Source organism: the organism of the source record quoted next, unplaced genomic scaffold (genome assembly GCF_019419815.1).
Source record: "Pyrus x bretschneideri cultivar Hongxiangsu unplaced genomic scaffold, Pyrus_bretschneideri_v1 Contig276, whole genome shotgun sequence".
Classification (NCBI taxonomy): domain Eukaryota; kingdom Viridiplantae; phylum Streptophyta; class Magnoliopsida; order Rosales; family Rosaceae; genus Pyrus; species Pyrus x bretschneideri.
The window spans coordinates 65,376-137,464 of NW_025999586.1; the positions used below are offsets into that span (position 1 = coordinate 65,376).

A 72,089-nucleotide genomic window follows, 5' to 3' on the forward strand; every position below is an offset into this window, starting at 1 on the left:
TAAATAGGTACGTGGGAATTTGTCAATGTGATAAGATTTACTTTAGAAAAATATAATATATATTTTTATATAAAGTTATAAAATATAAAAATAAAAAATCTAAGGTAGTGTCGGCAAAGGAACCTTCTTCCCATTCTTATTGGAGAAAATAAATGGAGTCGAATCTATGGTAGTGTGTACCAATGCAAATCTGCACTGCAATGCCCCAATAAATGTATGCAAATAAGTGTTGATACTCTCTCCATTTCTCTATTGGAGAGACTTTTGAGTCATTCTTTATTGTTAGAAAAATCTATTATCTCATCACCCCTACAAAGACATTTATTGGGCAATCGCGTGCATGCGTAAATATTGCCTGGTCCACAGGACATTGATTTAGGGTGACATTGGAGTAATTTGGGTAAAGAAAGTATTAGATTCCCAAATTTTATTCAATTTGAAAATTAGAAAGAAAAAAAAAACATGTACAATATTAGTCTATTGACAAGAAATGCTAGGATGAGTTGCTTTCGCTCTAACGAGATTCAGATTACATACTGTCGCTTGTCTAAGAATGCTTTGAATGCAGAATATCTCAAGTGCATAAATAAATGCTCCTAATCACTTGAGAAACACATACAACGTTATACGAGGAATGATACAATTAGCAAAATACATAATGTATGCATTGACACATATGAGAATGCCTTGAAATGCATACAGTACCTCTAAGTGGATAGATATGTCACATCTTGACCCGGGCTCCACCACATCCTGGACTCGACTTCGCCGTAGCAGGCTATTATCTGTTTTGGGCCCCGGCCACGCCCTCACGGTTTTATTTCTGGGAACTCACATGAGAACTTCCTAGTAGTGGGTCACCCATCATGGGATTGCTCTTACCCGAATTCGCTTAACTTCGGAGTTCCGATGGAACCCGAAGCCAATGAGCTCCCAAAAGGTCTCGTGCTACATGGAGGTGGGCATGTACATATAAGGCACATCATCGCCTCTCCGTTGGTCGATGTGGGATGTTACAATCCACCCCCCTTAGGGGCCAGACATCCTCGTCGGCACACTCGCACCACATGGCAGAGTGGCTTTGATACCATTCTGTCACATCCCAGACCGACTCTGCCGTAGCACGATATTGTCCGCTTTGGGCTCCGACCACACCTTCACAGTTTTGTTTCTGGGAACTCACATAAGAACTTCCCAGTTGGTCACCCATCCTGGGATTGCTCTCGCCCAAACTCGCTTAACTTCGGAGTTCCGATGGAAACCGAAACCAGTGAGCTTTCAAAATGCCTCGTACTATATGGAGGTAGGTATGTACATATAAGGCACATCACCGCCTCTCCGTTGGTCGATGTGGGATGTTACAAGATAAATGTTCTTAATCACTTGAGTTATAACTTTCACGATAGAAACTTGCTATATATGATATCTACTTATTAAGTGATGAACCATAGAGAAATTCTTAGATGTTTCTAACACCACATCATTGTGTATCCAAGCACTAGAAAATTTGACATGTGTTATATTATGGATGCTAATTAAAATTGTTTTACAGTTGCCACTTACTACTACAGTCTAGTGGTATTCCTCTTCACTTGTAAATGAGAGGTCTTTGGTTCGATTCTCGCCAAAAATAAATTCGAACCATATTATTGCTAGCCCATTAGATCATCCCCAATGGGAGTTTTATCCTCCTTGAGGCTATCACATTTGTTAGCTCTAACAAAATATTTCATCCCAATGGACCGGAAAATAGAGCTACATACACCAAATGGGCTAGCAACTTCAATCATTGGGTAGTAAAAAGTTAGGCTACATCAAGCCCAAAAAAGGAGGGGGACCCACACCAAATTGAGGGTCCAATCTTGTTTTTTGTTTGTTTTTAATTTAGAAATGGGTGAGCCCATTTGTAATTCCAAAACATGATTTCAAGGTTTTATTTTTCAACAATTTAGGATTTTAAGGGTTTATTTTCAACCATTTGTGTTTGATTAAGAAAACATATACAAACAACGACTATTTTTTGTGTCATTGATTAGAAAAAAATGTAGTACTTTGTGCTTAATTTTGTAGATTGAAAAATTCACAAAAAAGTGATGAAATTTAACATTGGTAGTTTAGAGACCTAAACCGAAAATATAAACAAATAACATAACTAAATTGTGATAAGATAATCCAATCCAATGGTTGTTATGAAATGAAATTTTGTTTGATTTCGGAGAATTTGTCAATCAGATAACTAAACCAACGGATGAGATTGAGATAAGATAATCAAATCCAATGGTTGTTATGAAATGAAATCTTATCTTGTCTGATTTCATAGAAACAAATCAACGGATGAGATTGAGACAAGAGAGCCTACAACAGTGCATAAGTGATGAAATCTAACTTCATCAAAATTTGAATTTTTTTAGGTTAAAAAGTTCATAAATTAAATTTTAAGATAACACGTCAAAAAATCAAGTTAAGAAAAGTTAAAACAAAAATAAATTTATCGCATAATCAAATTACTACATGAATAAAATATATAGCCCCATATAAAGGCCAGAAGATATATAGCCCATTATTGGGAGACATTTTTTTTTAGAGCCTCAAAGATTCTTTGGAGCTCTAATTGGGCTATATCCACCACTTTCTAGCCTCATATAGAGCCCCTCATTGGGAATACTCTTATGAGGCTAAGCTCACCTCTTACTTGATGTACATTATATCGTTTGTTAAAAAAAAAAATTGTTTTACATAAAAAAAAATGGTATTCCATTTTTATCCTCTCAAATATATAAAAATAAATAAAAATTGAAAACTCAATAAGGAAATTGAAGTATGTCCAGCAACCCCCTTTTGTCACTGCCCATCGCCACCTCATTTTCTGCCACAGCTACCGCACCTCTCTTTTGTCCATGAACGTTAATCTATGATACAAAACTAAGTGCTGCACTATTTTGGGACGAAACCCTAGCAATTGGTTGAATCAGATATATACTAAAACTCCTTGACTGCGATTCTGATTTTGATTTCCAGTTCTTGGTCCTCATTTATTTCAAGGTTTGAAAAAACGCGTGATATTATGCAAATCACGTGATATCTCGCGTTGCGAAAAGGTTTTTTCTTGTGATGTAGCGCAAAAATATAATGAGATTTCTTGCGAAAAGATTTTTGCTAATGTTTAAGCAGTTAGTTATAAGGGTAAAGTTGTCAATTTATTAACAGAATTTTGACTGAAGGGGTTGTATGAAAATGAATTAAAACCTAAATGAATGTTCGTGTAATGTCTCAAACGTGAGAGAATTTTGTGAAAACTCAATAAATTCAGGAGATGTTAGCGTAATTAACTCAGACTTTCTACTAACAATTAAAACAATCACTAAATTATGGTGCTAATGGGAGAGTTTGTTATCGATTTGGATTTGAATCATTTTGGAGACTACAAAAAAACACTACTTGAGAGCACTTTTGAACCCTAACTCTTAACAGCCAATCCATGTTTTAGTCCATTAATCCAGAAAGGCATAAAGCCTTCCGGCCCAGCACAAGGACACGAGCTCAGTTGAAGGCCATTCTCATTTCTTCGAAAAGAAGTCCAAGTTTCATACATGGGACGTAGATCCATGATTCTCGGACTCGAGATCTAGCCTGAAATCGTAGCGCCCATGATCCTACCCGAGAGCCTCATTGTCCTAGGCTCGGTTGTGTAGCACCAAATACAACATTGGATTAATGCTTCCCTCCTCTAATCCTATATCATAATCGAATCCAATCAGTGTTTTCGGATTACAAAAGTACTTTCAATTTTTTTGACTTCTATTTCCTGCACTTCTATTGTTTATGAACATAATTACTTCCTACAAAAGGACTTCCAGTCAAGGCATTAATCTCTTAGGCTTTTGTTTGGTGTCTAATATTGGAAATGATTAGATAACTCTCTAGTACAATGTAACTTGAATAAAACAATAGATGCCAACTTCCAAATTGTGTCCAGGACTCCAAGTTAAGAGAGATTAGTTATGAGGACAACTTCTCCCCTCCAAATCTCCACAACAATAGTAGGTTTGGAAGAGTGAAGTTTTCTTCATGACTAATCTCTCTTCTACCTCCAACTTGAACAAAATTTGAAAGTTGACATCCACTTCTCTATTCAAGATACATTGTACTAGATAGTTATTCAATTCATTTCGATTCCAGATACCAAACGAGATGAACTGAATCATTATAATCTAACGACTAAAAGCTCTGCAATCTAAATAACATATCCCAAAGCACAATAGAATGTTTGACTAGAAATAACTAGTTAGCAAAAGTAAAGGATAAAGCATTGAAGAAAATATATGTATGTGTGTGTGTGTGTGTATGTTAAAACTGCTAATGATCTCAATACAAAACAAAAAACCCTCTCAATAGTGACATCAATACAAAGCTCCCCTCAAAAATCTCCCAAAGAATTCAACAGAATTGTAATGTGTGTAGTTCAAATACAAGTGGTGATCAAGTCCCCATTCAAACCTGGGCTAACAATATTAATATATCAAAAGAAGAAGAAATAACCACAGATATGGTAGAAGAGATCAAATACAAAAAGAAGGCCTGCAGGCAGAGAGAGTGATCATCTCCTCATCTAAAGCATCAAGCTGAGAAGTGCCCACCCAAACACGAAGTTCCCTATCATCTTCTGCATCGACCACATCTTCTCAACTCCACTCTGCATATTAAATAAAATTAATTTTGTCAAAATTCATCAGACAAAATATCTAAAACGCGGGCATCCAACTTAATACCAATTGACAATAGGAGGGAGAGACACAAAATTACTAGGCAACTAAGGCAAAGCTTGCTTTTCTTTTTAACGTGGGACAACTATCGAAGATATAGTTAGTTAAATTGAACGTTTTATTAATCATCGCTCATGTGTGGTGAATCGTTTTTTGTCGTTCGTGCTAGTTAGATAAACAATCAATTTAACAAACATAAAAAAAAAAAACCTGACAATCACCCAATTCAAAACCCAATTCAAAATGTAATGATCAATACTGTTTGGTTAGTAATGAAAATGATTTAAAAACTTTGAATTTTAACGACAAGAACAATATAAAAGATAAAATGAATACTATCAAGATTGACTTTTTAGTATAAAAATGTGATTTTCCGTTAAAGTAAATAATACCGAAAGTTTTTCGTTAAAGTTTCCTTATTTTTCCCATGTCGAAAAAATTTGATTGTTGATGATTGGGTGGTTGTTGGTTGGGAATTCGAATGTCGAGAGAGTCGAGAAGGGGATGTGCCGCTCAACCACAACCACTGCCGAGACAGGGTGGAGACAAGGAGAGAGTTGAAAGGACGATTTCGGGTGGCGTTCCTCTTGGGCGGTGCAGTTGGCGGCGAGGAAGGGGGTGATGGAGCCGCGGAGGGAGATGTTGGTGATGGAGTCTAGGAGAGCTTGTAAATGCGGCTGGGGAGATAAGGAAGAAAGAAGAGGGAGAAATAAAGGAAGGAAGAAGGGGAGATAAGGAAGATGCGGGCTAGGGGAAGGAATTGGGCTTCAAGTTCGGCTTTGGGCCTAAAATTGTTAATGGTCTTGAAATTGAGCTTCAAAAATGAATACCCAACACAAATAAATAAATCAAATCAATATATATTCAATTCAATTCGGTTTGGTTTGTTTCACTTCGATTTTGAATCATTGAAATGGAAACCGAACCAAAAAATTTTGATTTGGTTTGATTTTTTTTTAAATTCGGTTTTTTACGACTTCAATTCGGTATTTGGTCCTTTTTCCTTTTTTTTTTCGAACCCACTCATAACCATCACACCTCAATTTAGAGATTATAGATGGGATTTTGAATTAGGGATTTGGGCGGATGAACGGAAAAAATCGAAGAGAAGGAAAAATTAGATGTGACATTCTAATCAATTTGGTCTTGTTCATTATTATAGCCTTGGGCATGGAGATGTTGTGGCTTAGTGTTGGGTTCGCCTTTGTTGGGGAGGAGATGAGAAGAATTAGGAGTCAGCAGCGGACGGATCAGCTCAGATTTTACCTCAACCCATTGGTCGATCAAGGGGTGTTGGTTTGACAATCATCCAAACCATTGCCAGGAAAATAGGTTGACCAAAAAAGAAACTCAAGTGGTAGATAATTGACATATGCGGACAGGTTGAGTTGTAACGTGTTGTTAATGTTGAAAACCAACTTCAACTGCTCCCTTCAACGGGTGGGCAGGTAATGCCCCATGTTTCAATTTTTAAGACTATAAAACTGACCCGGTTTAACTTATCATGATTTGGGTTGGTCGTTTTTGGCGGGTGACCCATGAAAAGTGCTCACCCTTACCGAAGAATAACTTAGTTTGGGTGGAGAAGAAAAGTCAGAGGAAGAGGCTGAAGGCACTTTTACTTGTTGCCAATGACTGCGTGCAGTGGCTCACGGGGTTGAATCGGTGTATGTTTAGTAAATGCTGGTTTATGAGATCAAGAGAGCAGAGAAGGGGTGCGTGTTCATGAAGGATATCAATGGAAAAGATGAAACATGAGGGGAAACAGGGCTGCAGGTCTACTGTCCCAATTTTGGTGTCTCGTTTATGTCTCATTCTTATTTGATTGACATGTGTCCATTCTAGTAACTCGAAACTAACATTGTTAACTTTTATTATATTAAAATAAAAAACTAACATAAAATAAAAGATACAGAAACCCAAAAATTCCTAAGTCACCATCTTTTTCCCCTTTTACTCCCTCTTCACCACTGGAACCGTGATGACGATCTTTTTGCTTTCTGGTTTTGGGGCTTTCGCTTTCTTGGTTTTAGCACTCTATTCCCTAATTCTCTTATCTAGAACGAACCAATCAAATCTAGCAATGGCAAACCCTAATGTTTTCTTTGAAATGACGATTGAAAACCAACCGGTCGACCGTATCATGATGGAGCATTTCGCTTACACCACCCCCTACACCACCAAGAACTTTGGGGCTCTCTGCATAAGAGAGAAAGGCATCAGTTGCCTCGACAAGACCATACACTACAAAGGATCTGCCTTCCACTATGGTATCCCTAGGCTCATGTGCTAGGGAGGCAGTTTCTTCACCGGAAAATGGCACCGGAGATGACTTGATCTACGATGCCAAGTTCGCTAGCGAACACCAGACCCGAAATCTTGTCCATGGCCAACGCCGGTCCTAGAATGCGAAAAGATCAAAACCCCATCACCGCTCTAGTGGTGATGAGATAGTAAAAGGGGAAGGATTTGGATCCGCTTTGAACCTTAATGTCTGGAGCCTCCTTATCCACAAATATGGGCCGCTGATTGGTGTGCAAGTCAAATTAGGGTCATTGGTTGTGTGTGGTGGCCAGGAATATGAATTAAAGGAAACCGTTGGATTCAATTTGTGTGGCCCAGATTAATGGATGAGGAGGCTCCATATATTAAGGTCTGGAGCGGATCTAAATTCGAAGGGGAATATGATAGTGAGATGGAATTTCTAGGTTTTTCATCTTTTATTTTATGTTTAGTTTGTTTATTTTAATATAGTAAAAGTTAACCGTGTTAGTTTTGAGTTAATAGAATGGACACATGTCAATCAAATAAGGAGACATAAATGAGACACCAAAATTGGGATAGCATATCCATAACTGGAAAACAAGGCTTTTTATGGTTTATTATTATTTTACAAAAAAGTAGAAGATTTAACAAAGTTAACCACTATTAATTGAATAAAACAGGATACGAGGTTGGGCAGAGGAAGGTTGGGCACAGTAGATCTGAACCCTGGCACTAAACCGTTGACTGGACTTGTGTTGCCACGTGGTAGTAACACATAGTCCTATTAGAAACATTTAAAGTCAAACTATCTGCTGATGTTAGAAAGATCCCACGATTTTTAAACAATACGCCATTTGGATAATCAACTTGAGACATGTCAAATTTTATTTTTATAGTTAATGTGGCAAAATAATAATTTGTAAGTATCTTATTACAGTTGAAATATCAAATTAAAATGTTTTTTTTAATTATTTATAAAATCAAGTAGACGAAAATATGTGGTCTTAACATTAAAATAAAACCAAAAAAAAAAAAAAAAAATGGAACATTGCTTTCAAATTTGGTGGTAACGTGAAGAATGTCAATTTATATAAAATTTGGCTTAAAAAAAAAAAAATCAGAAAACCACTTTTTTGTCAAAATAGTGCGCATGTAAGAGAGATTTTTTAATACGACCGACACATAAGGTGGTACATCATGTGTTATTATACAAATTATGGAATATGTGTGTTAAAAGGTTAATAAGTTAAAAATAAAATTTTCTATCATTTACGTATTTTTTTACGTGATGTATCATCTCATAATTTGAGATGCTTTTAAAAATTTCTCCGCACTTAGAATTTTAACTTTTGCTTTTTGAGATGCTTTGAGAAATGTAAACAAACTGGAATGGGACTGAACGCTCACATCCGTACGGCAGCGTACGTTAGAGAATGACCATTGTCTCTAAAATGGAAAGTAAATAGAAGCGCGAAAAGTACCTGATCATCTGAAGATGATGGTCCCGGAGCACCGGCCTCCAGGGTCGGCGTAGGAGCTCCGACTGGTGGCGCCGGTGGTCCTGGGGCCAGTGCGAGAGGAGAAGGCGCCAAGGCTGGAGATGTCACGGTGGGAGCTGGAGCTGGTACCTGAGCTGGCGGAGACGCAAGAGGGGCCGGTGGTGGTGTTGCTGGTGGAGGAGTGGCGGGTGGCGGAGTGGCTGGTGGTGGAGTTGCAGGTGGAGGAGTGGCGGGTGGGGGGGTCGCTGGAGGTGGAGTTGCGGGTGGAGGAGAGCTGACTGGAGGTGGGATGGCCGGCGGGGGTGCAGAGACAGGGGGAGGAGTTGATGGAGGTGGAGACGTGGTAACTGGGGGAGGTGAGGTGGCAACCGGAGGTGGAGCTGACGTGGGAGGAGGGGTGGCGGCGGGAGGTGGAGTGCTGGCGGGAGGAGAGGGTGGTGGCTGGTTGTTGGGTGGCGGAGTTGTGGGTGTAGCAGGGGGAGCAGGAGTGGTGGTGGGTGAGGTGGCGGGGGGAGATTGGCCTCCGACACCGGCGAAGACAATGCAGATAAAACCTAGGAAGAACAGAGTCTTGCGATCCATATCTGACCTCTCTGTGATTAACAGAGAGAGAGAGAGTGAGTCGACTCGGTCGAGTTATGCAGTTTTGGATTTAGAGAGAGAGAGAGACACCGGGCAATTGGAACTGGTTAAATAGGCCCTTCTCGTTATTTGCATGAGCAACTATTAGCTGGTTCGAGCCTCCGTTGGCTTAATTGTAACTTAGAGAGAGAGAGCGGGGGTTATTTATATCCACGCGGTGCTGCCAAACGCATCTGGACCGTTAGATCTGGGTGTTTTGGGTGCGTTTTACGTTTTTTACATTTTTCAGCCCTTCCGGTTTCGGTTGGTTGAGGTAAAAACAGAGGCACTCATGTCTCGTGGTGTAGTAGGACCATACATGTTTGCTTAAATACTAATCTTCGTTTTGTTCATTTGCAATTGCAATACCACATGTGGCATATCATATGACAACTAATACATGTCTTTTATAAATGCATTATTGGGTGATTCAACATTTCTCAAAATTTTACTCTTTAAGTTTTCAACCAAATTTCCATCATTTCATTAGAGGACCATCGATATTGATATTTTTTGTAAAATTTGTATTTAAAACTTTGGTAGCGACCCTAACTCCAACCTCCACCACCTCTCTTCACTAGTTGTGTATACACTATTTTTGTTCTATCTCTCTCGTCATGACTAATCGTGTAACGAGAAAGATAAAGAAATGAAATATGGGTAATGAGAGTTTCTCTCCATGGACCTAGTTTTATGGAAATAGATTGAAGAAGATATGGTGGTTGTGATGTATCTTATGTATCAACAAGTGTGGTAGGATATCACAACTACTATATCATCTTCTTCTTTTTAAATTTTATTTCTATTTTTTAAAAGAAGAATACTAGAGAGATCAAATTTTTTAAATCAACTTTGCAAACCAAATGATATGATTAGATTATTACTTAAATGTTGATTAACATGTTTATTTTTTATTACTGACACATCATTGGGTTTGCAAATATGATTTAAAATTTTGATCTTTCTAACATACCTTTTTTTAAAATAAGTACAATTGCTTTGTTGAATTTTGAGAATACTTTTTTGTTCATCGTGACTCTGGTTGGGTTTAGAATAATCTTCTAACTCACTCAAATTATACTCGTAACTCTACTGTAGACACTTTTGATTCACATATACGATCATCCTATACACTATTATCTCATTATTTACAAAATTCTTAAATGCTATACCCACATTTTCATTGGCAACTGATAAAAAGTGAGTTATTTGGTATGTTCCCACCATAGCATGCTATCACTTGAATAATAGAGTTGATCTCCATGTGATTGAATCATTGTTGTAGTGCATGGTGGATGGACACTAATAAGGTAGTTAGCCACTTAACCTTATGCATGATTACCGTTGAGGAGTATCAATGAACATTATGACGAGTGGGCCTGGACTTATTTTTTATTTGTGGTGTGATCCACACAAAATGAAAATATTTTTGTTCATCACCTTTAAGTGATGGTAATATTTATCATCTTATTTATCACAGTTAGATAAGTTTAATTTTAAGATTTGTGTAGTAGATAGACATAAATATCAAAATTTAAATCCATATAAGAATAATAAATAAGAAAAATAATGAAAAGGGTTCTAAATCTTTAGATTTTAATAAAAAATCACTTAGTAACTTTATTTAATAATAAAGACAAAAGAATAATTTGAAAAAAAAAAAAAAACCCAACTTGCGCTAGGTGCGTAACCACCCCCCCCCCCCTTTCACACTCCACTTTTTTCTCCCATTGTTAGCTACATTAATAGATTTTTTTTTATCTAAATAATCACTTTTGGGTTCATCGTTTTAGGTGCAATGGATGCTCTTACAAGACCAAAAAGGATCTAAGTTTTGAACCTTATGAAACTGAACGAAGAATTAAACACTATTTATAAAACTTCACCAATAAGTAGACACTATTCATGAAACTAGACCAATAAGTAGACACTATTTATGAAACGAAAACAAGAATTAGGTATTATTTCTAAAACTAAACCAATTGGTGGAAACTATTTATGAAATTGGACTATATACTATTTATGAAATTAGAGTAAGAACTAGATAATATTTATGAAACATGATCAAGAGTTAGACACCATTTATGAAAGTGGACCAATAATTAGACACTATTTATGAAACCGGACCAAGAAAGAGACACTATTTATAAAATTGTACCAATTACTATACATTATTTATGAAACTAGATCCAATAACTAGGCACTATTTATAAAACATGATCAAGAACTAGACACTAGTTATGAAAGTGCACAAAAAACTAGGCTCTATTTATGAAATTGGACCAACAAATAGTATAGTACCGTTCAGTTTCATAAATAGTATTTAGTTTCATAAACAGTGTACAGGTCCTGAGCGTCAATTTTTTTTTAAAAAAAAATTGTGTCATTTTCATTAAAATTTAAGTTTTTTTTTTGTCCTTTTTATTAAAATTTAAGGATTTTTCATTAAAATTTAATTTTTTTATTAAATAAAGTTATAGCATGATTTTTTGTTAAAATAAACTTAGTTCAAACCATTTTCATAAAAGTTCCTATAATAAATAAGATAGTGAACGTTATCACACTTGAGAGTGGTGAGCACGAACACTTGTGATTTGTAGGCTAAGTATTTGGCAATTATATACGTGCTCAACGTCCAAATCATCAAGGTGCGGATCCTCAGGGGTACGATCTGTCACCCCGTGATCAGTCCCTTAACTGCAATCTTACTACTACAGTCTACAACTAGCTGATTATTTTAGGCTTTTTATTTAAAATGGCATTAAGATTTAGCATAACTCTTCAATGTGATTCTTGATGAGAATGAAAATCGATGAAAGTGGGTTCTTTGAGTTTGTTCACGTGATCATTCATATGACAATTTAACGAGGATATTTAATAGATTTTTCACAAAAATGTCAAAATGATAAACGGTGGATAAGCTTAGAGACCACTTGTATCTATTTCATTGTTAGAGACTAAGGTAAAAAATTTTGACAATCTCAGATACCGTTTTAACCACACACAAAAAAAATTATTATTAAGAGAGTAATTATTTGAAAGTGAAAAATTATGAAATAATAATACATATATCGATAAGTAAATGTGGCTGCGATGAATGTGCAAATCTAAAACATGTCTACACTCTACACACAAATTTGTATATAGTAGTAATTTTTGCTTTGCTACATGTAAGTACGTAAAATCCAAAGAGAAACCTCGTATTAATGGTTTGAAAAAGAGGCTTTTAATTTTTAGGGTTTAAATAAGATTATTTTTATATTTTAAAATGAATGGTTTTTTTTTTTTATTATTTTTTTTATTTTTAAATCTAATCTAAGTCTCTATTCTTAAAACTTCCCATATTTAAGTAATTATAGCACGTTTATTCTTTATCAACTTACCATATCGAATTTATTCAAAATTCAAATTTTTATATTTAAAAAAAGTTAACAACAAAAAATTTATATTTGAAAAAAAAAACATAGGTACAGAAGTATCAGTACGTAAGTTTCGGTCTAAATGTATCGGTATAAATGCATTGGTACATAAGTTTTGAAATGAATGTATCATACATATATAAGTTTCGATATGAATGTATCGGTACGTAACTATAATATCTTAACACATAGGTGCTTAAAATGCATATACATATATATAGAGAAATTCAAGTATAATGAAAGGTAAACGAGAATATATGTCTTTTCTTAGTATGGGAACTTAATTATAATTATCAATGATAAATAACATTTTTATTGTTTATAGGAATCAATATATAACCTACTGATGCGGGATTTATACGCACACAAATTAAACCCTCTTTTTGACAATTGTAGTATAGATATAAGTAGGGATCATTCTTAACCGGGGATTAGGAGGGATTGCAAAATCACTTGGAAACTGACTCAAAAACGTAAAATAAAGTTTAAAACACTAAACTAGACTCAAAGAATGCAAAACTAAACACTTAAAACACTAAAACAAACCAAAAGACTCAAACAACACCCAAAACACTCAAAACTGCCTTAAAAACACTTTCTGGGCAGTTTTGAGCACTTTGGTGAATTTGGACGAATTTGTGTAACAAATTGAATCAAAACTCTTATAAACACAAACTAAGACACTTTCTAACTAAATTGGACAATAAAGTAAAGGGGGATTGAGGTTTTGACGAATTTAAATTAAATGCACAGATTGTAATTAAAGCAGAATGTAAATATGAATGTGATGATATTGAATGGATGGAAAGCTAGCTAAGGGGTTCATCTCCATACATGTTATACTTGTATATAAAACGATTTCCAATTGCTTTTCAATAAACCATGAATTCTCAACGCCCTAGATTAACCGTGAATTGCACTAATTAACCCTCAGATTTTCCTAACGTTATTGAATTGGATGATTGCATACGACAACCCAAAACATTCCCCACAAGTTCCCTATATGAATTGCATAATAGAGATACAAGCAAGAATCATTAAGTTCTTTGAAAACCATAAGCATTGACGAAGCACTCGTTACTATGAACTGCATGAAACTTATGCCAAGAATTTACTTAACGCAATTGAGATCATCAACTTTTACTACTTGTGAATATACGTTTGTAACGATTAGGTGAAACTTCCTTATATCCTAGCATCCAATTTATGCATATATGATAATTAAGCGTGCACTCTCAACCAACACACACAAATCAATGTAATTCACATAGATAAGTAAATTGAATTCACAACTTATGAAACGTAATTAGAAGTAATCAAATCATATTGCAAGCATAAACATGTATTTCGAATCCCCCCCTAGCCAAGGGGGTGTTTAGTTCCTCATACGTACAAAACAAAGAGAATTGAAATTAAACATTGAAATCAAAGGAAAAGAAACACCTAAACATTCCAACAACTCAAACTTGAATTGTATGAACGTTTAGGCCCTCTTCTCTTCCTCTTTGTTGCGGCACAAGGTCTAAGGATAGTGTTTTGCACGGCTTTAAGGGAAGTTTCTAGAGTGGTGGGTGAATGTATGGCAAGGCTTGTGGAATTGGTGCTGGAAATTGATAGGAGGGCACGGCAATGGTTGTGTGATGGTGTTTGTGGCTGAATGGCAAGGGGATGTGGATGTGTGGAATGGAGTGAATGGATGAATTTCTGTGGTGAATCGGAATTCTCTTTTGTGGCTGCAATGGATGCTTATTTATAGGTGGATGAATGATTAAAAGAGGGAATATGACAGCTAGGAGGGAATGATTAAAGAGGGCTGCTAGGTTGGAATTGCATGTGGAATGGCTGAATGTGGTGCAATGATGAAGGAATAATGTCATGGTGGCTGCAATGATGAAGTGGACAACCTGGAAATGCAAGGGGAATGCACGGCAAAGGCTTGTTTGGGTGCATGTGGCTACAAGCTAGGGTGAATGATGATGAATGCATGTGCAATGACAGCTAGGTTGGTTGTTTATTGAAGGGGGAAAGCTGGAAATGCAAGGGAATGTGCACGGCAATGATGGGTTCTTTGGTGATGAATGTGGCTGCAAGGTATGGATGATTATGGGTGCATGTGGGTGAATTATAGAATAGGAAAGAGTGGAATTGCAAAAGGGGAATGCATGTGCACAACAATGATGGAATTAGGGGTGAATGTGCATGTGGAATGACAGCTAGGTTATGATGATGAATGCATGTGGATTAGGTTGGAAATGCAAGGGGAATGCACGGATTAGAGAGTTCTTTTGTTGATGATTGTGTTGGTGATGAATGTGGAGTGGCTGGAATGCAAGGGGGAAGGTATGGTTATGGTTATGATAAGTGATAAGTGTATGGTTATGATAAGTGTATGATATGTGGTGACTATGGTTTGGTCTTCAATTTCGTCCATCTACTTGGCTTTAAGCATATGCAATCCATTTAATGCCCCAAACTACTCCAAAATGCACCAAAATGCACTTTCTTGCTCCTTTAGCCCTTTGGACCTACAAACACACGAAAATAGCTTAAAGTACTAAAATTACTAAGTACTAGCAACATAAATGCAAGAAAACAAGCAAACTAAGGCGCATAAATATGCTCCTATCACCTACACACAAAAAACTCAATACTTATTACAATGTAATTAATATTCGAAAATTACAATTAAATGGCAAGGACTATAGTTAATTTTTTATCTTAGACAAGATTTTATTCCAAAAGTAATCTTTTTCAAGGATTAGAATAGAATTTTCCGTTTGGAAAAAAAGGCTATGCTTTACAAATATCATTATCTTGTTCACGTGTCTTAGATTTCGTTTGGTATTGGTTTTTTTTTTCTTTTTCCATTAACTGCCACTTGAATTTAAAGTTAAGCAATAAAAAGTGTTTGATAAATATAAATGATCCTGCTTATTTTAAAAGTAATGGCCTCTAGACAGCAGCTTATAAAATTAAGCAACTAGTAGGTTGCTTTCATTAAAAGCAAAGTTATGCTTTTAATATTTTTAATTCTTGTAATACCCTTATTAGTTTTTAAATGACATGTTTGTCCTTCTATACATACTTTTTTCCTTGGAGAACAAAATGACCACCACCATCTACCATTAAAACCACTACCTTATACCACCACCACCATTATCACCATTAAAATCATCACTATTAGCACCACCACAACCACAACCACTACCACCGCCGTTACCACCATCGTTCCATCTGCACTCCAACCACCACAACCCATTATTACCACAATACCCCACCACTACTGTTTCCATTACCACTGCTGCTCCCACCACCTGCAACTGGAACCATTAGTCTTACACCACCATTACTATCACCACAACTTCCACCGCCAACAATGCCACTACCATCACCGTTGCCGCTATCACCATTGTTACCTCTACACGCCAACCACCACACCCTATTGTTGGCACTGTAACATACCCCACTATTGATGCTGCCATCACCACCATTGCCCATGCCACTACTATTGTCACCAATACTTCTACTACAATGTCTATTCTTGTCAATATATACAATTATATCATTTTTACATTAAAATTTACCAAACCCTTTTACACAGTTTTTTTTACTCACTACACTTTTAAAATTTCAATTTATTAAATGCTCGATTGCTTTATTTTACAACTGATCCACTACAAGACCTTCAAAAAAAAAAAAAAAATGGAATGAAATCAATTTTTTGTTAGGGAAAGAAATTTCATTAAAAATAATAATTAAAAAAAAAAAACATAAACATGGCTCTTAGAACAACTCAAGTGACTACATATGTTATAAGAATATCACAACCCTGCAATTACAAATACATAAGAAACATAATACGATTCTTCAATCATGGAGGACTCTTAGTCCTAAACCTTAAACCCTAGTCATGAGGACTAAAACATTGCAAGCCTAAGAACTATAGTACATGCTCCACGAGAAAAGACTGTACCAATATCTGATGATTTTGCAATCATTGGCAAAGAAGCCTTGCTATGAGTTCCCCCTCCAACAAACGTCGAGTTTTCTTGTCATGGTTTTCTACTGAGCGCACAAACTATGAACACCACTACCTCATTTTTGAACAACAATCACTACTCTAGAATCCAAGATTAAACAAACCATGACCATGATCACAACAATAAAAACTTTCCCCATTAAAGCGAGAGATCGACCAACCACAAACTGAAGGCTCTTCTTAATAGAGCAAGAGAGTGAATAAAACTAAAAACAAAGAGGAAAAAAGATAGAGATCAAGAAGGATCAACGTCAAGGGCAGAAGTCGGCAGTTAGGATTTCTTTTTTTCTCTTGCTTTTCTCTAGCGGCAAAAGGAATGAGATCAATTTTATAGACTTTTCTTGATTTTTTGTGTGTATATACTTTAAAGCTAAAAAGGGAAATGGGGAAGAATTTGTTTCTTCCAAGATCAACTAATTTAGTGATATTTCTCACTTTTAATTGTTAGAGTGAAAGTTTTTCTCCATGCCTACTAATGCTTAGGGTCTTCACCCTAAAACATTCTAGGGCTTCCTCCATTGATAAGAAAGAAAAAAAAAATTACAAGACCAAACGAGACACATTACATTTTGATTGAAACAAGTCTAAACAAAATCATAAGCTTAATGAATAATGTTACACCAAAAACACTTATAAATAAATTTATTAATTTATTGTGTAGTGCTTTCTTTCTTCTATCGATGAGATAAGGAAAGATTTGAATATCAAACATTCTTCAACATTAAGACATAAATTCCATCCATTTCATCCAGAACAAGTTAATTATTGTAGAAATTTTATTACTTTTTGACATTATTGTATTATATGGTTTTAACTTGCTATTAATTTACAATCTAACAACATAATATTTTAAAAATTACGATAGAAGAACAATTGTCATAATCTAGTCTTTCTTAGTTTAGTCGTATATCTGATATTGTAGATTAGACTGCACGGCATGGGACCAGTAGTTGTGATTTTTGGTTGATGTTAACTTGGTACCCCCTCTTAGGTTGGCCATTTCTTTCCTTTCCAGTTTCCACAACTCAACAAAGCTCAGGTGCTCAGGTGTCGTCTCCTTCCCCGTTGGTTGAGTTCATTTTTTTAAGGTTTTTATTATTATTATTATTATTATTATTATTATTATTATTTTGAACTGGTTCAGAAGCGATAAACTGTATATAATATATTAACGTTGTTGTGCAGTGCATGCATGGTTATATAATTTACTAGACACAATATATAAGCATTATATATATACATATATAAATACATACATACATACATACATACATACATATATATATATATATATGTATCTATGTATATATGGGAGTGTCATGAAGAGGCATTATAAATTTCTATCTCCTTTTTCCCACTGCCATTTTGATATTCATTGCCAAAGGAATTGTGTTGCTTAATCATTAGATTGGTCCAGCATTATCTATGCTAGCTACAATGCTCCACAGGCTTGAGTAACAAGTTTGTATCATTCCACTTTTTTGGTGATTTGTTGATGGTATCAATTCATCAGTTTTGTTTCTTAAGGTTTAGCTAGGCTGGCAATGTTCTTTTCAAATCTAGTACAAAATGTGTGCTCATAGTAATTTTGTATGTGTTTCGCTGGGTTGACATTACTTTTACGACCCTATAACTTAGTTATAACGTCAATTACACAGTATTTTACCTAACTCATTTGTGACGCGAGTTCAGCTCTCATCATTCTTACTTTTTGGAAAGAAAAAAATAGAAAAGCGCTTTGTCAAAAGTTCTATCTAATTCCTATGTTAGAGCACTGTGGGAAATAAATTCCACATGACTATAAAATATAGTTTTGTATCCCTAAAATAAGAAGAGACAAATGAGTAGTAATCACACTACTGTGACGTAAGCCAAAAATTTCCCTATGCCCAAGTTACACTTGTTGAATGAAAAAATATTGAGAATCAAAGTTTATATAGTGTAGGAACAGTTATCTCTCAAAGGTTGAAGGTGAAGATCTTTTATATTGTTTGAAATTAAATATGATTATTGTGGAGACATAAATTAACCACATCAAATAAAGAACGACACGTGGATTATTGGCTCAATAAAACGATTTTATCCTTTACGTCGTGGACAAACCACACAAGACGTTAAGGGGCTAAGCATCTGCATGCTTCCCCACCATGTTTTGGGCCTTCGGGCTCATACACATTTCAAGGTGTCCTTCGGGTCCACGATATCCCTACTCCTGCCACTGTGTCTTTCTCGGCTTAAGGGGGCAAGGTTGACTTTTCGGTGTCTCCTTGTGTGTCTTGCGCTCCAACTTGGCCTGACAAGTTTTTACCCAACCCATTAATCTGACATGAAATGACACAAAATAACAAGTTTCAGGTCAACTCATTAACGAGTTAGTCATTATTGGGTCACTCATTAAGAACCCATTAACAAGTCAGATTGTTATTGGATCACACATCCCATTAAGATAACGTGTATGACACGTAAGTGACACAAACACGACCCGTTTACTAGGTTTAGACATCAGGCAAGATGATTTCTTGCACAACCAATTAACCCGACACGAAGCGATATAATCCGTTAACGAGTTGGTTCGTTACCGGGTCACTTGTTAAGAACTCATTAAAATAACGTGTTTGAAATGACATAATCCGTTAAGATAACGTGTATGAAACGAAAGCGACATGAAAACGATAAATACGACCCATTTTCTAGGTATAGCTTTGGCACATCAACTTGGCAAAGACCTACCACCATGGATTTTCCTAGTAGCTTCCGGCGTATGGTATGCACCACGCTAGTAGAGCACAATGGTCTGCCTAGCATGACTTGAAATCTCACTTCCCAGAAGGGTCTCTCCTATAAATAGCCAAGTCAAACAAGGAAATCGGTAATTGCCACTTACTACTCAGAATTCTCTTTGTTCAATGTCTCTCAAACTATTTCTAACTTAAGCATTAGAGGCCTTTTGGCAGACACTTCCCCCATTTTTCTTGAGTGTTTGTCGCTTAGACTAACGATGCCTACTTGATTTGCAAGTGTGATTTCGTCAATCCACCCATGGACAAAAATTTGCATCCACAACTATTGTAGGTGACACGTTGATGCAGACTAATTATTTATAATTAATACATTGATATGTCCATCAAGTCAACTAGTTGTTTAACTTCAAAGTTTGTGTAATTGGAGTGACTAAAAGCCCCATATTCTTTAAGCCACTAATCATATCGTGGTTGTAAATAGCAAATGTCTAGGTTGAAGGAATATTTAGGGTAAGTTTAAGCGATTTCCTAGCTTTAAGGAATTCAGGTCAAGTTAGCAAGGAATGGATCACAAAAATTAGATAAAAGGGATTAGAAACTCCCTCCATATTAGAAAAGTATATGAGAGGGATTAGCAAAACTCTACTTGGACGGTATCATTTGCAAATCCATCGTACATTCCTCTGTAATGCTCATGTAGGCTTTTTTAATCACTCATATCTAATTTTTTTGTAATCCATTTACTACTTGAGCTTAGATCCTTGGAACTTAAAAATCCCTCACCCAAATATAACCATCAGGATCTCCCGTTTGGTAAGAGATTTTCTCACCGCCTATATGTGAGTGTACATCCGGCTTCCGTTGTTCTCCTCCTCCCAGCCTCCGATCCTATGGCTAGGGTTGGTGGTAGCCCCATGCTCTTCTCTCATTTTCCTTTTCTTTCCTTTTGCTCCTGCTTGTTTTTTCCTTTGCCCCTTTGCTGGATCAACCCTCTTTTGCCTCTGTTTTCACTGTATTGATGCCCCTTTTCCAATCTACTTTTCCTTCCACCTCCTTAATTTCCAACTCTTTATTGCCTACCTTTTTCCAATTGGCTCACTCTTCCATTGATCATGCTCTTTGGATCTGCTTCCACTAATTAACACCGTGAACACAATACTTAGTGATTTCCACTAATTGACATATGAATTTTTGCTGCCAAATTTGACAAATGAGAAAATGTGATGGCAATTCTTGTTTAAATATTTGTGTGAGTCTCATTAATGCACCAATTATAAATCTTGAAAAGTTATTTTAATTGGTTTCTTTTTTAAAAATGGGTCCTACAAATATCATTTATATAAAAAAAAATATATGGGTTGGAGGAAGAGAAAAACTGACATTACCACGTCAACTATCAAATTAGCATTTGACGTTTATCATCTTTTGGCATCTCCTTTGGAGATGCTCTAATAGGAAAGAATGTTTGATTTACTCAAGGCTTAACACCTCAATTTCTTACATCCCTAAGGTGTTTGCCTTTGTCATAGTCTAATCTAAACTACATAATAATAGAACCCTGATAGTTAACCAAAACTCTATAAGATTACCATTCTATCCCTCTAATCAAAACTGAACAAAAATAAAAAAACATGGGCAGTAATGTAATTTCACATGAGCCAAATTTTATTGTTTTTTTCTTAAGCCCCCTACATGTGATTCTAACATATCTCTAATATTAAAAAATAAAAATAAAATAAAAAACCTATCCATTTTCTCCGCACTCGCACGTTTTTTCACTTGTAAGTGAGAGGTATTAGGTTCGATTCTCGCCAAAGATGAAGTTGAACAACATTATTATGGCAAGTCCCTGTAAAGGCTTAGCCCACTCTCATACCCCCTTAGTATGGATACTATCATTTGTTCAAATACCAAAAACAAAAATAAATAAATAAATCTTCACACACACTTTGTGTGTTGGCATATACTAATATAATTTTATTATTTCCCCAAATGCCAATTAATTTAAAATGTGAATGAATAGATAACTGTCTCCCCTTCCCCTCTTGGGTAAAGGAAAATTGAATAGCTCCAAAGTCCAAACTCAATAAGGGACCAAGATAGATGAAGACCCTAGATGCAAGGACACAAATGCATAAATCTTCTTAAATTTGTAAATGTATATATCAATTTCTATAAACTTGTAGATTAATCCTTTAGTTTTCGATGAGTGATGATGACTAACCTATTGAAGCAATTGATAATATAGAAAGCAAATAAATGTAACAGTATCAAAAATAGAGAGAGAGAGAGAGAGAGAGAGAGAGAGAGAGAGAGTGAACAAAGAGAATCTTGTTAAATAATCTTTTCATTACAATTGCATAACGATTAAAAGGCATTGACTTGTCTTGGCAATATGGGAGTAGCCCAACCTCTTATCAGCCATTGGAAGGTTTCTCCTTTCACCAATGTGGTACTCTTTTACTTTCACATTCTCTCATGTCCCCTCATGTGTGGTGAATTTTCAAGCCATACATGTGGACAACACGAATTGAGTGATGTGGAGCACTTTTGGCCGTTAAGCTTCACACGTGAACCAACCTGCTTTTATACCATGAAGAAAGTTGAGGTTCCACCATAAACCAATTGGTATTATGGGGAGGAACCGAACACTTTATGCAGTAGTTGTAGCCATTACCTTGTACTCACCTTCAGTTGAGGACCTATTGACAATATGTTGTTTCTTAAAACTCCAAGAAACATGATTATTCCCATAAAAATGACAAATACTATTGTAGATCTTCTATCATTGGGATCTTCAGTCCAATCTGCATTTATGTATGCTTTCAATGTTAAAGGACCAGGACTAAAACAAAATCCCCATTCCAAAGTACCTATGAGATATCTCAATATTCTCTTGACATCAACAAAGTAAGACTCCAGAGGTGAGCGCATAACCTGACATACTTGGTTCATAGAATAAACAATGTCTGACCTTGTGAATGTTAAGTATTGTAAAGCCCCCACAATACTTTTATAGGTTTTAGGATCTGAGTAAACTGGACTGCCATGACTCAATAACTTTATTATGATGACAGAGAGCAATACAAGGTTTGTGGTTAAGCGTATCAGTATTGAGCAATAAATCTTTGACATAGTTGAACTGATGAACAAAGAGTCTATGACTGATACTCAATTTGAAGTCCAAGAAAGAAATAAAGAATCCTTAAATCTTTCATATCAAACTCCTATTGAGCTAAGATATCACAGATTGAATATTGACATTACTAGCACCAATAAGGATGATATCATTCATCTATAACAGTAATATAACAATGGATGTGTCATCATGTTTTACAAACATAGAAGGATCAACATAAGAGGACTTAAAACCCAAAAAGAGTAAGAATTTGGTGAACCTGCCATTCCAAGCTTTGGGAGCTTGTTTGAGACCGTACAAAGATCTCTGCAACTTACAAACATAATCTGGATGTGTCTTGTCAATAAAACCTCGAAGCTGAGACATGTACAAGTTGCTTCAATTTCCAGCCATTTGTAGTAGTTAATGACATCATTAATATCACTGTGGTTGGTTTCATTGTAAGACTGAAAGTCTTATAGTAATCTAAACCTGCCTCTTGTGAAAACCTATTGGCCACCAATTTGGCCTTATATTTAGCAATAGACCCATCTGATTTCCTCTTGTTGTTGAAGAAGTGTAGTCATTTCCTCATTCATAGCACTTTGCCAATAAGTGGACTTAGAGGCAACACTGAAAGACTGTGGCTCTGTGTTACTTGTAGACTGAACCTGAGCATAGAAAGCCTTTGTCTTCTTAAAAATCCCAAATTTAGACCTAGTATGCAAATGATGAGTATTTTGAGCTGGAATAGGCACAAGCTGCAATTTTGATACTTAAGAAGTAGTAGTAGTTGGATATAACTCTAAAACAACTTAGAACACTGAATTTGGCCTTGAGGTTGAAGAAGAACCAGTGAGGTTAAGATCACCAATATTGCAGGAATGATACTGAGTAACATGAGAGGATGTAGTGTAATTGTGTTCAAATACAACTAGTAGAGGTACATGAATAATTGGGGTGACACAAAAATATTATTATGAACAACTGGAGTCGGCACAGATGACTTGGATCTTATGGAAATAACTTTTGGTAAAATGAGAAATATATCTTCATAAAAATAAACATGTCTGGAGACAATTAATTTGTGACCTTTGACAGAATGACAAATGTATCCATTGTATTGAGCTGAATACCCCATGAAAATACACTTAGTGGTCTTAGGTTGAAGTTTATTGGATCTGAAAGGCTTCATAGAAGGATAACAAGCACATCATATCACCCTTAAGTGATCTAGCCTAGGTGGAGAGTGATACAATGATTCAAAAGGAGATTTCATACCCAAAGTAGGTGTAGGCATCCTATATACCAAATAAGTGGCAGTGGCAGTGGCACAACCACAAGACCATAACGTAGAGGTTAGAGAAGCTTTTTGAAGTAGGGTAATAACACTCTCAGTAACATGTCTATTTTTTCTCTCAGCTAAACCATTTTGAGTTGGTGTATATGGACAAGATTTTTGGTGAATGATATCTTTGTTTTTCTGAGTAAAGATTGAAATTGATGACTAATGTACTCTCCATTTCCATCACTTTGAAAAACTTTAATATTGGAGTTGAAATTTTTTTGAACAAAAGCTTGAAACTGCAAAGATACTCCAAACATAGCAGTTTTATTGATTGTTGGAAAAATCCAAGTATATCTGGTACATTCATCTATAAATGCACATAGTACCTACACCATTCTATAGACATTTGAGGTGCAGGAAGCATACATCTGAATGAATGACCTCAAAAGGTATTACAAACTTGGATGCAATGGAAGGAAAAGGTATTGCAAGCAAGTTGTACATGTTTGAGGGTATGAATTATAAGTGAAAAGTATAGAAGACTTACTAACAACTAGTTTAACAGCTGAATTAGTTGGATGACCCAACCTACAATACCACAAAGTAGAAGAAACTTTTGAGCTAAGTATCCTGTTAGAGAATTGTGTGAAGATTTGAACACAAGAATGGGATAAAATGCTTGTTACTCAGCCTTTGGAACATAACTCTCTGGGTGACCTTATCCTGTACACTATAAAAGTTTCATCAATAATACATCTGCAATGGTTATCTCTACATAATTGATTCATTAACAACAAATGTTGTGATAACTGAGGAACATGTAAGACTGAATCAATTTAAAATTATGAGACTTAGTATGAAGATAGAGTGGCCATATGTGCAATAGGTAAACCTTTACCATTTTCACCAATAATAGTCTTTATAGAAGGATAAGGTGCTGCCATTTGAAGATTTGATAGCTCAGATGTCATGTGATTGGTTGCCCCAGAATCAAGTAATCATAACTCTTGTTATGGAGCTGAAGGTGATCTAGTGGTTTTAACGTTCAGTTCAGTATGAGAGTAAGTCTAAGGAACACTACCAGATGAATAATATTGATGAGGAGAAAAACCAATTAGAGGTTGATATTGAGATAGAATTCCAGGAGATTAAGCATATTGAGGAATAGAAGCTTGTGGAGCTTCATAACCCTGTGAATATGGTTGATAACCTTGTGATGGAATGAATGACTGAGAGTTGGAGTTATTCCTGTCAAAACATGTAGCAGCTATATAACCAACACAATGGCATATTTGACAACCATTTTGAAAACAATTAAGAGCAGAATGCCCTTTATTGTCACAAATTTGACATGTCTGAAAAGATTGATAAGACTGAGAGGGTGACATTTGTTGTCCTGAAGATTGAAAACCAAGTTGAGACTGTTGTTGAAATTGATTTCCTCCATAGAATTGTGGTTGTGAATACTGAGGCTAAGATCCAAAGAAAAACCTCTTGCCTTTGCCTTTGTTCTTAAAATTGTTCCCCCTGAAATTGTTGTAAGTTCTTGAGCCAGTTTGAGATACAAATGCAAATGATCCAGGAATAATTCATTTATGGGAATTGAGTTGGAAATGACATTTGTTGAAGTTGAGGTAACAATTGAAAAGATAATGGAGGACCAGATTAGTCACTAGATGCATGTGTTGCATGGTACTGTGTTATACTAGAAGAACTTCCCATATCAATTCTAGTATTTGAGGGATGATGAGCAAGCATAGTAGACATTAAAGGAACTTACTTGCTAACTTCTTCTAGAGTAGCCCCAAGTTGTGATCTCAACTTATTTCCATGACACAAAATTTTCATGGCCACAAATCACAACCTTAATTGTGTTGTACTCTAGAGAAAGTCCTCTAAGAGCAACAATCACAATGTCCTTATGAGAGGTAACAACCCCAACTATATAACTAGTTGATCTCTAGTATCGTTAATCCTTTGAAGATAATCATCAATTGTCTCAGGTCATTTCTTGATATTTTGCAAAGCAATTTTCATTTGAACTATATGATGTGATATAAAATAGCACACAAACTTAAACCCTTTTTATATAGTTGTAGTATGAATAAGTAGCGATCGTTATAGGCCGGGGATTAGAATAGATGCTAATCTCTCAATTTTAAACTTTGAAAACACTAAACTAGACTCAAAAACAGAAAACTAGACTCTAATGACTCAAAACAAACTAGAATGACTCAAAACAGTACAAAACAAGCAAATTGACTCAAAACAGAAACTAAGGGTGATTTTGGATGAATTCTAACTTAACTTTGACTCAAAACACTAAAAGAAACAAATTCAAACAGGTTCTAACTAAGTAAACACGAAATATTAAAAGGGGAATTGGTTTTGACGAATTTAAAGTAAAAGTAAATAGATTTAAAGACTCTAAACAACTTGGGACGAGATTAGGTGTTTTAATGGGTGAATGGCTAACTGGAGGGTCATTCTCCACACATGACACATATGCATACAAATCGATTTCCAATTGTTATTCCAATAAACCATGAATGACAATGCCCCAAGTTAATCGTGAACTGCACAAATTAACCATCAGATTTTCCTAATTTCATTGAATTGGACTCAGCGACGCAATCAAATTATTCTTATCAAGTTCCCTATATGAACAACATGATAGAGATACATATCAAAGATCATTAAGTTCTATGGAAATCATAAGCATTGACATGTCATTCGTAACTATGAAAAACATGATACTCTTGCCAGGAATTTACTTAACATGATCGTGACTAGCGACCTCCATTACTTGCAAATATAAGTTCATAATAATTATGTGAAAATCCTTTATATTTTAGCATCAAATTCATGCATGCAAACTAAGTGTGCACCCTCAATCAACATACAAGAATAAGTTATCAATCAAGCAGTTAAGCAAATCACATTCATGTTTTACGAAACAATAATTGGATGAAATCAATTCATATCACATATATGTTTATGGCTTTGAATTCTCCTCTAGCCAAAACGAGTTTAGCTCCTCATGTTCGCGCTTAAAGAAAAATAACTTAAATTAAACATTGAAAACAAAAGATTAAATACACTTAGAAACGCTCCAACAATCTAAACTTGAATGGCAGGGCATGACTTCAAGGGTCTCATCTCCTTTCTCCTTGCAAGGCTGTGGCACAAGGGTGTTTGTGTATGAAATTGGGTTATTGTGTGTGATGGATGGTTGGTGTGAATTATGTTGAATGATGGATGAATGGTTGTAATTGTGGTCAGGAATCCCCCATTATGCGGCAGATGCTTGAATTTATATGGCAAGAGAGTCACAACCCTAATTAATTTTGGAGACAGATTTTTACACCAAATCTTCAAGGAAAAAGGGTAAATAAATGTCAGAATCCAAGAGGAAAAGGGAAAAAGTGGTGCGACAGATCCTAGAGAGAAAGGTTAAAGGCTTACACGGCAAGGAAATGTCTTCTAGAAGGACAAGGTGTGGCATCCCTTTAGGAATAGGATTAAGCCTTCTAGAAACATATCTTTAAGTGTCCTAATATAATTAGGGACCCCCCTAACAGTTGGAACTTAGGTAGTGTAGGATTAGGATTGGCTAAGACAAAATAAGGTAGTTTGGGTCATGTTTCATTCTTTCTTTGCTGAGCTCCATATCTTCTTTTTCTTGAATTAATTCTTCCATCTCTTTAGCATATTTTTAGCCTTTCTTAACTTCAATTTCGTCCATCCACCTTGCTCCATTCATGTGCTATCCATTCCAAGCCCAAAACTGCTCTAAAATGCTCCAAATTGCCTTTTCCTGCCACTTTAGCCAATTGAACCTACAAACACAAGAAAATAGCTTAAATCACTATAATAAATAGAAACTAACTCATTAAATGCAAGGAATTAAACTAACAAAGTCGCATAAATATGCTCCTATCACTATACTAGTTCTAGTCATATTAGCAAATCGTTCTCAAAGATTAGTCCACGTTTCTTGAGAACTCTAACAACCAATTACACAAGATAATGCAATAGTGGACAATGTAGCAATAAGAAGGGTCATCAAGGCTTTATCATGTATTTTTCACACCTTATAAGCATTAGAAATAACTTGTGTATTGTCATCAACCTTTCCCTCAGAATCAAAATCAACAAATTTTTCAAGGCAAGGAATATATCTATCAATGAATCCACAAATTTCATTACCATCTAATAACAATTCCATTTGAAATTCCAAGTCACATGGTTCGAATCATCTAATTTCACAGTGACTGTGTTTCCCACACTTGGAATCAATGAAGAAATAGGTGATTGTGTAAGAGTTAGGCAGGGGTAACCATTGTGAATATGCAAACACATATCAATTACTTAACAGTTAAGCAACTCACAACACAGATAAATTACACAACAAAGAATCACAATTCACAATAGCAATCAACAAATTAGACAACAATCCTCAATTTCTAGGGTTTATATGCCGACAAGACCTAACCAACCAAGAATCAATAGATCTGTGCAAGAACAAAAGAAAAAAATATAACCTCTTTGAAGCAAGAAAAAAGATCGACCGTAGTGACGAAATGAAAAACCCCAATCGCTAGGGTTTCAAACAAACTTCGACAATAACATCGACAAGTAACACCTGAGCAAATTACGCCAAACAAACCTCAGCAAATTAGCTGATGCAAAACTCCAATCAACTCTAACAAGAACCAGACAAGTGGAAGCAGTATGGTCGTCAACGGCGTGAGCCTCGATCAGGGAAGATATCATGATAACAAAGAAAGCAAAGAAATGTAACACTTTCAAAAATGTAGAGAGAGTGAAGAGAGAAAATCTTGTTAAACAATCTTTTCATTACAATTGCATAATGATTACAAGGCATTGACTTGTCTTATAAATACACAGCCATAACTAACTCAAGGCTTACTACAAGAATCAATGGTACATGACACATGACAAGCTATACATTTAACAACTGGCACTACTGAAACCTTTATATTTAACAGCAATTTCCCTACATTTGAAGCCTCATGAAATTATCCCTTATGTTGAATGCTTAGGCCTTTTATATAAAACTCTACACTTATTGGATTGTACATGTGATTAAGTTGAAGACTATATCAATATGTAGTGGGCAACTAAATCATCTTTGATACTCTTTAATAGTTAACTTGGTATTAGAGCAACCCAATCTTGGAAGCCGAATTGTATAAAAAGCCCTACCTGTTTAATTAATTAAATAGGTGCTTGGTGCTCCCTAGAACACATTTTATATCTCATTAATCATAATAGCAACAATGGGCCAAAACTGATAATAGTGAGCATCACCCATTGTGATACTCACTGTTAGAAGAGATTAATCACACTCATTTAACTGCATTTATTGCGGTGGTGATGTTATTGTAACTTTAGGATAGTAAGTAAAAATGCACTCATTTGAGATGGATAGAGAGAATCAAGCTTGTTGCCCAAGGAGCGAACACATTGTCTCATTTTTGCACACACTTGTTTGTTCCTATTTCTTTCAATTTAATTCAAATGTCCTAAAACCAGAAAAAAGCCACTTAGTACTACAGTCTGGTGGTATTCCTCTTCACTTGGAAATTAGGGGTCTTAGGTTTGAATCTTGTGGATGGCGAATTCGATACCAACTTAGGCTACCCATTGTGTGGCTCAGCCGAACTCCCCCTCCTCTTAATGTAAAAATATTAATGTACTAAAAAAAAAGTAAAAAAAAAAAAAAAAAAAGGCCTACAGACATCACTTTTTATTTCAAAATTAAAAGGATAGTGCTATACGCACACCAGTCTTTACCTCCCACACAACTTTATTAATATTGGCTTATTATATTAACATCTCACAATTTGTTGAATAAGTCATATATACTTAAAACACCCCACATTTGCTTTTTCAATTAAAAATTATCTTAATACACCCCATATACTTCTCCATAATACCCTGACATCCCACATTCTCAATATACACCTTACATTTTCTACATGCATCCCATATTTTCTATACACCTCACATTCCTCAAATCTTATAAAGCTTTTAATTTGGACAAAAAATGCCGACTGGAATTTTGACAAAAGATGCCACTTGGGATTTAAAGCATATGTAGGTTGTTTTCAATTCCACCATTAAAACCCATGTCGTTTGTTTTTAATATTCGGTGATAATTTTAGGTGTTTAATTCTTCGTGTAATCCTTGTGATCCCTATAAGATGAATATGAATATAGAAACTTGAATAACGCAGCAAAAGCAAGATTAAATAATTATTGATGTTGTCAAAATCACTAAAACAATAAAAAATATGAAGTCCTACCTCATGTGAAGCTTCTAAAACATCAATTTCATGTTTCATTCGTCAAAAATAATTTTTCTCAATCAACATGTTTGTAGTTTTATTGGTTAGGGTTTTGTTCGACAATGAAGGGTCAGAGAAGTTTGATAGTGGAAGAAGATAAATAATACGTTAAAAGTGATTTGGGATGTATTTAGAATTTTTTTTTTTTAAACCTAATAAGGTCAAAATTGCCATTACATATTAGGGTAAATAAGTCAATTAATATTAAATTTTAATGTGGGTTGCATTCAACATTTTGTAGGGTGCTAATATAAAAAGCCTTAATATTTTGCCATTAATATTTTTAAACTAATTGGACCTGACAAACAAAAAATTGAGAAACATGTGTGAGAAGTAAAAGTAAGCATGTGAAATCGGATAAGATTGTAATTACAATTTTTTTTTTCTTTTGAACAAACGATATTATTTATACTAAGGGAAGGGGTGGTCTTATCCTCACAATGAGCTAACAATAATATAGTTCAAATTTATATTTAAATCGAACCTAACACTTTTCACTTACAAGGTGAAGATGAGCCAAGATAAAAGTGAGGATAACCTAACACCTCTCAATTAAAAAAGAAAATTTATTCAAATTGAGGGTCAAATAAAGACGAGCCAAGATAAAAGGGAATACGGCGGGCTCAGAATACTTACTCTCCTCCACCCTACAAGACTCCCAACTCTCAAAACGCTATCCCTTAAGCGGACCAAACGACATGGCGGTGACCACAGGCCTCATCTCCTCCACCTTCTTCTCCGGCGAGACGTCGTCGTTCGTCAGCCTTCCTTTCTCCTCCTCGTCCTCCTCCCTCAGGTTCGCCCCCGCTAACCTGCGCATGGTGCGCATCCCAACCCTTGCCACTGCCTCGAAGCCGGCCACCACCACCCCCCGCGAGCCCCGCGGCATCATGAAGCCTCGCAAAGTCTCGCTCGAGATGCAAGCCCTTGTGGGTGCCCCTGAGATTTCTCGCACCCAAGCTCTGAAGCAGATTTGGGCCCACATTAAGCAGAACAATCTTCAGGTTTACTTTGAATTTTTGTTTTTTGTTTTTGTTTTTGTTTTTTGTTTTTTTTTTTAATTTTAAAGTTTGCATTTTTTCACTTTGTGGTTGAATTTTTTAAAACCCTTTTGTCCATTTGGGGTTTAATTGGTATAATTATTATTTTTTAGAGAAGACAAGTGTGGATAAGGTTATGTTGGTATGCAATGAATGAAATGTAGGTTTTCTTGTTTTTGTGCTGAAATTACTTGATGTTGTGAATGTGAGTGGATTTTTGTTCGGACAAGGTTACGGCGGCATAGATAAAATGTGGATTTTTAAAAGTTGGTTTGCTTACAATAAGTTTTTCAACCGGTTTAAGCTCAAATTCTTGGATGTCTTGTGCTTGTTTGAACTTGGAATGGACTATCTTGATGTGTATGAGAATTGGGTTTTTTTTATTTCTGGATTCGAGAGCTCATTTCTGCCGTGTGTTTAGGCGGGTTTATCCTGTCGCTATTTTGTGGGGTTTTAGATGTAGGATTTAGGCAATGTTTGAATGGAAAATGAGGAGTGCTGTTATAGCTTAGGTTGGTACTCAGGGTTTCTGGGGTTTGCTATGCTTGTTATCCTGTTTAGATAGGACTGGATAAGGCTGTTCTAATTTGATATGTGAGGAAGTTTATTATTTTATTCTTAAATCTGTCTCTATGTTGTTTTCTGGATGCTTTTATGTTTGTTGGAGTTCAGTGTTTCTAGACTGATAGTTGTGTTAGTTAGCAGCACTTGTGGAAGTTGTTTGAACTTTTGGGTGACTGGAATTATATACTACCTTTACTTTTTCTTTCCATACAGTATTTCGTATACTTAAAGTTTTCTTCCGTAGTACTAGTAGGATGGTGGTGTTGCGCGGGTTCAGTTTATATACGTAAAAGAGGTCAATTATATAATTTTTCCCCATTTCCATTCTGAATCTGGTGTTTCATGTACTGGTTATACAGTTTAATTCCTTTCTTGTGACTATCTAAAGATTCTATTGGGGGCTACGTGTGTGTGTGTGTGTATATATATATATATATATAGATGTATATATAGTACGTAGGATTCAAATAATAGATGTTTTCCAAGTTCGTTTAGGGGTCCGATAAAGTGAGTGTACTTGCTTGTGGTTTTGATTCCTATTGTGAACTTTGATTAGGATTGTATTCTGTTTTATTAATGTTAAACTATCTTATTATCTCCCCGTATGCTGCTTAGAATGTCTACGTTTTGTGTTAACTGCCTTTAAGTTTTGCTGACTTTGTCCTTTGATATCATTCTTCTAGGACCCCCAAAACAAGAGGATCATAGTCTGTGATGAGAAGCTGAAGCAGATCTTTGCCGGGAAGGACCGTGTTGGATTTCTTGAGGTTGCTGGATTGATCACCCCCCATTTCCTTTGAATGAACCTTATGTCGGAGGAAAGAATTTGGAACTGCAGATCATTTAAGAAGCAAAATGTTTTTGTATGTGGGGGTTGTGTTTTGGTACTGGTGAAAAGTCATGCTTCTGCATTGTGCTTCTCTAAGTGTTTAGTTTTTGTACTTAAGGAACTTTAGCTATAGTTAGAGTTTTGCTTTTGGATTCCTTTTTATGTGGTAGGCTTTCTATATTAAGCAATGTCACTTCTGGGTCTGCATTGCTTAAAAAGCTTTAAATTTTGTGGAACTATTGGGGTCCAAGAGTTTTAATTCATGCTGTTATATTTCCTCATAGAGTGGTTAGTACTCGGATAAGGACTTACATGGAATAGAGTTACCGCCACGTAGCATTTTGGTCAAATAATGCATTGTCATGTGTAAGATTTTCTCCATGCGATAAAACATTATTGGACAGGGACAGCATGGTGGCAGTGAATGCTCTCCAGTACTTGGGGCAAAATGTGGTTCTATTTGAATTTAAGACTTAAACATGAATCTTTTTTTTCATTGAAATTAACCTCCATATAAAATTGAAAATAAAAGGAAAGAGGAAACTCCATCCCTTTCCTGAACCCTAAACCTTGCCCAATCATCGGGCCATGTCACTTAAAAGATTGAGATCATCTCTAGATCTCACACTTTCAAGAGAAAGAGAGATGGAGATGAGCCCGACCAACCCAACAATCTAGACCATTCAAGAGAAAGAGAGATGAGGGTGTGATTTTATGTGTGAAGTGGGCAAGTGGGATGAGGCTAATGGGGGGTTGCAAGATTTCCGTCGGCAACTATGTGTGAGATCCGAAGGTGATCTCAATCTCCATTTGAGATAAGGTTCATAAGCAATTATTTCAAGAGTAAATTGTGGTTTGCCCTCGTGACATCTCCTATCCCAAAATCCAAGTCCAATCTCATCCGGCCAGCCAAACGTGCTATGAGAGTGATAGTTTAGAAAGGGGAAGAGAGATGGCTGTCATCCTCCCCACCCACCCCCCCCCCCCCCCCCACACACACACACACACACACCACCGCCAACCACAAAAGTATTCTAACCCTCATACTCAGGGATCTCCCAATTTTCATTTAATTTTTTTTATTTAATAGTTTTACAAAAATGTTATTTATCATCTAGTTGTACCATCATTACCATCTCTCTAATAAAGATGGGACCGACATGCGTTGGCCACCGCCCTGATGAATGCCTAGGCGTTTGAAATTAAGAAAGGGCGCCTACACCTACAAAGGCACCCGCCTAGACCGCTTAGGCACCTGTCTAGTCCGTCCAGACCTGCCTAGGCACCCGCTTAGGTTGCGACTCACTTAGACAAAAAATAGATAATTTCATTTTGTATTTTATTTTTTGCAATAAATTGTAAGAGACTTGCTGAATAGTTAAATGAACACACATTATATGCTTGTTCCCCATGTTTTCATTATGTTTTAATACTCCATAATATATATGTCATTCTATTTTGTAGTTTATGATGAAATTATATATATTTTAAGTATAAACATACACTTATTTACACGAAATATAATAGATTTACTTAAATCCGTCTAGTCCCCGCCTAACCGCCTAGGCGCTAGGCCCCAGCCCGCCGCCTAACTAGCACCTAACATCTTTTAGAACCTTGTCTCTACCTTAGTTGCCATTTTGTCAAACTATGCTGAAATACTCACCTTACATAAAGCTACTCAGGAATGCTACTGGTTAAGAGCAGTTGTGGGCCATATTCGAAGCACTTGCGATCTTTAGCCCATCGTCGATGTCCCTACAACGATTTATGAAGATAACGCAACATGCATTGAACAACTCAAGAAAGGTTGCATCAAAGGAGAAAACACTAAGTACATTGCGTCGAAGTTTTTCTTCTCACATTAACAACAAGAGCATCATGAGACTGAAGTCACACAAATTCGTCCCAAGACAACTTGGCCAACCTCTTCAACAAATCACTGTCGAAGATGACGTTTCAGAACTTGTTCAAGGAATAGGTATACGTGAACTTTTTGAGTTGAAACAATGTTAGTCCTTTTTGGAATTATGTCAAACTTAGGAGGAGTATCCAAAGTATACTTGCTTGATCTTAATTTACTCTTTTTTCCTACGATTAGGAGCATTTTTCCCTTTGGATTTTTGCTACCTAACGAGGTTTTGACGAGGCATCCATCCTGGGTTGGTCAATCCCTAATGCACATCTCGTAGATGTTTCATTTGACCTTGCACTTTCTCACACACTTTTCCTTAGACTACGGGTTTTTGTCCTGCCTCGGGTTTTACCATAGCCATTGGGTTTTTGTGAGACTTAGTTCCATATGCAAGTTCCTTTGTTTGAGACTAACGTGTTCCCATAATCAGTGTCGATGAGTTGACTATTGTGCTTTGGCTAGTCAGTGCGAGATTTTGATTACAACCTCACCAAAATACGAACCCATAGTTGAATAGAATAAATTAAAAGAAATAAAGACACCGAGAGATTTACGAGGTTCAGCAAAATCGTGCCTACGTCCCTAGAGAGATATTGCTCATTACTATGAGAATAACAAGAACAAGACACACTTAAGTTAAATTGACATAACCCACACCCGAATCCCTTGTACACCCACTCATAGAATTTTCCTAAGAGCTCACTCTACGCCAAGAGTTGCTCACTCTCACTCTCACTCTCTGTTTTCTCTTCTTTGTGTTCTCCAACGGATGCTTATACAATGCATGAATATTGCCTTCACCAACGGATGCTTATACAAGGCATACACCAGCAATTATGCCAGCAACCAAGACCAAGAAAATCTTAAGTTCACATGTCATATTTAACACCCCTTTGCTGTACCTAGCTTATAGAGTGCAACCCTTTCTCCATTTGCCATTTAATGCATAGAAAAGAAAACATACACAATTGCATGCAAGTAAGACTTGCTTTCTTCCAACTTTGCTTGAGATAGTCACCATGTCTTCTCTTGAACGAAGACTTCCATGCCACAACCGAAAGCAAAACACAAATTCACAGATGGATGTTGCCATTTTCTTGTAGCATTCACGAAGTTATACACATGAAAAATTATTGCCAACTCATAAGTATATGAGCCAAACACAACAATCTCCGCCTTGGCAAATATACCATGCAAAAATCCTTGCATCCATCACCAAAGCCTTCATTGGCTTACTTACCAGCATGCACACCCTGAATCAACTTCGTTGGTCTTATACCGATTCAGTCACCGCCAACATGTGCAACTGCTGCAAGCTAAAAAATCACCATTTAGTTTCAGATAGGATCTCGACACATCCTTGTCTCCTCCAGCAAGATTTCCCCCTCTTCATTGTCTACAACCTGGAAGATTGTCAGAGTGTCTGTTTTGAGCAACAACTTGTCGAGCCAGACAAAATTCCCCACACTTCCTTTTTCCTCAGGGCCATCTGATCACCTGTGAATCTTATAGCTCCACCTGCAGCAAAACCCTTGCAACACTGGAATCTATACATCACAAGGAAAAGTGTTGCTTCAAGTACCTAGAACTCAAAGTCTTCCGCCACAAACCTGCTACAACCCAGTCTTGCAATCGTAGCACTGTGGACCCTTGCCTCCAGAACCGGATATGAACCTGCTGTTTCTCTCAGATCCTCTTTCCAATTTTCTTCCATGATTCCAACCTTGAACAGCTAAAGGAGTCTCGTGCCCACCATCGTCCATGGTCTCTTTTTGTGTGTCATTCCACACCAAAGCAGCTTGCACTGCTGATAGGAGCATATTTATGCTACTTAGTTATGTTGTTTCCTTGCATTTAGTTACTTAATTACTATCTATTTTAGTCTTTTAAGCTATTTTCGTATGTTTTTAGGTCCTAATGGCAAAAGGAGCAAGAAAGTGCATTTTGAGGCTATTTGGAGCAGTTTTGGGCATGGATTGGATAGCTTAACCATGGAGCAATGTGGATGGATGAAATTGAAGTCAAAAGATGCTAGGAAAGGCTAAAAATCTGGAGAAAGAAGTCCAAATGCAAAGAAGATAAGGAAAGAGCAAGAAATAAGGAATCTTATCCAAATTTCCTTATCTTATCCAAACCTTATCCAACCTTATCTTATCTCATCCTATCCTAATCTTTTCCTACCTTAATTCCAACTTCAAAGAGGACTCCTTTTCACATTAAATCACCTAAATATCAAGTTCTAGAAGCCCTATTTTCGTGCATTAAGTTTATGCCACATGTAACCCTTCTAGAAGTTCTAGAATCTGCCACAAGGACCATTCATTGTCCTCCTTGGAATCTAATTGAAAGTATCCTTATTCTTTGGTGATTTGGAGTCCTAATTCCTCTCCTTTTCAACCCAAATTTGTGCCTCCCCTTCACCCTATAAATACTTGATGCCACAACACTCAAAAACCACCACCCTCTACCACAAATTCACACCACACCATCCACCACACCTCAAGAGCCTAAATTCACACAAATCCCCATTGTTGGCAGCAAGGAAGGAAGGAGGAGCCACCTGGAGTGTTTCTAGGTGTATTCTATCTTTGTTTTTAATGTTTAAGTTTAGTGATTTTTGTTTTGCGAACATGTGGAACTAACTTCTTTTTAGTTAGAGGTGAATTCGAAGCCATGATTATATGTTTTATATGAACTGATTACGTCCAGTTATTGTTTCTTAAGGCATGAATGTGATTTGCTTATCTAAGTTATTAAAACTTGTTTATGTATGTGGGTTGGGGGTCGACACTTAATTTGCATGCATGAATTTGATGCTAGAGTATAAGGGGGTTTCACGTAAGAGTTATTCACTTATATTCACAAGTAGTGGAGGTTGCTAGTCACAATCGTGTTAAGTAAATCCTTGGTATGAGTCTCATGCGTTTCATAGTAATGAATGCCTTATCAATGCTTATGATTTTCATAGAACTTAATGACTTTTGACATGTATCTCTATCATGCATTTCATATAGGGAACTTGAGAAAGATAATTTGGTTTAGATGCGTATTCTATCTAATTCAATGAAATAAGGAAAATCTGATGGTTAGTTGTGCGATGCAACTAACTTGGGGAGTTGTCATTCATAGTCTAAAGGAAAAATAACTGGAAATTGGTTTATATGCATATATCATGTGTGGAGAAGGACCCTTTAACTAGCCTTTCACCCATTTATTTCACTTAAATTCGTTTTTCCAAAGTATTTTCTACAAAGTTTTTGTTTTAAGTTTTAAATTCGTCAAAAACAATCCCCCTTTGATTTAGTCTTGTTATTTGAGTCAAAATCTGTTTTCTTTGAGTCTTTTGGGTCAAATTAAGGTTTATTTTCGTCCAAAACACTTGTTAGGTCTAGAATTGAGTCTTTTTGAGTGTTTGTTGCTGTTTTAAGTGTTTTAAGTTAGTTTTGAGTCTATAGAATCTAAATTAGTGTTTTAAAGTTTTAATTGTGTTGATTAGCATCCCTTCTAATCTCCGGCCTAAAACGATCCCTACTTTCATATACTACAATCATAGGGTTTTAATTTGAGTGTTAGAATATTTGACATCAACTGCTCCAAACTTACTGTATCTTTCCATGAAGTAAAGTTTCACAAGGTTTTTGAACGAATCTGTAAGTGAGGTAAGAAGAAAGAGGCCTTTGTCTTCTTCAACATCAACTTTCGCAATTGATCCAAGCATCCTTGCACATCTTCCATTTCTTCAGGCTTCCATTACTCTCCTCTGCAAAAGTAAAACCATCTCTCCTATTAAATTTCTCAACTGAAAATTCCATGGTGAACAACAAATATGGACCTCTAACGAACCAAAGCCCCCAACGATGCTCTAATACCAATTGTTGGGCTTTGGCCAGTCAGTGCGAGATTCTGATTACAACCTCACCAAAATACAATACCACAGTTTAACAGAATAAATTACAATAAATAAAGACATTGAGAGATTTACGAAGTTCTGCAAAATCCTGCCTACGTCCCTAGAAAGATATTGCTTTTCACTATGAGAATAACTAGTGCAAGATATACTTGAGTTAAATCGACATAACCCAAACCCAAATCCTTTGTACACCCACTCACAAAATTTTCCCAAGAGCTCACTCTCACTCTCTGTTTTCGCTCATCTGTGTTCTCCGCCGAATGCTTATACAATGCATGAATATTACCTTCACTTATAGGCATACACCAAGAATTATGCCAACAACCAAGACCAAGAAAATCTTAAGTTCACATGGCATGTTCAACACCCCTTTGTTGTACCTAGCCTATAGAGTGCAACCCTTTTTTCCATTTGCCATTTAATGCATAGAAAAGAAAACATGCACAATTGCATGCAAGAAAACACAAGGTAAAGACTTGCTTGCTTCCAACTTTGCTTGTGGCAGTTACCATGTATTCTCTTGAACGAAGACTTCCATGCCACAACCGAAAGCAAAACACAAAGTCACAAATGGATGCTGCCATTTCCTTGTAGCATTCACAATGTTATACACATGCAAAATTGTTGCCAACTCATAAGTATATGAGCCAAACACAACATTGACTTCCTCAACTCTACCTGATGACGAATCTATTTGAGTATTTACACACTCAAGGTGGAGTGTTCAGATATTATATTAAAGTGTGATTGTGTAAATCCTAGATTAGATTTGGTACTAGTTATTCTCTCCCTATCACGACTGTATTTTCTTGGAAGATAAGGATTCTTCTCCTCCTTTATTACTGGAAATAAGGGCACTGCGTAGGGAGAATAACACACCCTTCTACAACCCTCACTACAACACATTTCTCTCTTTCTCTCTCTTTGCTGCGCCCCTCTCTCTCTCCCTTGACAGATTAAATAAGCCGCAACATAAGATGGATTGTTAGTGAATATATCACGATGGACATTGGGATGGTAATAAATTGCTACAAGTCTTAGAGGATAATATCGTTAAAAAAAATTGTAGTATACCATTACCTACTCAGGGGAGAGAGATGTGATGACTTGGGGCAAATCTACAACTTGGGTACAGAATGAGATTAAGAACAACCATCCGAGACAGAGTCTTATAGGTAAACCATGGAAACTGAATATGCCCCACTAGATTAAGAGTTCGTTTAGAAGTGCTTTTAAAATGACTAAAAGCACTGTTGGTAAAAATGTTTTTGAAACTAATCCTTAGTAAAAATGCAAGTAAATTCTGGAAAATCACGTAAAGTGCTTCCTGCAAAAAGAATATATAACTGGTGCTTCTATTATGATGCTTCTTCCAGAAAACACTTCAAGTGTTTTTGGAACAAAAAAATATTATCTAAAAACGCTTTCAGTGAATGAACTTGTTTATATCCTGTTGTTTTGCTAAGAATGCTTGGTCTATATTAGGGACCTCAACCCAAATGCAAGCTCGAGTATACATAATATTGTTAATTGACTAAACCAATTACCTGCTAAAGATAATGATAATATGTCCCCTTTAAGTAAAGCTTTGCTTGTATGTTAGCAGATCTGGAATGAAAGAAAAAACCCAATATTTAGAAACATTAAAGCTCATCCTGCAAAAGTTCATATGAGGGCTTATGTCATAGGTAAAGAGTATCATTAAGGTAATGTAAAAAATAATTGGAATTTGTTAACCAAGTTCAAAAGATAATAAAATGGATGCCTCCCAAGCCCAAATTACCTAAATATCAATTTTGATGGTTCAGTAATTAATCAAAGAGCTGCAGCTAGTTTTGTCATCCTAGACGACCATAAAAATGCCCTATTTTGGCTGGGACAAGAAGCCTGGGGAAAAATACGTTTTCGGGTTGCATAAGCTATTGGACTTAGAGATACTCTCATTATGGCTTGGAACTGTGGATTTCGGAATGTATTTGTTGAAGGTGATTCCAAGTTGGTCATTGATGTTATCGAAGGGAGATCTGGTATTCCATGGACGATCAAGAACAATATTATGGATATCAGAAGTATGGCCATTATTTTTCAAAGCATCTCATGGAAGCATGTATTTAGGGAGGCTAACTTTCATGCATGCAATTACTAGTGTAGGATTCAGTAGTCCTAATATTCTTATTTGGGATTTCACTATTCCCTCTATTGCCGTCTAAGCTCTAAACTTTGATTGTGGTGCAACTGGCTGTATTCGGGGTTTTTCTATTAATTAAGTTTTCTTTTCTTGATAAAAAAAAATACCCTTTTCCAAATGAGTAGAGTTGTACAAAGACAACTAATGGCTAGAGTGAATGGTAAAAGCAATTCAAGTGCCTTTTCCTTAACCTTGTTCTTGCCCTCCTCAAATGAATGGACTTGCTATGAGAGATGAATTGAACTTCAACAAGTACTTAATGCAACTTATATATATATATATATATATATATATTAAATAAGAAGAATTGTTATTAGCACTCCAAAAATCTCATTTTACACTCCTCACAAGTAGTATTTTTCTTTCTAATTTAAGTATTTATTTTTATTTGCCCCTAGTACTACGGTTTAGTGGTATCACTCTTTACATGTAAGTGAGAGATCTTAAGTTTGATTCTTGCCAAAGACGAATGTGAACCATGTTATTGCTAGCCCATTGTGAGGCTAAGCCAACATTCCTCGCTTTTAGTGTAAATAATAACGTTTAGGGTAAATTACACAAAACCACCTCAACTATAGGTTGAACCACAATCTCATACCTCATGCTTTAAAAATTACAATGTTATACATCATCTTACGAATTTGTTACAATGTTATACCCCTGTTAACTTTTCTGCTAATTTTTCTGTTAAATGCTAAAATGGCAAATGTGGGCCCATATTTTCCTGATATGGATGAGTTCGGATCCTCTTTGTGAGGATCTCGGAGATCTGTGAATCGTGTTCGTTCATCGTACATCGTGCAGTCAGAAATCATTTTAAATATTTTTATTTAAAAATAAACATAAACACTACTTGACAAAAATTGATTGCACGATGTACGATGAATGAACATGATTCACGAATTCCTAGGATTTTTACCAAAAGGATCCTGTTGGGATATAGGAAAAGAGATCATCTTCAGATCTCTTCCACCAAGACCACCGGATCAAATGATCCGGACCTTCTAAATTTTATCCAACGGCTTACTTGTTTTGACCCCTTAAAAGTTGTGATAATTTTTGGCTGTTGGATGAAATTTGGAAAGTCCGGATCACTTAATTCAGTGGCCTTAGTAGAAGAGATCCGGAAATAATCTCTTTCCAGGATATAGATGTCTAGTTTAAGCACGTAGACCAAAAACTAATAAAAACATTAAAAGGGTTGCGCTCTCTCTCCTCCCCACCTTCCTACTGTGCACAGTTTGCACCTCAGTCCTCTCTCTCTCCTCCCATCTTTGTTCTTCAACTTGATCAGCCGCAAAATACCAAGAAAAGGAATTTTTTTTTTAAGAAAAACTAATGAAAAGAGTTTAAAAACTTTTGAGTTTTAATGATAAGGACAAAATAAAGGGTAAAGTGAATAATACCAAGATTGACCTTTTAATGTAAACATGTAATTTTTCGTTAAAATGAATAGTATCGAAAATTTTTCGTTAAAGTTCCAAATTTTTTTTGTTTATCTTCCAAAATTCCTTGGAAATGAATGCCCTTTTGCTTGGAAATGTCACACCACACCTCTCTGCTCTCTCTCTCTAAAAAACTTAATCAGAGAAAAAACCACATCCCAAAATCCGGTTCCGAGCTCCAATGTCTAAGGACCCAGCCCAGACTGACCTGGAAACCATGCCGTTCTTCGAAGCTTTCAAGAAGTTCAAGGGTTTGAAGCCGTTGGAGGCTTGGAGCAGTGTTTGAGTGTAATGGATTTTTTTCCAGTGTTGTGTGATCCTGTTCCTAGAGTTGTGGCCAAAGGGTTTCGATTCCCAGGCTAATCAAAGCGGTTCATGTGGTTGCAAAGTAAAGAGTTAGGCTAGGGCTGGAGGGTCGAGTTTGTGGGAGAAGAGGATGGTGGGTTAAGGATGGGCAAAATACCCATGGGTTTGGGTAACCACGGTTACCGTCCATTTAAAGTTCACTATTATGGTTATGGGTAACCGTTTAGACGAACAAACGGTTATACCCATAACCGTTTATCCGTGAAATTTAAATGAGCGGTTATAGGTATTACCCACGGTTATAACGGGTATCCATCGATTATGGGTGCTACCTGTGATTATAATGGGTAACCATTTACCCATTTACCCATTTAATTTAATATACGTAAAATTCTATAAAAATAAATAAATAAATAAAATAAAAACCCTAAATTTTCAATATGTCCGCCAGACTCAGAGTTATGGTAATTAAGTGGTGCTTTATATCAGGTTTGCATATGTTCCATGCCCATATAATGTCGAGACACTTTCTACTATAATGAGAGATTGCTTATCAGAGTGGAATATTGATGGTAAGTAGTCTGCTCTCACAATAGATAACTGCTATACAAATGATGCCATGATTAAGGATATAGTGACATATTGCAAGCTTTCACTTGTTTTAAACGGAGAATTACTTCATATGCATTGTTGTGCTCACATAATTAATTTGATAGTTAAAGATGGATTGGATGTGATTAGGGATAGTATTGAGACTATTCGGAATAGTGTTGCATATTGGTCTGCGACAACAAAAAGAGAGGAACAATTTGTTGAGATAGCTCAACAAATGAAAATTAAGTTCTCTAGGAAGTTAGTCCTTGATCATAGGTGGAACTCGATGTATGTGATGCTTACCACTGCATTGGTATATAAAGATGTATTTCCTCGTTTAAAGCAGTGTGAGCCCTCATATAAAAATGTTCCAAGTGAAGAAGATTGGGCGAAGACTAACATGATTGCTGAAAAGTTGGAGATCTTTCACCAAGGTATTGTTTGGTATGCAGACGGGACGGGACGGGACGGGACAGGACGGAACGGAATGGAGCGGGAGCAAAGATGCCCTCGGATGGAAACAAGGAGGAAGAAGAAGGAGACGGAGAGGTTATAGTTTTGTGTTCCACGGATGTGGAACAAGTCGTTCCAAGGGGGTGAGGTGGAACGAAAATTCACCCAAAACTCGTTCCACCTGTTTTAGGCGCACCAAACGTGGGACGGAACGTCTTGTCCCACTCTGTTCCGTCCCGTCCTACGTACCAAACGGTACCCAAGTGACTGAGTTATTTTCTGGGATCAAGTATCCCACATCAAATCTTTGTTTTCCAAATGTCTGTCAGATTAGGATTGCAATCTGTAAGTGGCTTGAGTTTGAACATGTTGAAGTTAAGTTGCTGTTAACAAAGATGTCAATCAAGTTTGAAAAGTATTGGCATAAAATTCATGGTGCTATGGCAATTGCAGCTATTCTGGATCCAAGGTTCAAGATGAAATTGATCGAGTATTATTTTTCTCTTATTTATAAAGAGAATGCTTCATCAGAAATTGAGAAAGTCTTAGACTTGGCTGTTAAGTTGGTTAAAGAGTATGAATTGAAGCATAGACCTGGGCTTCAATCTTCTGAATCTTCTTCTTCGACTGATTTTCCATCAGAGTCCTGTGATTTCAGAGTTGGTGATCATTTAACATCTTATGACTAGTTGGTTATAGATTCTACCATTGGCAATGAACAATCTAACTTAGACCTATATTTGGGAAAGAAAGTCTTGCCTAGAACTCAAAATTTTGATATATTGTCGTGGTGGAAGACAAATGGGATTAAATATCCTACTTTGCATCAAATAGCTAGAGATATTTTGGCTAATCTTGTATCTACAGTAGCTTTAGAGTCTTCATTTAGTACTGGTGGTAGGATTATCAGTCCACACCGTAGCCGACTTCATTCAAGCAGTGGAAACACTCATGTGTTCTCGAGACTGGTTGTGGAGTCAGATGCGATGTACTTATTGTAAAATTTCATATAAATTATGTATATGTTCAAAAATTTACTATTTTAGCCTAATTTTAATTTTTACTATTGATCCAGATTCAAACTCTACTCCTCATGTTGAAGATTCCTCATTCGGTGATGATACTGATGTGAATGTGGTAAAAACTAATCTTTATTTTTGTTTTTTACTTTGGAGTTATTGGTGATACTAATTCAATTTATGCATATGGGTGTGTGACAAATCATAGATTGTAAACCTTCTGTTTATGCATATTGATGAATGGTGATACTAACTCAATTGATTTGGTACTTCGCTTTTGTTTGCCTTATTTTTTTTCTTCCTGATAATTGAGTGAACAATGTAAACATTTTGTAATTACTTACCTCTGTTGGATTCATGCTAATTGGTGTTGGTGTTCCTAAATGGGATACTAATTCAATTTATACTTTTCTTTTGAAGGCCTCTTTTGGTGACAACAAGTAGACGAGACTTTGTGACTGAACGTGCTAAAACATTAGTGTTTGAAAGAGTTTAGTTTCGAAATATTTTGGAGCTTTGAATCATCTAGTATTCAAGATAATGACTATATTTTGTTTTTAGAAGCTTTACTTTGTAATCATATGGATTATAATTAAAGACTTATTTGGGCGTAGCAGAAAAATATCCTTCATAAACCATTATTTCAATTATTGAAATTGTATGAGGATTTAAATAATTAAAATAGGGAAATGCATACTAAAATGTACCTATAACGGTGTTTAATTGTTAGAAAACGAAAATTATAACAAAATTTTCTTTTGTAATTTTCAAGTTGCTAAAAGAAAAAAAAAACATGTAGACGGGTGAAAAATGGGTAAATGGGTAGAAAAAGGATAAACGAGTTCAAAAATGGGTAAACGGTTATGGTTAAATGGGTACATTGTTACGGGTATGATTAACCGTTTTGGTTATGGGTATGTGTATAACCGTTTATGCAATTAACCAACGGGTAAACGATTATGTGGGTATGAACATAAATGGTTATGCATAACTAATCGCGGTTACTCATCTACCATAACCGTTGCCCATCCCATTGATGGATGTGCTTGAAGAGGACAGAATGGTCCCCACCATCAAATAAAGAGAAAAGAGGTAAGAGATGAGCCACCGTTAAATTGAGAGAAATGAAGGAGCGAGAGGTCTATGGAGAGGATGAGCAAAGAGATCGAGAGAGATGGACTGAGATCAGTGAAATCTAGAGAAGGCAGGAGGTGGAGCTCGAGATGGTGTTTGAGGGAAGTGAGGATCAAGATTTGGAGTGGTAAGGGAAGCTTTTTGCTAGAAATTGGGGATTAGGGTTCTTGAGAGGGTGGTGGATTTTTGGCTGGGGGCACGGGCAGCTCATGAACTTTTTTTTTTATTTTTTTTTATTTTTATTCTTTCATTTTTTTTTATATTTTGTTTAAAATTTCCTTTTATTCCACGTGGAGGATTCATACCAGCGTAGAGTTCAGTTAGGCGAGAAGTGGACCACCATCATCATTTAATAGAAAAATTAACAGAAAATTTAACAGAGATTTAACATTGCAATAAATTCGTAAGTTGATGTATGACATTAAAATATTTAAGATGAGGTATCACATTATTATGTGAACCAAAGTTAAGGTGCTAAAATGTACTTTACCCTAACGTTTTAAGAAAAAAAAGAAAAAGTATTTCTTTTCATTTTAACAAAGTCCTCACTCCTCATTCTCCAATCCATGTCCAGAAAAGGTTAGCAAAAAAATCTTTATTTTTTGTCAAACAAAAAGAAAATATCACGATTTTCCCTCGAAGATGAAGGCCAAAGCCAACAAAATTGTACCAGAAGTCTCACATCAAAACCCAGCCACTAAACCCAAAACCTTCTCACTCTATCCCCAATGGCAGAGCAAATGGCTCTCCCTCTTCGCCTTCCTAACCCACCTCCCTCCTCCAGACCCTTCTTCCAAACCCACCACCAACCCCAAAACCCAGCCACTCCCCCACCGCCACCGCCGCTTCCACGTCCTCCACTGCCTCCCATAACCCCTCTCCTCCAAGAGCTCCTTCTCCACCCAAACCCCTCCACCCCACATACCCAACTCCCCACTTCCCCTCCCACCCTCCCTAGAGCTCGCACTCGCATCGGCAGGTCACGCGACTCCAACCGCGGCAAGCCCTGGTCCCACCACCGCCTCTCCTCCCAAGGTCAGCATATCCTCCACTCCTTTCTCGACCCACAGTTCGATTCCTCCGAATTAGGTGAGAAGCTTGTTGGTTTAGTTGAATTGCATAGGGATGAATTTGGGTCGAGCTTGGCTCTCTGGCTTTGGATTTACTGGGTATTGTTAAAGGTTTAGGCTTTCATAAGAGATTTGACTTGGCTATTAGTGTTTTCGAGTGGTTTAAGAAACGTGAGGATTGCGATTTGGTTTTGAATGGCTCTGTTGTTGCTGTGATTATTAGTATTCTGGGGAAAGTGGGTCGGGTTTCGAATGCAACTTCGTTGTTTCAGAATTTGCACAATGAAGGCTTTTCTCTTGATGTTTATGCTTATACATCTTTGATTACTGCTTGTGCTAGTAATGGGAGGTATCGGGAGGCGGTTTCGGTGTTTAAGAAAATGGAGGAAAAGGGTTTTAGGCCGACTTTGATAACTTACAATGTGATTTTGAATGTGTATGGGAAAATGGGTATGCCTTGGCATAAGATTAGAGCTGTTGTGGAGGGTATGAAGATTTCTGGGATTGCCCCGGATTCTTATACTTATAATACGCTTATTACTTGTTGTCGGCGCGGGTCTTTGTATTTGGAGGCTGCTGAGGTTTTTCAGGAGATGAAAACAGCTGGGTTTGTACCTGATAAGGTTACGTATAATGCGCTGTTGGATGTGTATGGGAAGTCTCAGTGGACAAAGGAAGCAATGGAGGTGTTGAAAGATATGGAGTTCAATGGGTTTTCTCCAAGCATTGTGTCTTACAATTCGTTGATATCGGCTTATGCAAGAGATGGTTTGCTGGAGGAGGCAACAGCCTTGAAAACCCAGATGGTGGAGAAAGGGATTAAACCCGATGTTTTTACCTACACCACCCTTTTGTCAGGATATGAGAAGGCTGGGAAGGATGAGCTGGCAATGAGGGTTTTTGAGGAGATGAAAAGTTTTGGTTGCAAACCAAACATTTGTACCTTTAACGCCCTTATTAAGATGCATGGTAACAGGGGAAATTTTGCTGAAATGATGAAAGTTTTTGAAGAGATCAAGATATGCAAGTGCACCCCAGACATAGTTACTTGGAACACACTTTTGGCAGTGTTTGGCCAAAATGGGATGGACTTGGAAGTTTCGGGAGTGTTTAGGGAGATGAAGAGAGCAGGGTTTGTACCCGAGAGGGATACTTTCAACACTCTAATCAGTGCATACAGCCAGTGCGGTTCTTTCGACCAAGCTATGGCTGTGTATAAGAGAATGCTAGAAGCTGGTGTTACTCCAGACCTCTCCTCCTATAATGCTGTTTTGGCAGCACTGGCGCGAGGTGGGCTTTGGCAACAGTCTGAGAAAATGCTTACGGAAATGCAGAATGGTCACTGCAAACCCAATGAGCTTACATATAGTTCTCTGCTCCACACTTATGCCAATGGCAAGGAAATTGAGCGCATTCATATTCTTGCTGAAGAAATATACTCTGGTGTAATTGAACCCCACGTTGTTCTCTTGAAGACACTTGTTCTCGTCTTTAATAAGAGTGACCTTTTGGTGGAAACAGAACATGCCTTCTTGGAACTGAGAAAAAAAGGGTTTTCACCGGACATAACTACCTTGAATGCGATGCTATCAATATATGGCCGGAGGCAGATGTTTTCGAAGACAAGTGAGATTTTGAAATTTATGAATGAGATGGGGTATACTCCTAGCTTGACAACCTACGATAGTATGATGTATATGTACAGCCGCTCAGAAGATTACGAGAAATCAGAACAGTTTTTGAGGGAGATTATTGAGAAGGGTATAAAACCTGATATAATTTCATACAACACTGTTATTTTCGCCTATTGTAGAAATGGTCGTATGAGAGAGGCTTCACGGATATTCTCAGAAACGAGGGATGCTGGGATTTCTCCAGATGTAATCACTTACAACACCTTTGTGGCAGGTTATGCAGCTGATTCACTGTTCAAGGAAGCTATTGATGTGGTCCGCTACATGATTAACAACGGCTGCAAACCAAACCAGAACACGTACAACTCCATTGTAGACTGGTACTGTAAGCATAATCGACGGGACAATGGAGTTAAGTTTGTCAATAACCTTCTCAATCTTAATCCGCATATTTCCAAGGGGGAGGAGTCCAGATTACAAGACCGTATCAAAAATAAGTGGTTATAGTTAGTTCTTCCTCTATGAATGGGGTTGTTGCTCAATTGGCATAGTTTTAGCGTCGAACATTTATATACATCAAGTTGTTCATTACCTCTTGCTATGCTCATGTTATATATATTTTGTTCGGCCATGGAGACGGGGAGGATGTAATCTCGCTGTACATGATTTTGTTGTTTCTCCAAAAGGCTAGCGTACCGGAGAAAATTAACCTATATATTAAGTCCATTTCAATTTTTATGGCCTGCAGCATATGTTGTAACAATGAGCTAAGATGAAGCAGTGGGATGCTCGGTAACTTTTGAGGTATGTACAATTAACTCTTCCTCATCAACCAAACCTGCCAGTAACTGCAGCAGCTTTGTTAACTTTGATAGTTAGGTTGTGAAAATTTCAGTGCTGTAACAATCTTTTGTATGATCAAAGGTTAAACTTTTCTATATGGGATTTTGGAGTTTTATCCAAGGTTATAATTAAACCTTGTAAAAGGAATCTTATACCATCAATTACAAATCTAATAATGTATCTTCCTTATCATTTGCTTTCTTATCTGTTTATTAGCCAGTATTAAGTTTTGAGCGATGTTATTTGTAGCACATTTATTGATCACATTGCTTAGGTGAGTTTGGATGAATAAGATGCTTTCTTTCAAGTAATATGTAGATATGGTTGCCCTTGTAAAACGAATCTTATACCATCAATTACAAATCTAATAATGTATCTTCCTTATCATTTGCTTTCTTATCTGTTTATTAGCCAGTATTAAGTTTTGAGCGATGTTATTTGTATCACATTTATTGATCACATTGCTTAGGTGAGTTTTGATGAATAAGATGCTTTCTTTCAAGTAATATGTAGATATGGTTGCCCTTGTAAAACGAATCTTATACCATCAATTACAAATCTAATAATGTATCTTCCTTATCATTTGCTTTCTTATCTGTTTATTAGCCAGTATTAAGTTTTGAGCGATGTTATTTGTATCACGTTTATTGATCACATTGCTTAGGTGAGTTTTGATGAATAAGATGTTTTCTTTCAAGTAATATGTAGATATGGTTGCCCTTGTAAAACGAATCTTATACCATCAATTACAAATCTAATAATGTATCTTCCTTATCATTTGCTTTCTTATCTGTTTATTAGCCAGTATTAAGTTTTGAGCGATGTTATTTGTATCACGTTTATTGATCACATTGCTTAGGTGAGTTTTGATGAATAAGATGCTTTCTTTCAAGTAATATGTAGATATGGTTGCCCTTGGAATTACAGGTAATCATGCATATGACTTCATCCTGTGCATAATTGCCTACAATTTGGCCCATTGCTTTGGTGAGAAAATGAGTGAAGAATAAGGCCGTGTTTGGTATTACCTTTTTCCGTAAAAACTGCTTTATTTTAAAGTTGAGCAATAAAAAAGTGAGATAAAATTAAAATATCTGGCTAATTTAAAAAAAAAAAAAAATGTTCTTCCAATAGCAACTTTTAAAAGCAACATGTAAGTTGTTTTAATAAAAGACAGAGTTGAGCCCTTTAATGAATATTTCCAATTCTCGTAATATCCTTATTTGTTTTTAAAAATTTACATTGTTTAATCTTCTATACTCACTTTATCTCTTGGAGAACAAAGTGATTGCTATCACCTACTACTACAAATACTAACTTTAGATCACCACTACCATGACCACCACCACCATTACAACCACCATCACCACCGTCGATATTGTTGCCGCCACCGTTGCCATCACCACCATAAACTACAGTTGCCACCACAACAACAAACACAACCACTACTCTTACCACTATTGTTACCTCACTCTAACCACCACATCTCATTATTGGCACCACCACCATACCCTACCTTTGTAGCTGCCATCACCACCAGCGCCACATCACCATCACTGCCCTTACCATTGCTATCATCACAACCACACCCACTACCATGTCAAATTTTGTCATTATATACAATTATATCAGTTTTACATTAAAATTTCCCAAACGTTTTTACACGACTTTTTATACTTACCACTTTTGAAAGTACAATTTATCAAGCGCTAAATTGCTTCATTTACAACTGATTATTCTTAAAGCACGGCAAAAACAGTTAAAACAACATAGCAATTCCAAACTGGCTTAAGAGTAGAATTTTTATTCGACATGATTAGGAATATACCATAAAACAAATAGCACATACCTGTATTTGATTCACAGTATCTCTAATATGGCTTGTATGAAAAATACGAGACTAGCTACAAGCAATTGTTCGTTGCTCAATAATACTAGAATCATCCATATATTTGGATTAGTCTACCGTATGTACTTTGTTCCGATTAATTACAATTCGTAGATAAGATGCAGCCGAAACATTTCTTGAACGAGTTCATAAAGGGAAAAAATAAATGCACATTTTTTAAAACTTTCACATACTTGTTAATGTGACATCCCACATCGCCCAGAGGAGTGATCCTTATATGTATATTCTCATCCCTACCAGCACGAGGCCTTTTGGGAGCTTACTGGCTTCGGGTTCCGTCGGAACTCCGAAGTTAAGCGAGAAGGGGGCTTGAGCAATCCCATGATGAGTGACCCACTGGGAAGTTGCTCGTGAGTTCCCAAAAACAAAACCGTGAGGGAATGGTAAGCCCAAAGCGGACAATATCGTGCTACGGTGGTGGAGCGGACCCGGGAAGTGATCCGCCCCTGGCGGGGATGTGACAAATTGGTATCAGAGCCTAACCCTGGTCGTGGTGTGTGCCGACGAGGACGTCGGGCCCCTAAGGGGGATGGATTGTGGCATCCCACATCGTCCAGGGGAGTGATCCTTATATGTATATTCTCATCCCTACCAGCACGAGGCCTTTTGGGAGCTCGCTAGCTTCGGGTTCCGTCGGATCTCCGAAGTTAAGCGAGAAGGGGGCTTGAGCAATCCCATGATGGGTGACCCACTGGGAAGTTGCTCGTGAGTTCCAAAAAACAAAACCGTGAGGGAATGGTAAGCCCAAAGCGGACAATATCGTGCTACGGTGGTGGAGCGGGCCCAAGAAGTGATCCATCCCGGGAGGAATGTTACAGTTAATCTTGTCATTTTTTTTTTGTTTAATTTAATAAATCTGATGATCGGAAATAATTAAAAAAAAAAGAAAAAAGAGTAAATTGTCGATTCTCTTCTCCAAACATTCACATAGCTTTCGATTCTCCCTCCCCCAATTTTATTGGAAAATTAAGAACTCGAACTAATTTTTTAGCCAATTTCTCCTCTACGGTGAGTTTTTCATATATTTCATTGAAATTTCAAGTAAATTAGAAGCATGTGCACAACAAGTGACAATTCTTTATGGGTAAAAACGTCATTCAGCAAGCCCTTCACACGATATACCCTCTTCAATCGCATATTTGCAGAGTCCCCTCTTAGAAATCTAGGGTCTTCATGCGATTTGCAAGGTGGGTGTTCACCGAAACTTGGGCAAAATTGACGTTGCCTTTGTCGATTTCATAGTTAGTTGATGGTGTATTCGACAAAATCAGTGCAAAAAGTTTTGAGAGTTGAAGATCTGGAGGTGCGAAACGGGGGGGAATCGTCCAAAGTATTGCAAGTATATTTTATCCCTTTTGTAATTGTTTGTTTAAGTGGTAGATGCCGACTTTACATGGTTTTTTTTCTCTTCTGTAGCTTTGTACGAGATTTCTTTTTGGTTTTCAAATGGTAGTCAAATGTATATGTGGTCTTAAAGAAATTATGACTTGATGTGATCTCGCTTTTTCGTGATGATTTTTTGTGGCCTTACTTTTCAGCAATGTCCATTGTGGTTGTCTGTATTTCTCTGTTGCTGCTATCGTTTATGGTAACAGATTTGTACTAGTAGCTCTTGTGCGCTTGGCAGTTGTATGTTTGCTCTTGTGGTTGTCGTTTAGAGGTTTCCTCTTATTTGTCTATTTGTGTAATTCACTTCAGATCAATTTATTGGTCACTGAAGCTATGTACCCAATGACACCCTTGTAATGGTTCGTGTTGATTAATAAAATACACTATCGTTTCTGTAAAAAAAAAATAAAAAATAAAAATTATGTCCATATCTGCGCATTGGTTCAAAGTAAATTGTTTGAGATGTATTGTGATGGGATCTCAAGATGACTGAGGTCTCATTTTTATTTAAATTGCAATAAACTATTGTTAACATCATTGATTTACTTCAGGGTTTAGGAGGTAAGCAAGATCAAGGTGAAACTCAATCTCAAGTTCCAATTCAAGCACAATGTCAAGGACGACCTAAATGGGTGAGGGTACGACACTACAAAGCAATGAAGTTACAAATAAGTTCTTCTGGTAAAGATAGGTGATGAAGTGCTAAGATAAGACGTCAACCACGGGATTGTGCAAGGTGAGGCTCTGCCTTTTCCCTAGAATCCACTCCAGGTCACAGAGCTCTCAACTGCGTTGTTTAGGTTCCCCATTTTTTGTTTTGTTTTGCTTTTGTTTTTTTTTTTTTTTTTTTTTCCGTCTTAGCTTTCACCTTTCCAAGTTGCTGCTTCTACATTACAACCTTAACCTTACGCAACCATCAGAAATGAAAATGGGTTTAGGTACAAGTTCCCAGCTAAACGAGGAAGGCCATGGAAAGTGTAGTTGATCTCAACGTGTCATGCACATGCTCTCATTTAACGGAAATATGGATGTAATATATGAAAAACTAACGGTGGGGGAAATCAGCTAAAAAAAATTTTAGTTTGAGTCCTTAATTTTCCAACAAAAAAATTCAGGGAAAAATTGAGAGCTAAGTGAAGGTTTAGAGGAGAAATCAGCATCTTACTAAAAAAGATTAGACCCAAGAATAGAGGGGGCGTTGGGGGTGTGAAGGTGCAATGGCACAGGGCTTCAAATTCCTTAAGGACCCCAAAATTTTGGTCATCCTATATTATATACGAGTATAAATTTTCTAATAAAAAAATTATTAGTTGAAAAGAAAAATCATCATCATATAGTTTTATCTGTATTACAATTAATTAAGTGGAGCTTATACTTAATAGGCTTTTTAGTCAAAATGGAGATTTGCATAACTTCTCACTTTGGTCCCTGAGATTTGAAATCAATAGAAATAGTCCATGAGTTTGTCAACCATCAATCATTTTGGTCATTCCATGAAAAATCTCCATTAAATAAGGCTAAAATGATAAAATACCCTCAATTTTTTTTAATTCATTTGGCCCATTGTTTATTAAATTGATGGTATTTTCGTCATTTTGATCCTTATTTAATATAAATTTTCATTGAATGACCAAAATAATTGATAGTGGACAAATTCAAGGACCACTTCTATTGATTTTAAATCTTAGGGACCAAAGTGATGAATTTTGCAAATCTTAGGGGACATTTTGGATAAAAAGCCTACTTAATATATTAATTTTCCACTTTTTTATAGCAATAAAAAAAACTTGTATATTACATTCTTCCACTTTTCTTTATCAATAAAAAACTAACTTGTATGTTACTTTCTTCCACAAACACAAACGTATTTCTGCATCTCTCTTCTTGTCGTGCTCCAGTTTTCATGGATGAACCCTAATCGCAGTTGCAGATTATTAAATTAGTAAGAGTGAGATGCTGATTTCAATTGAGTTTGGATATTGGTTATGGAATTCTGTATGAATGTATTGTCTAAAAAAATATTTTTAAGGAGGACCTTTTTATTAAATCGCACTTAGGCCTCCAAAATATGAGAAACGGTCCTGCTCAAGTCCACCGAACTGATATGACAACAAACCAATCCCAAAACCAAAATAAGGATAAATCATTAGCCAAAGAAATAAAGAAAACCGGAAAATTTGATGTGAAAGTGATGAGTAAATTCAGGTAAAGGGAAACTATTTTGCGTGGTATATAATATAGGTGAACGAAATGGTTAATATTTCATAGACTGAAGGTACAAAATCAATAATTTGATACACTTGCTATACCATGATGGATTGGCTACACGAGACGATATATACACTCGTGATGTTAAACAGGAAGCCATGCAAAACAAGTTCAATTGTGACCTGTTGTTGCAGTAGCCAGTATGTATTCTTCAAATCTTTGGATGTCCAATTCTATCAGAGTTTGGAAAGCAGTAAAGCCAGCTGCTCATCAGAGACCTTAACTTCAATGCATGCTCCCAATGATGCAGCAAGTCTTGCAGCTAACTGATGCTTACACTGGACAACAAGAAGCATAACAAAAATAAGAACGCTTTCGAACTTTTTTCGTTTTTTATTTTCAGAGGAACTTTAGAATGGATGAGCGAGTTTGGATCCCCCTCCCCGTAGTTTAGATTAATTAGAACAACGCTCGAATCGATCGAAAATTGGATGAGCAAGAGAGGAATCTCACTCACACAAAGCTGCTCTCCTCTGTTCACAATGTCATAGAAGAATGAATAACAAGCACAATACTGCTCAGCAAAACACAAGTACTCCTCCTTCCTCTGCGATTCTCCGACGACCTAACCACACAACGTAAATTGAGAATTGGGATTTCATTTTTCACTTCACGTCAAATAAATTTACAATCATTTAGCCCGAATGAACATGATTCATATCCCAGATTTGATTTCCATGAATGACAAGGTTTCTTAATCTTTTTGGCTAAACAAGAACATAACAAATAATTTTCTGCCCAAATTCAAGCAATGTTCATCCAAATTCCAAATTTTCAGATAAAATTTAGCCCAAATTTCAACAAATTTTCATCCGAAATTGTGTCCAAGCTACTAAATCCAGTTGAAAACAAGTATGCAAAACAAACCCAGAATTTGATTTGATCAAAAATTTCAAACCTGAAAGATGGAACGACCACTGGGCTCACCCAAAACCCTCTTCACACCTCTCTGATCCACTATCCTTGTTGCTCTCTCCAAGTTCTTCCCAAACAAGAAATGCAGGCTGAAGCTTTCCCAGCAACCAAACACTCAATAACACAATTGGAACAATTAATTCAAACGAAATTAAAAGGAAATTTGAAATGGGATGAGTGGAGACTAACACGGAGAGCTGATCGTCGGTGACTGAACGAGTTGATTCAATCGCCTTCCACACTGCCTCTGCAACCAAGCTACTTGAATTGCTCATCTCCCACCTTTTCACTCTCTACAAAAGAGGGGTTTGATGGTAGAGTTGCTTGAGCAAGGAAAAGAAGTAGGGTTTGTAGTACCTGAATCTGAATGGGTTCCCTAGAGAATGTTTGACTAGAGCTACTGGCATTCTGTGGGGATGAAGCATCCTTTCCACACGAATGAACATTTTCCACTATTTTTTAACGCGGGCAGATTTCGCTTGTGAATTTTATCAAGTTATTGTTGTGAAAAAACTAAAACTTGTTTCAGCCTTATCAGATTATGAATGTAATTATGTAAATCCTATTATATTTAATATATCTTTTAGATTAGCTATTGGCTTAGTTATTTTCTGCCAATCAAATTCTTTTAAAATAAATTAAGTTATTTGAAACGACTATGAAGCATGAAAACATTCTTTATGATGGATGAACCTCTACATTTATATTTTCTTTCCGATATATATATTGTATATGTTCATATAATTATCAATATATATACATATTCGTATTCGTGCATTACGTAATTATAAAATCGCTATTTGGAATTTGTGGGTCAAAGAATCGAAAGAAAATATAAGCAAATTTGGGTTTTTCCAAACCCTAGAATTTGAGAAAAAAAAATCTAGGAATTCACGCCGAAGATGTGAGCAAAGCCGCGCTGGAATAGACGGCAACCCCTTTTGGACATAGTTGTGCTCGGAACCCAAAGCCCACTTACCTGGGCTTCTCTCTTTGTAGATCTCGGCCCGCATACTAGCAAGCTTTTTGCTTTGCTGGGCTTCCTCTTGACCCACCTTCAATCAGCCTCCAGCAGTTGACTGGGCTTGTCTTCCTAATTTTTCCCTTGGCTCGCATTGTAGCAGCAGGCCTACTGCTGTGGATTTGTTTTTTCCTTTTCTCCCGCCCCGTGACTGTAGCAAGCCTGCAAGCTTGGTTTTGCATGTTTTAGGCAGCCTCACACAAGGCCAACTCGCAGCTTGCAGGTGTTTAGCTTTGCAGATTTGACAGCAGCCAGCAATCCAATGCTGGGCTGCCTCTTTTCTTAGCCCAAAGCCAATTTTTGGTTGTTTTTTTTCAACCGCACCCATATTTTTTTGGTGCCCAATTTCACGGCCTTAACCAATTTTTAGGGCTTTCCTTTTGCATGGCCTGCAACCATCTAGTCCAAAATATGACCTAAAATTTTGTAATATTTTGCTTCTACGATCGACCCCGAATGGTCTCGGTCTATTGAATTAATTAAAAGTAACTAGCAGTCCATTAAGCTGACAAGACATCCAAAATTATGGGCCTTAAGCCCATTTTTGACATCAACGATTCAATATTTTATATTTTTGTTTGAATTGTTGACACCTTTTCGTAGTCCTGACGCATTCACACTGGAGTTCCTGAAGCAACCTAAATCCACTACACTTAGTTGTATATTGTATTTTGTGTTCTCATAGGTACCTCCTTTTATGAACTGGAAGTTCATAACTAAACTCGAACGTATAGTTTCGAATTTAGTGCCCTTGAAATCCGTAGTTTTCATAAAACAACACACCCATGAAAATCTGACGTTTTTCATGTAAACCATGTCTTAGAACCCGAATGTTCTAACTTTGATACTTATGGATGTTCATTCTCATAACACCAATCACAATCTTGTTCCCTCCATTCAATGGATTGTCGAACCATGACAAGTTCAATTTCATTGATTTGGATGTTTCTAACAGAAACCACTTTATGTGGGTACAAAACATGAATCTCCACTTAACTATCAAGAAGTTGAGAAACCATTGAAGCAATAATGGCATGGAAGAGCTAAATAAGCATCCGCCATGATCTTCACCCGAAGACTTATGCTCGAAGCATAACAAATGGAAGTACCTCCTTAACGAGGATTCCATGGCTCTTTGGCTCGATCCTACGGACCGTCTAATGAAAGATATTGCCTAAAGCACACCGTGATTATGTCCATGAATAAGTACCATTCTGAAGTTTATAAATCCTATCAAATTTTGACTAGAGAATACCTTTCTCATCCTTCCTTGTTTCTAACTCCCTCTTGAAGTAGCAGTGTAAAGAGTGGAAGTTTACCAAATTCTCGGGTCTGATTACTACCACACATGTGACAGAACATCATATACTCAACTTCGACTCGAGTCTACCAAATGGTGGTACCTAGTTTCAGCTGAGGCCTACCAAAATGTATACTCTGCTTTGGCAGAGGCATACCGAACATGCATCTCCAACTTCGGCTGAAACTTTTCGAACCCAAGTCTGAGTCTGTCCCCTCTCACAATCCAATTTCAAGCTTATTTTTACAACATATGGCAGAATCAAGGCTTGTCAAGGTTTGGCATCATGCCCAAAGCGTGATCGTCGACACCTAAGACCTAAAACTTCAAGAATACTGGATAGTGTTGCTGAACTTCAACCCTACAGAATCTACTTCCCTTTTTTATGGAATAGATCATTAGTTATGCACCTGTTCGGGCCCCTACCAATGTCGTTGAGGAGCACCATTCTTGTAGTCAATATGTGTGACTAATTGTGCTCCGCTGAACACTGTTGGAAGAGCCGAATTTTGACATGAATGGCCTTGTTCGCCAAATCCCTATAATGACTTTGGTTTACTTTGTGGACAAATTTCTATGTTCTTCAATTCGCGTTTGGTGTTTGTTTTCATTATGGATAATCTTATCAAGGTTGTCCTCGAATATGAGTTAATTGAATCATGTTTCTAATACATGTGACCGAATTTAATTAAACATGTGATCAAGTACAAATGTGGAAAAGTTAGCTGTCTGAATGAATGCGATACTACGCACATTAACTTTATACCTAAATTGCATCTCTAACAACAACTTCAGGTTTATCCAACCTAATTAATAGCATTGGAACACTCCTCATTGTATGAATAGTAGTAAATTACCATTTACGAAACCTTATATTCTCCCCGTTCAAGAAGAACATCGTTGAGTCTTAAGGATATTCGAGAGAACAATGATCATGAATGAAACCACTAAAGAAAACTGAGTAGAATATATTTGCACCACCTCCAAAATACAAGCCCGAAGCTATATTTTGGGACCAATGTGCTGCCTCCTAACTGGGATACGCCACATGTGGCCGGCCTAGAATTGAGTGGTTTAAGCAGTTTATTTGGCTTGGCACAACTGTTTAGGACACTTAGGTTGAACAATGATGACATGCCGCATCTTTTTACCCAAAGTAAGGATAATGTGCCTACAAGCACACTTTGCCAAGCCAGCTCGTTTGGGAAATTTTATTTCTATAACATCCTTACCAAAGATACGAAATGACCCTCTTTTCACAGTGGATTCAAGGGAATATATGTGGACTAATCCAACCAAAATGCGGATCATATAAATATTTATGGTTTTGGTTGTTGTATCGACAAAATGATCACATGTTTGTCCACACACATTACTGCTAAACTTCTTGGCCGTCTTTAAGGGATCACCATCTTAATCATCCCATAAAGTCTAGAAGACTGGATAATGTTGCAGTATATCGAAGATGCTTCGATAAGTATTGCATTTCTTTTGGGTTTATAATTGGACATCAAATTCCCATGTTCATCCCAAAACAGCCTCGCAAAATTATCATAAAGCGCAATTTAATTGATCACCCGGACCTTGGTGAACGCACCAAGTTGTTGGTTTCTGCCTAGGTTATGCAATCTTGTACACCGCTATGTTGGTTTGCCTTGAGGCCCATTGCCACCTAACCTATTTTTCGACATTACAGTTGGTTATTAGGTACGAACCTGACGTTTCATACTTACATGTTTTGGGTGTGCATTCCATGTGCTAAGTTACATCGCCGCAACGTACCAATATGGATCCTCAAAGAGTGATGTGAATATTTGTCGATTATGATTCTCCTTCGCACTAGCTCTTTAGAGCCCTTGCAATCGATCTCTTTACCGCTCATTTTGCGGATTATCACTTCAATTAGACAGTCTTCCTGCCGTTAGGGGGAGATAAGAATTTCAACGTTCCTGGAGAACGACGCGAATTTGCGTGAACATTACCCACTATGTCTTATCTCAATCCCTGTACCGCACAAGTGTCATAAGCAAGTGCGTGTATTCTAGCTTTTAGAATGTTGCTCCAGACTCATTCCTCTGATCTAGCTAAAGTGATGAGATCATATACCAGCTACAAATACGCCTGCAAGGATAGACGTACTTAACGAACATCGAGTCAACATCCCCGAAGGGTGTGCCACCCCTATTGGACAGTTTGGCCACCCCTATTGAAGGTTTGGTACATTGGCGGATAGCCAATCAATCTGTCTCGGCCTAAAGCAAGACATATCACTTGGTTCATTGGATTCACTTCCCTAAAAGAGGAAGATCACGACATAAAATGAATCTATACTCGATCGCTTTTTCAATCATTTCCATCTCATGAGATTAATCTGGATTACTCTCGAGACTTGAAGTTCTCGGTCCAATATACTAGTTTAGATGATAATGGAATTGGAATAAGATTATCATTGATGATGTTTTCACTTATATGATAGCTACCAACATAAATGAAAAACGACATATTGAACCATGTTTTGTACTATACTTGACCAATCCCGGAACTACTAAGCACTGGTCAATAGCATACTGTCAAGGACCCACAAGACTTTTCCTCCAACCAGGAGGCCAATCACAACACGACACATGTCAGTATCAGAGGCCAATCATAGCACAACACGTGTCGATATCAGAGGCCAATCACAACACGACACGTGTCAATGTCAGAACAAAGCTAAAAACTCTCTTCTATAAAAGGAGATCATTCTCCCACAATAATCCCTAATGTCATTTGTACTAAACTATCCATTAGAACTCACTAAAAGAGAGCTTGAACCTATGTATTTGTGTAAACCCTTCACAACTAATGAGAACTCCTCTACTCTGTGAACGTAGCCAATCTGGGTGAACCACGTACATCTTGTGTTATTTGCTTCCCTATCTCTATTCATTTACATACTTATCCACACTAATGACCAGAGCAACCTAGCGAAGGTCACAAACTTGACACTTTCTGTTGTACCAAAGTCCTCGCCGATTTTGTGCATCAACATTTGGCACCGTCTGTGGGAATCGCACTTATTCCTACTTTCTCTAGCTTTGTCAAGCTGGTTTCCACCATTCGCACACTTTCTTTCAACCAGGCACCCTTCTCCAACATGGGGAGTGAAGGGAGCCACAACACACAGAACGACACCCCCCTCGCACTTAGTGCAAAGCAACGAAAGAAGGAATGAAAGAGGTTTGCTCTTTAGGCTAAAGTCGATGAGTTAGAGGCTCAGAACAACAAGATAGCGATAAAGAATGAGATCCTCCAGGAGCAGTATGAGAAGCTCTTTGGAATGCTTCATGAAGCTAGGCATACTCAAACACACGAACTCATCACCCCCGGGGAAGTCAACCACCACCTGGGTACCCCCCAACACTGGGGATCACCTGCCTTCAACATGGATATCCCTAATGAGGAGCGAGTTACTCATCAAGGTGTTGATCAACATGAGACCTCTCTCGACCCAGCTGATTCGACCCGAAGCAGGAGAAGTGAAGGAAGGCACCTTCTTGCAGAAGGAGTAGAAGGATCAAAAGCTGTTTATCGCGACTGTCAGGCCTTCCTGAGGCAACGTCGAGAGAACCTCATCCATATAAGCTCGAAGGTCAATGATCCAAGGGTTTCTGAAAGGTTCGGTCATCTCCCATGCCCCAAGCCAATTGCCAATCTAGGGAATGAGCGACATGTCCTAGAGGAATATGAAGGTACGGGGAACTCGGGGGCATTTCGACAGGCTCGCCCTGGAAGTCAGTACGATGAGTCCAAAGAAAAATCTCATGCCCTTGACCAAGCTTTCCTACTTCCAAGAGAAGATGGAGACTTACGGAAGAAGGATCCAGCAGTACATGACTCCACTCAGGACCCCCTTGTCCTACAACTCCTTGAGGAAGTCAACAAGTTGAAGGCCGAACGTCAGGCCAAAATACCTAACTGGAACCAACCTAGGCCTGGCCCTCTTACAAGGAAGATCCTTGACACCCCCTCAAAGAAAAGACAAAGCAGAAGCTTGGCTTATAACTCTACACTGGAAGGGAGGACCGGATTGAACACCTTAACCTCTTTGTGTCCACCATGGCATACCGAATGCACACTGACAAAGAACGATGTCGTCTCTTCCCCTCTACCCTCTCTGGCGGAGTTCTGAATTGGTATTGCCGTCTTCCACCTGAGACAATAGACTTATTTGAGGAACTGAGGAAACTATTTGTCTATCAACACATCTTCCAGACAGATCACTTGCATTTCGTAGATGACTTGTACACTATTCACCAGAAGCCGGATGAGTTAGTACGAAAGTATGCTGGCCGCTTCAGCCATGAGTATTCTCGCTGCGTTGAGACAGATGACAAGACCGCCCTTAAAGCCTTCACGGCAGGCCTACACGACTGTTTCTTCAAGTACGTGATCAATACTAACACTTGGAAGACTTACTCTGAGGTAATGGCACATGCTTATAACCATGCCTCCGCCAAGGCAAGGACATATCAAAGGAAACTCCCTACAACCATCCCTTATCAGCAAATAGGGAGTGGAAGCCAAATCCAACCGAATGAGAAGACCTTAACCTTCCAAACAGCAGCGACGCTTCCCCTTGCCCTACCTAATACCTCGCCAAGTCAACAGGTGTATGATTCTCAGGGCAAGAGGAAAGACTTCCATCCTCACTAGTCTCATTTTAATAAAAAGAGTAAGGGGCACTATCACGATAACTAAAGGTATCACCACGATAATACCCGACCCCAGGCAGTCAATGCAGTGGGCCAAACACGTGTCAAGAATGGTCCTACCCCGAGGTGTGAGACATACACACCTTTGAACGCCACATGCATGGCCATTTACCCCAGTATAGCTCATTTGATACCTAAGCTAAGGCCGAGGGAGCCAGATTTCAAGTCCACGAAGAACACAGGCATGGTTTGTGGTTACCACGAATATAATGGCCATGACGGTGAGAAATGTATCACCCTCCGTGATCATATTGAAGCTTTGGCACGTGAAGGAAAAATTGACCAGTTCCTTCTTCACCCTCCAGGGGATAACCGCAACCAATGCCAAGTGAATGTGATATATTCCATAAGCGGTGGCACACCCATATCTGAATCTTCCAACAGGGCCATGAAAAACAATGAACGAACGTTGAAGCCTGGCCACCAAGTGTTTCACGTGGAAGACATCAGGAAAGGCAAGTATCAAAAGTCTAACTGGGATCCAATATGTTTCTACCCTGAGGAAGAAAGAGGTATCATCTATTCCCATAACGACCCACTGATTGTGGAGGCTCACATAGCCAACTTTGATGTACGACAAATCCTGGTAGACATGGGGGCGTCAGTCAATATCATGTTTGCTGAAGCATTCAAAACACTTAATGTAGCTGAACACTTGCTCGATCACTCGGTTTCTCCTCTGATAAGCTTCTTTCGTGATGTCGTGCAACCTTTAGGGAGCGTACATTTACCCTTCACCATTGGTACAGGCCCGTACACAGCCACCATCACCACTAACTTCTTGGTGGTTGACTGCCTAACGGCATACAATGTCATCTTTGGGCGCACATGCATTAATGATCTCAAGGCCATGGTATCCACACATGTTGTTGATGAAATTTCCAACCCCCTATGGCAATGGTTACATCAGAGGAGATCAACTTAGTGCATGGTCATGTTACAACACTTCAGTCAAGCAACAACACATGCATGTACCCAAAGAAACATTTTATATACATGACCAAGTTATCAAGACCAACTCGAACAAAGTGAACTTGAATATCCACGATGGTAACAATCAACCCAACGATCCTCGAGATGACTCTTTCACCCAGCAAGCATAACCTGGTGAAGAGTTGGAGAATGTCTCTATCTCGAAAGATTATCCAGATTGCATAGTGAAGATTAGCACCACTTTGTCACCACTCATTCGGTTGGCATTGATCTCTTTTTTGCAAGAGAACACTGAAGTCTTTGCCTGGTCATACGAGGACATGCCAGGCATCTCTCCTGATATCATCTGTCATCGCTTGAGTATTGATCCTAAGACCAAGCCGGTGAGACAGAAACAAAGATCTTATAATGCTGAACGATATGAAGCAATGAAGGCAGAAATTGAAAAACTCAAAAGCATAGGCTTCATCCATGAAGTCAATTATCCAATGTGGGTAGCAAATGTGGTCTTTGTTAAGAAAAATCCGACCAAGGAAAGGCTCTTGCTTCAAAAGATCTTGTGGAAAATATGTGTCGACGACACCGACTTAAACAAAGGATGCCCGAATGATAGTTTTCCCCTTCCTCTCATTGATAGACTTGTAGACTCTACAGCAAGGTGTGAACTCTTGAGCTTCATGGATGCTTACTCAGGGTACAATCAAATCCTTATGAACCCTTCGAACCAAGAACACATGGTCTTCACCACTGATAGAGGACTATATTGCTATAAAGTCATGCCATTCGGCCTAAAGAATGCAGGGGCGACTTATCAAAGATTAGTCAATTCAATGTTCGTTGAACAGATTGGGAAAAGTATGGAAGTTTATGTTGATGATATGTTAGTCAAAAGCAAACATGCTAACCAACACATTGCCAACTTGTCTAAAACCTTCTCCATTCTGAAGAAGTATCGAATGAGGTTGAACCCTAACAAATGCGCTTTCGGTGTGGGCTCTGGAAAATTCTTGGGCTTCATGATTAGCCAACGAGACATTGAAACTAACCCCGAGAAGATCAAAGCAATCATGGACATGAAAGAACCAGTAACCTCAAAAGACATCCAGAGCCTTACTGGCAAAGTGGCAGCCTTGACCAGGTTCATCTCTAAGGCCATAGACAAATGCGCTCATTTTTTCAAAGCACTTAAGGGAAGTAAAAAGCACATTACGTGGATCGATGAATGTGTTGAAGCATTTAAGAACATCAAGGAGTACATGAGTAAAGCCCCTCTGCTTTCCAAACCTGAAGTTGGCGACACCCTAAGGGCGCGTTTGTTTGGCTGGATTAAGTTTCACTGGATTGGACTACTTAGCTAGGATTAGTAGTCCAGTGTTTGGTGTAAATTAGGATTGTGTTTAATGGGATTAAGCCGGACTCGTGCCGACTAAATCCTGCCCTAGGTGGGCTTAGCGAGAGCCACCAAAAACGAGGGGATTCGTAGTCCCGTTTTTGTTCTTCGCTTCAACTCGTGTTTCTGTTCTTCGATTCACCGCTTCACCTCCCTTTCTGTTCTTCACCTCAGGCTTCACCTCGTGTTGCTTGCTTTGCTTCTCTCCTCCTTCCTCTTCTCCATCTCAGAGGATCTCCAAGTTTGCAATATTGGGTTTGACAGAAACGGATCCAAGAAATCCAAGCCATCATCGTCTCTCACTTCCCTAACTCCACAAACCCCGACTCGTCGCCGGTTAGCTCACCAGGCATCGCTGCAGGCTGGTTTGGCCGCTCCACAAACTTGCAGCTCCGATTGAATCCACAGACTTGGAAATCTCTCTCCAGTTTGAATCTTGCACCAAATAAAAACCGAATCTTCCACCACTTCCCCGTGTTTCCCCCTTCCCCAATCTCTCGAACCTTCTCCATCATTCCTCTCCTTGTTTCTTCTCCCCCATCTCTGCAACTCTCCTTCCCGAAGCAAACAAACCATATCCACACCCACACCCCACCGCGACCTCCACCAGAGTGTCTCACACCTTCTCGAAGACTCTCTTCTCCTCAGTCTCTTCCCTCTCAATCTCTCTCTCCCTTAGTCTCTCTCTCATGACTCCTCTATCTCCAATTTCTCACACCTTTCGGATCTGCCGATTCTCAACCTCCTCCTTCTCGATCTTTCTCGCCCAGTCTCTCTCTCTCTATCTCGATGCCTCTGTCTCCAATCTGCACAGCTTTGCCGGTTTTCGCTCCCTCCCGAACCGGAGATCGTCCGATGGGATCTCGATCAAGAGGTTTCGGACGTGGTGGAGAGCGTGGGATGGAGAGAACAAAAGAGATAAAAAGGGAGAAAAAGATGAAGGCTTCCAGAGAGAGGGAGAGTATTATTAGAATAAAAAAAGTAGAATTAATTAATATAATATTATTAAATATGAATTAAAAAATATAATATTATAGTTTGTTATTATCCTTCTTTTTAGTCCGACACTACACCAAACGCTTTACTAAGCCAGTCCAGCTTAGTCCCTGCAGCTAGTGTAGTCCGAGACAGTCCGGTGCAACAAACGCCCCCTAATTGTCTATCTATCTGTCTCAGCTTTAGCAGTTAGTTCCGTCCTTATTCGTAGGGATGGTAGTATCGAACAACCTGTCTACTACGTTAGCAAGGCTCTACAAGATGTGGAGACACGATACTCCAATATTGAGAAATTAGCTCTAGCATTAGTCATGTCTGCTCGGAAACTTCGCCGTTACTTCCAAGCACACTCCATCATCGTGCTTACCAATCGCCCCCTTCGACAAATACTTCAGAGTCCTGACACTTTGGGGCGAATGATCAAATGGGCCATAACACTGGGAGAGTTTGACATTTCCTACCACCCAAAGCTAGCTGAAAAGGGCCAAGCTGTTGCAGATTTCATTGCCGAATTCACTTATCCCGTTGACATTTCTCCTACACCTGAGGCAGCGGCTTCATCACCCTTGGAAACCAGAAAGGTAGAACTAACACTCCCAGTATGGACTCTATATGTTGATGGCTCATCCAACCAATAGGGTTGTGAAGCAGGAGTAGTCCTGACTACCCCGGACAAAGTGACAATGGAATATGCTCTTCGCTTCAAATTCAAGGCGTCAAACAATGAAGCCGAGTATGAGGCCCTTTTAGCAGGCTTACGTTTGGCCAAACACCTTGGAGTTAAACAAATTAATATCTTCAGTGACTCCCAATTGGTGGTTAACCAGATCACGAACAACTTTGACGCTAAGGATAACTCCATGGCAGCGTATCTTGCGCAAACGCAGCTTTTGCTCAAGCATTTCCACTACCAGATCACCCAAGTCCCTCGAGCGGTACACAGTCATGCAGACGCTTTGGCTCGCCTCGCCTCAGCAGTGGAAGACAAGATTGGGAGAAAAATTCATGTCGAATTGTTGGCAACACCAAGCACCATGGTCACATAAGTGTGCAACTTGCAACAGGGGGATAGCTGGATCACCCTAATTTATAAATTCCTTGTTCATGGCACTCTCCCAAATGATAAAGTCCAAGCTAAACAAATTCGATACAGGTCTACCCGCTACCTGATCATTAATGACCAACTCTACAAGCGAGGTTTTAACCTATCATACTTACGGTGCCTCACACCTGCGGAAGTGGAAATTGTCCTTCGAGAAATACATTAATAAGTCTGTGGAGATCATGTTGGATCTCGATCCCTAGCACACAAGGCTTTTCGCCAAGGATATTACTGGCCAACACTTCACCAAGATGCCATCAGAATATCCCGCTCATGTGATAAGTGTCAACACTACGCAACTATTCATTACTCCCATCCCGAGCCTCTTACTCCTATGATCAGCCTTTGGCCCTTCGCCCAATGGGGACTTGATTTGATCGGCCCAATGCCTGCAGGAAAGGGCAAGGTCTGTTAGGCAATCGTTGCAGTTGACTACTTCACAAAGTGGGCCGAAGTAGAACCCTTGGCAACCATTACTGAGGCAAAAATATAAGACTTCGTATAGAAGAACATCCTTTGCAGATTTGGCATTCCTAATGTGATAGTCACGGGCAATGGGCGACAGTTTGACAACAAGAAGTTCAGGATGTTCTGTTCTATGTTCAACATCAACTTATGTTTTGCCTCCCCAGCTCATCCCCAGTCTAACGGACAAGTTGAGGCCATCAACAAAATAATCAAGCGCACTTTGAAAACCAGCTTGGACAAGGCTAAAGGTTGTTGGCCAGAATTTGTACCCCAAGTTCTTTGGTCATACCGTACTTCATATCGGACTTTAACAGGAGAAACTCCATTCTCACTTGTCTTTGGTACAGAGGCTGTTGTCCCAGTTGAGCTTAAGCAAGCAACGTTCCGAGTCCAGAACTACATGTAAAGTGAAAATGACAAACAACTCACCCTCAACTTGGATCTAGTCGAGCAACACAGAAACCAAGCTCACTTGAGGAATGTCGCCTACAAGCAGCGCATCTCTAACTACTATGACTCAAGAGTCAGACCTCGCTTTTTCAAAGTGGGGGGCTGGGTATTGAAGAAAAGATTACTTTACGACAGAGTCCCGAGTGAAGGCACGCTTAGCCCAAATTGGGATGGACCGTTTAAAGTTATTGGCATCAGTCGCCTTGGTTCTTACAAGCTAATGAGCTCCGATGGCAAGACCCTTGGCCATCCATGGAACGCTGATCACTTGAAGTACTATTATAGGTAGACTCAAACTGTACAAGTGTGGAGCTACGGCCATTCGGCATCCTATGTAATGAAGGCCATTTGGCATCAATTCAATAAAGAGGTGATTTAGACAACTTGGTCTTAACTCCCTTACATCCCTATCACTGAAACGCTCAGGTTTGAAGCTTCAACACGAATGCTTACAACATGAAATAAAGTCTAAGTATATGTCAACATGACTTATATCCAAACAAGGGATCCCTTCATGCATAGCAAAACATTCATAAGCATCACTCATGTCAATCAACATAAACATCATACATTCCAACACATTCATACATAAACATCATACATTTAAACACATCCATACATAAGCCAACTGTGCTTCGAAAGGGTTCAACACACTTTGTGTCATTCGACACTTGCTACAATGTGTCTCGACACCTTGCCCTTATTCTCACCAACCAAGTGATGAAATGTGAAGAAAGAACTCATTTTCATGCCACCAACAAGGTGATGAAATGTACAACCTTTACTCTCCTTCATGCCACCAACCAGGTGATAAAATGTACAACCTGTACTCTAATATCATTTGGCAACTTGCCATTCATGCCACCAACCAAGTGAAGAAGGAACTCATCTTTGTGCCACCAACCAGGTGATGAAATGTGATGAAAGGTGATAAAGGAACTCACATTCGTACCACTAACCAAGTGATGAAAGCAACTCACTATTCATTCCACCAACCAGAAGACGAGTGGTACAACTTGTACATGTGAACTCCTAACATTCACAAATAATCAAAAACCCTCAAGCTTTACAACTCAACCAGGGGAGCACTTATGCCTAACAAGAGTTATAATCACCAACAAAGTGTTATTGCAAGCCAACAACGACTTCAGTGCATGATCTACAAAGATCAAGCTCTTCAGCCGTCTTACATCTGCTTCAGACATTTCTCATCTGTAACAATGCAAACACTACAACTCGTAGAAAGCTTCACACACTCTTGATCAAGACTGTTCGAAGCAAATTTAATTTATATGATTCATCCAAACCTTCGACTACTACAAGGTGTGGCTTGCATCACAATCTCTTGCTCAACAGTGTGGAAGCAAAATTTGTATATGTTGTCTCTCTTCCACAAAATTTGTATATGTTGTCTCTCCCACATTTTCAAATTTCTAATTTTCCCAAAAAAAAAAAAAAAAAAAAAAAAAAAAGAAATTGGGAAATTCAACAACTTCAACAAATGGAAGGTAACTACAACTCTCAAAAGCTTCACACACTCTTGATCAAGATAGTGTGAAGCAAAACCAACATATGGTGCCAATAAAAGCTTCAACAAGTGAAGGCCAACAATAAATGTCAAAAGCCTCACACACTCTTGATCAAGATAGTGTGAAGCAAAATCAATTTATGGTGCCCAACAAAGCTTCAACACAAAAGCGTTTCACCTACAAAGCTTCAACACAAAAGCTTCACCTACAAAGCTTCAACACAAAAACTTCACCTACAAAGTTCCAACACAAATGCTTCACCTACAAAGCTTCCATACAAAAGCTTCACCTACAAAGCTTCAATACAAAAGTTTCACCTACAAAGCTTTAACACAAAAGCTTCAACCCCAAAACTTCAACACAAAAACTTCAACACCAAAACTTCACCTACAAAACTTCAACATCAAAGCTTCACCCAAAAAAAAAAAAAAAAAAACAACATTTTCGAAAATTCGAAAATTCAAAAAAAAAAAAAAAAAAAAAAAAACATTTCGAAAATTCGAAAATTCAAGAAAAAAAAATCAAAAATTAAAAAATTAGAAAATTCAAAAAAAAAAAAAAACATTTTCGAAAATTAAAAAAAAAAACATTTCGAAAATTCAATAAAAAAATCGAAAATTCAAAAATTAGAAAATTAAAAAAAAAAAAAACATTTTCGAAAATTCACGAAAATTCAACCAAAAAAAAAAAAAAAAAAAAAAACACAAAAAAAAAAGGAAAGAAAGAAAGAAAGATGAACCTAGGCCTTCCTTTCTTTGGGCCTAAACAACTTTCATACCAAATATATATGAAGAAGGAGTTTTGGGCAACCACTTAGAAAGGAAAATGGTGAAGTTTTGTTTGAAAAATTGCCTACTAGCAAGGCACCTCCCTCGACCGGAGACTTGGGGGACTCCTACCATATACCACTACACCTTGGTACTTAGAAATTTCACGACTACTCAGTGCCTTGGATTTTTCAAGTCCCCAATCGAGAAGTTTTCCTCACTCAAGAAATTAAGAGAGCACTACTTCAACCCACAGGGTCCATCCACGAAGTTTCAACATGCAAACTTCAACAAAATAAAAAATTCAAAGAACTTGGTGAAGGATACCTTAGTGTATTCAACACAACACGTTGAATGAAGTAAAGCTTATTTATTGATATCTTCGATAAATTACAAATACGTGCATACACATGAATCAAAACAAACAAACAGGAGGGCGCCTTCACAAAGGCTGCTCAGGAGAAGTCTCAACACTGGGCAAAGCCCCAGAAATAGGAGGCACCGGAGGGTGATTATTTGGAGCCTCAGTATTGGGCAGAACCCCAGAAAGAGAAGGCACCAGAGGTTGATCATTTGGAGCTTCAGTATGTGGTACAGCCCTAGAGGACGAAGGCAATAAATGCCTTTCGAACAAACTCACAAACCTCTGATAATCATTTAAAATCTGACCCTTGGATTCCTGTAACTGGTCAAGCTTTCTCTTCATGGTTGTAGCATAGCTATGTGCGAGCATGTGCAACTATCTATTCTCGTGCTTAAGCCCTCTGATCTCCTGTTTGAGAATTATCACTTCAGTCGCCAATGATTCAACTTAGCGAGTTCGAGCAAATAGGCGTTGAGCCATATTAGACACAGAACCTGCACACTGAACACTGAAAGCCAGAGAATCCTTAACAGCCAACTCATCAGATCGTTTGGAAAGTAGTCTGTTGTCTTTGGGAGTGAGAAGATTCTTGGCCACCACCGCAGCGGTCATATCATTCTTCTTCACAGAGTCCCCAATAGTAAGGGGACCAGTAGGAGATAAGAAGGATGGGCGCCATATGTTATCCTGAGGAGACATGGCTACCTCTCCTACAACATTCAAGTCCAAACGACGGTCGGACGGGCCAGACATTCTCATAAAAGATGAAGAAAAAAATGAAGTAAAGTAAGTCTCAGAAGTACGAAGATAAGGGAAAAATTCCTACAAGCAATAACTTTCAGAACGGACTCCTTGAACTTAATTGGTGCTCCTATAAAAGAAAGAGCCAGATCTTCAATAAGATTGCTTGTTCAAAAATCGAAGAGGCACCACTCTCCAAATTTCGAGAAGCGGATTTCCTGGGTTAAAATTTATTAGCAATCTTCACACGCGACATCAGTTCCTTGGATACCAAGGACAACTTTGCCAAAGAACTCTGACAAAGTTAAGACAGGTAAATGTTGAAGGCCCAGTTACCCTACTATTACCCACAAAGATAAAGGAACAACACCACTGCTTGATTATTGGAAAATCCTTATGTGTGTCAACCTCTGTACTCCGTGGCAAAGCAGACTTGCAAAAATGCCCAACCTTTCTTCACATCTGAGAAAACACTCCCAACAAGATTGCTTGCCCAGAAATCGAAGAGGCACCGCTCTCCGAATCTCGAGAACCATATCCCTAACAAGATTGCCTGCTCAGAAATCGAAGAGGCACTACTCCCTGAACTTCAAGAAGTCGGATTTCATTGGATAAAATTTGTCCACAATCCTCATATGCAACATCAGCTTTCTGGATACCACATACCACTTTTTCAAAGTGCTCTGACAAAGTTAAAACACGTGAACCTTGCAGCGACCACT

The 72,089-nt window shown here is 37.8% G+C and overlaps 4 protein-coding genes across 5 annotated transcripts; 2 read left to right on the forward strand and 2 right to left on the reverse strand.

The window, feature by feature from the left end:
• Window positions 1-4,345: 4,345 nt before the first annotated feature.
• LOC103967365 (classical arabinogalactan protein 9-like) lies at window positions 4,346-9,172 on the reverse strand. The gene is made up of 2 exons (XM_009380617.3): window positions 8,510-9,172; window positions 4,346-4,693 (listed from the first exon to the last, which is right to left on the reverse strand). The coding sequence occupies exons 1-2, from the start codon at window positions 9,107-9,109 to the stop codon at window positions 4,610-4,612; spliced, it is 684 nt and encodes a 227-aa protein (XP_009378892.2). The 5' UTR covers window positions 9,110-9,172; the 3' UTR covers window positions 4,346-4,609.
• Window positions 9,173-30,768: 21,596 nt separating this feature from the next.
• On the forward strand, window positions 30,769-32,841 carry LOC103937504. Its single transcript, XM_048588130.1, has 2 exons — window positions 30,769-31,131; window positions 32,415-32,841. Exons 1-2 carry the CDS (start codon window positions 30,826-30,828, stop codon window positions 32,529-32,531), a joined length of 423 nt encoding a protein of 140 aa, XP_048444087.1. The 5' UTR covers window positions 30,769-30,825; the 3' UTR covers window positions 32,532-32,841.
• A 13,331-nt stretch (window positions 32,842-46,172) lies between these two features.
• Window positions 46,173-48,735, forward strand: LOC103928124 (pentatricopeptide repeat-containing protein At5g02860-like). The gene is given in 2 exon segments (XM_048588131.1): window positions 46,173-46,666; window positions 46,669-48,735. Coding segments are annotated over 2 exon segments (2,481 nt in total). The 5' UTR covers window positions 46,173-46,252.
• A 5,840-nt stretch (window positions 48,736-54,575) lies between these two features.
• Window positions 54,576-55,895, reverse strand: LOC125479101 (zinc finger SWIM domain-containing protein 7-like). 2 transcript variants are annotated; one of them, XM_048588133.1, is made up of 4 exons: window positions 55,742-55,895; window positions 55,536-55,641; window positions 55,095-55,202; window positions 54,576-54,915 (listed from the first exon to the last, which is right to left on the reverse strand). In XM_048588133.1, exons 1-4 carry the CDS (start codon window positions 55,825-55,827, stop codon window positions 54,814-54,816), a joined length of 402 nt encoding a protein of 133 aa, XP_048444090.1. In that variant the 5' UTR covers window positions 55,828-55,895; the 3' UTR covers window positions 54,576-54,813. The 2 variants fall into 2 exon arrangements, with proteins under 2 accessions (XP_048444090.1, XP_048444089.1); XM_048588132.1 differs by having other exon boundaries at window positions 55,536-55,647; window positions 55,742-55,844.
• Window positions 55,896-72,089: the final 16,194 nt, after the last annotated feature.

Coding starts and splice junctions, on each gene's coding strand:
- LOC103967365 (XM_009380617.3), bottom strand. CDS start 9,109: ATGGATCGCAAGACTCTGTTCTTCCTAGGTTTTATCTGCATTGTCTTC. Junction 4,694..8,509: donor CATCATCTTCAGATGATCAG/GTACTTTTCGCG, acceptor TTTAATATGCAG/AGTGGAGTTGAGAAGATGTG.
- LOC103937504 (XM_048588130.1), top strand. CDS start 30,826: ATGGCGGTGACCACAGGCCTCATCTCCTCCACCTTCTTCTCCGGCGAG. Junction 31,132..32,414: donor TTAAGCAGAACAATCTTCAG/GTTTACTTTGAA, acceptor TCATTCTTCTAG/GACCCCCAAAACAAGAGGAT.
- LOC125479101 (XM_048588132.1), bottom strand. CDS start 55,827: ATGAGCAATTCAAGTAGCTTGGTTGCAGAGGCAGTGTGGAAGGCGATT. Junction 55,648..55,741: donor ACCGACGATCAGCTCTCCGT/GTTAGTCTCCAC, acceptor TTGCTGGGAAAG/CTTCAGCCTGCATTTCTTGT. Junction 55,203..55,535: donor GTGGTCGTTCCATCTTTCAG/GTTTGAAATTTT, acceptor TTGTGTGGTTAG/GTCGTCGGAGAATCGCAGAG.